Source organism: Dermacentor andersoni, chromosome 8, assembly GCF_023375885.2.
Source record: "Dermacentor andersoni chromosome 8, qqDerAnde1_hic_scaffold, whole genome shotgun sequence".
NCBI classification, from domain to species: domain Eukaryota; kingdom Metazoa; phylum Arthropoda; class Arachnida; order Ixodida; family Ixodidae; genus Dermacentor; species Dermacentor andersoni.
In genome coordinates, this window is record NC_092821.1 from 87,669,737 (window position 1) to 87,741,825 (window position 72,089).

The window sequence follows — 72,089 nt, forward strand, 5'->3', positions numbered from 1 at the left end:
TCATCGTCTGTACGCGTAGAAATAAACAAACGCTTAAAAAGAGCTTGATTTGCGTGTGCAGAGTGTTTCTCAGACATGAGGTTTGATCAAACATGTAAAGTGCTCCGACATGGACTGTGGTTCTCTATCCATGGCGCCAGTAGTCAGTTGTGAAAATGTAGAATAAACCAACACGTTTCATTCAATCTCGCGCCTGCATCTCCTCACCACGAAGCAACTCTCGGCTTTAGAGACGTACGACGGCCCGGGTCCGCTTAGGGCGACACCTCGGTATAGTGCAGGCCAGCTACCACGTTCTAGGCACTCCCGCGGCGTACGGAAGCGACCCTCTGTGTGACGCCCCAGCCCGAACCAGGAACCCCAGACCGGGATTCCAACCTTAGCTTGTACTATTTATATCGACCATGCCGTCGCCCCCACAGGCTCTCGCCACCACACAAAACCGCGACGGAACTCACCTTAATGGCTTCGCTGTAAAAACTTTGCACGCCTCTGTAGCTCGTCGCCTCGTAGGGTTAAAGAAATATAGAGCACGCAAGATAGATGATGATTAATGTTTGGCGCAGATTAATATTTTGGGCTGCGTAGTTTACTTAGCCGACTTTTCATGACCCGAAATAGGTGGTTTAGTGAGCGTCGGCGTTTGTTTGTTCATGAAGCATGTCCTAATTTTCAGGCATAATGCTTGGAATACACGCAAGAAACTCGTGCACAAGTAAGGGAATGAAACACAGCGCAGCATCGCCGTTTAGTTTTTGTTTACAATTTTGTGTTTATGCGTCCCGAGCAACGCGAATGGAGATATAAAGTGCAAACTACTCTGCCGTATATAGGGAGGAGCATCAACTACAATATTAATCCAAATAATGGGAAGGTTCTATCGGATTATTTAGTCAAATAAACGGATTTGTGCATTACTTAGGTCAGGCAAAAAAAATGTCATTATATTGTTCATAAATTTTGAAGCAAGCGCAAACCGTGATGTTTCAGTAGTATAGGCGGATTCTTTTAACATCACGTCGAAGACACCCCGCTTGAGTGGACGCCCACCAAACGTGTCAAACCCACAGAGGGGTAATCGTAAGCCCATCTGAGGCGAGGGTATTCAATTGACTTTTCCTGTCGGCTTGAAGAACAGTGCGCGTCGACTTCTTTCATTCCGGTTTCTGTCACACATACACGGCAGGCGACACCTTAGGGCCCATTCCCAATGGGAATTGGGAGAAGCGTGACCCGAATTGGTCGTAAAGCAACCGCTTGCAAGTAGTCGCTTTGGTCTGGAAGCGACTGTTTTGAGTCAGTCCACTCGCTGCTCGGTTCTTCTGACGGGTCACGAAGGTTTTAAATTAATCAGCGGAGCGCTCGCGGGGCGTCTGGTTACGCTGGCACTTATTTTACGTGGTCGTGTGGCGTGGCCAAGTCGCGCTAGATGGCATGAACATCGATCACCGTCGATTAGCTCCTTGCTCGTGGTCGGTCACGTGACCTTTGTCAATCGGCGGTGTGAATGTGCCCTTAGCCGTGAGGCTGTAGCTTGGTCTGAGATTCTCTTCGTCGCTGTTAATCGAGCGAAGTGCGGTGATCGGAGCCGACGCCTGCTTGGTTTTGACTCGCGTGTCCTGAACTTTACCTTAATCGACGGAACGAAAAAAAAAAAGAACTTACAAGAGAGTCAAACACAGTTGCTGTAAGTTAACAGAGGCTCGAAACGTTTAGCGAAACGTTTCAAATTAAACGCAGTGCGAAGACATACATGACACCTGCATGTTTTATTTTATTTACAGGTACGAGCAAGAAATGTAGACGTTCTTCTCCCGTCGCATCGCTTTGGCTTCGCGCGGTAGTGCTCAGGCAACGGTTCCTGCTCTGAAGCGCGTTTTGCAGCATCGCAAATACGTGCCTGCTCCTGCAGGACGATAAGACGCGGATACCGATGCCATGCTACGCGTGGGATCCACGCGACCGGGATCGACTGAACTGGCGAGAAACAGGCCGAGGATACGCACCAAACGCGGAGACGAAGCAAGGGAAAGCGTCTCTTTAATAAAGCAACTATGCGTTTCAAATGGCGCATTTTCTTGCACTGAGGATACATACGTACCGCTTGTTGTTTCAATGCGTGATTTTGTAGAGGACAAAGGCTGTCGTCGGCACATCCTTGACGGAAGTTTAGATGGCTATATAAGCCGATTCCTTATATATATATGTTGTTCTGTTGTTACATATAGGTTGCTGTGGAGAGAATGACTGCTATCCTGTCACGCTGTCACCAAAGTCAGGAGCATTCGCAAAGAAAGCATCGCTTTAAAATGATCAGTTAGTGCATTGATTGATTTCTTACTCGATCACTCGCTCAGACCATAGTCAGCGATCGCGTAGATGGCTAACTCATATTTGATCGCTCCAGAATCACACGCCTCGCCAGCTACATTCCGCAAATAAAGACAGCCGCAGTCGCCTCACCTGCGGCCCTCATAATTTACTGCGCAGTCTCCGTAAGTCAGGTGAATTCGCCTCCAGATTTTGGTGCTTGATAAGCATGTATTGACGAGTTCGTGCTCAACACAGAAACAGCCAACAACTCGCATTTCTACAAAAGTATTGGGATTCACGATGAGACAGATGACAAAGCCGCAATCGGCTATCTTTTTGTTTTCGCGGTTCGAGGTAAAACAAGCACGCCAAACACTCGCGAACTCTGCGAATCTCGGCAACCAGTTGGAGCCGGGAAAATGACAATGCTGCCCGCGTAGCAACTAAATGATGCCGCGAGTCGCACAATGCTCTTCGAGTCGCGTTTGTGGGCAGCCATGCGATAACGAACGCGCTTGCATATTGTGCCAGTGCGTCCAGTGAGCACGGGTTATCGGCTCGTTTGCACGTACTTAACGAAACGCTCGCAGAACAGGCGCGAGAAATTTCCAGACAAAAGCGATTGTTCAGGGGCTCTAACGAGACCGGGAAGCAGCACGATGTCCTCACCGGTGGCGTGCTTAGGTTCGCGCGGCTGCAGTGTGCTTTAGTGTCCCTCTCCTCCTCTGCGCCCTCCTCGCCTTTCGTAAGCCATGTGACCAGAAAACACCCTGCCGCGGAAGGCAATGCTATTCGCTTTGACACTAAACGAAAGTTACCTCCTTTAAGCGAAGAGAGCGTTTGGTTGGGCTGTTGAAACAACCTTGCGGGTTTCCGCCCCCGATTTCGTTGGCGGTTACGTTAATTTGACGTCAAAAGATTGAAAAAAAAAGTCAGGATAGAATGCTCTCACGTTATAGAACGCCTGGTGTATGTACCCTACTTGGTGCCGTTAGCGGACAATGCAAGGGATTTAGGAGGACTGGCGAATACATGTGGCAATGAAGCGACTTAGCGGAATTCGAGATTCGTGATGTTCATTGAAGAGACGAGTAATGATGTCGCGTCAATTCAACATAAAGTCATATCCATAGTCCAGCAATATTAATACCTCGGTGTATGCATAAACGAAGGAAATACTTATTCAAGCGCCCACGAAGATAAGCTGAAAATGAAGGGGCCGCGGAATGCAGCGATAATTAAACCCGGAGCCTGTGTCTGCGATAGACACGAGGCGGTGCGAGGAATTCAGAAAGAAGCAATGCAGACAGCGCTGGCATTCGCAAGCGCCGTTGTATGTTTAAAGTCTAACATTTCGGTGGTGGTCGGAATTTAACCAGTGGTCGGTTAAATTCCGACGTCTGGTTTAACTTGGGCATGTGGCCCAGGTTAAACCAGATTTGCGCCAGTGCAGGGTGACGCGAGTTGAGCTTTTTTTGGAGTCACAGGACATAGCACAATTAGTTTCTACAGAAAGATTTAGCAACATGAATAAAAAGAACCGGGTGGCAGGAGTGCACGAATATGTGTACCCGAAGAGCGTGGACACGGAATGGAGGGAGAAGTTAAAGCTTGTAACGAAGTTCAAGTTAATGAAAAGTCATTAACCTGAAGTCAATTAAACGAAAATGAGAGATACAGAGCCGGTAAACTGAACGCAAAAAAAAGAAACGAAAGAAAATCTAACTCAAGGAAAATTTAGTAATCCCGCTGGAAAAGAGTTAGCAAAAGAAATCCACACGACCCATCAAAGGTAGGAGCTGACTGTCAGAGGCCAGAAACGTAGTGTAGCAAAGAGAGAGACAGCAAGGATAGGAAAGGGCAGGGAGATCAACCGGAAAAGCACCCGGTTTGCTACCCTACACGGGGGCTGGGAGAACGGGGAAATATTGGCAATATAATGAGGCATGTGGCTGCTGCAGCAAAGGTCGCGAGACGACTTAGCCCATTTTAATGGATGCCAGGATATTTCACGTTGCAATGACTGTAGGCAGCGGCCTCCTTCCAGAAGTGCTTGGGTTAAAAGCGGAGCGAAGCATTACGGAATCAGGGTGTAGACGAGCCGTATGTAAAAATACTGAAAGATATCTATTGCGACTCCACAGCCACCGTAGTCCTCCATAAAGAAAGCAACAAAATTCCAATAAAGAAAGGCGCCAGGCAGGGAGATACGATCTCTCCAATGGTATTCACAGCGTGTTTACAGGAGGTGTTCAGGGACCTGGATTGGGGAGAATTGGGGATAAAAGTTAATGGAGGATACCTTAGTAACTTGCGATTCGCTGATGATATTGCCTTGCTTAGTAACTCATGGGACCAATTGGAATGCATGATCACTGACCTGGAGAGGCAAAGCAGAAGAGTGGGTCTAAAAATTAATCTGCAGAAAACTAAAGTAATCTTTAACAGTCTCGGAAGAGAACAGCAGTTTACGATATGTAGCGAGGTACTGGAAGTGGTAAGGGAATACATCTACTTACGGTAGGTTGTGACCGCGGATCGGGATCATGAGACGGAAATAATCAGAAGAATAAGAATGGGCTGGGGTGCGTTTTGCAGGCATTCTCAAATCATGAACAGCAGGTTGCCATTATCCTCCAAGAGAAAAGTGTATAATAGCTGTGTCTTACCAGCACTCACCTACGGGGCAGAAACCTGGAGGCTTACGAAAAGGGTTCTTCTTAAATTGAGGACGACGCAACGAGCTATGGAAAGAAGAATGATGGGTGTAACGTTAAGGGATAAGAAAAGAGCAGATTGGGTGAGGGAACAAACGCGAGTTAATGACATCTTAGTTGAAATGAAGAAAAAGAAATGGGCATGCGCAGGACATGTAATGAGGAGGGAAGATAACCGATGGTCATTAAGGGTTACGGACTGGATTCCAAGGGAAGGGAAGCTTAGCAGGGGGCGGTAGAAAGTTAGGTGGGCAGATGAGATTAAGAAGTTTGCAGGGACGACATGGCCACAATTAGTACATGACCGGGGTAGTTGGAGAAGTATGGGAGAGGCCTTTGCCCTGCAGTAGGCGTAACCAGGCTGATGATGATGATGACGATGATGATGATGAAGCATTAGCTTATCAGCGGTCGAGATAAGTGAGAAACGTTTAGAGCATTAGCAGAAAACGCTATATGTGGATGCCACGCGTTGTGGCAATCAGGAAAACGAGGTTTTCAGTGGTGTTAGCGAAGAACTCTGACCTTTTTTTGCAACTTCTGCAACTGGGAGCACTACTTGCATGACAGACGTTCAGTAGCATTGAAAACAGCAAAAAAAAAAAAAAAAGAGAAGACCAATACATTTGGTGAATATTGTTGATAGAACCTTTATTAAGCATATTTGACTAGTTCCGTGATACGTCCCTGCTATTATTCAAGCTACTTCGGGCCAGATAGACAGCAGTCGACAAATTTTTTGTTGGGACACGCAGCGCAGGGCCTTTGTAATGTGAAGTCTGAATAAACCAAACAGCAGCTGTTTATTATCGGAGGCATTTTTTAACCTATGTCAACGATATTGTTATGTTTCTGACTGTCTTTATTGTCGCGTTCATGTACGTATGTACAAAGAATACAGTACGAAAAGAGAAACCTAAAACCGTATGCTGCGGGTACACCACCCTTTTCAGCGCAGAAAATTCAGTTTGTTTGTGTGTCCCGCCAACATGCTGTGAGATGAAATCGAAGCACGAACCAAAACATTGCAATGGTGGGAGTCAAATTCAAAACGTTCATTTTTCTCGGTGGTAACGCAAATTACTTCGATTAAAATTTCCGTGCCGCAAGTTGTCATGCTTCTCATTTATATCTGATTTTTTTGTGTATTTCTTGCAGGGACAACCTTTTATCCATTTCTAAACATAAGCCCAAATAGCATTTTTGCTACAGTGTGGCTTTTATTATTTTATAGTCTGTGCGCAGCACATTGGCGAAAATAAAATATTTAGGAATTGTACGTTTTAGGGACAGTTCTATAAAAATAATTCCAGGTTTCCTTCCATGACCGTGTTTTGTGAAAAATTTCCCCATAACGCTATTATTTACGCATTTTCACCTCGGTGTTAAGGATTAGAGAACATAAAAGAATTTTGTGAAACTGCTTTAGAATGAAATCACAATGTTCGGACAACGCAAAATCCCAAGATTGAAATGTTGCGCGAAATGGGCAATTTTTGGCAAATTTTTGTTTCCCACCTGGTTTTCCACCACGTCGTGAAGTTTAAATGGCCCTCACGGATGCAAAAAAATTTTTATGCTCAGAATATTTTGGGAAAGTATTACGCAAGTAATGCTTACGTGCGTGTAACAGTTTTGTCGTTTTTTGAAACAAAATGTATATTGCTCGAGATAACGCTGAGCTGTGGAAAAACTTGTATAGGACACACGGAGCAGTGCTTCAGGGACAGAGCTCGTCAGCGCAGCAGTAACGTGAAGAATGGCAGTGAAAGTCCTTTACCGGGACATTGCAACAAGTGTCCATGCAATCCCATATTTGAAAAGACAAAATTCATAGCGAAAGAAAAAAATTCGCGGTTCCGCCGAAAGGCGAAGCACCGATTCCGATAGCAAATTAGTGGATAGCTGTACGAAGTAAGGATAGTAGAAAGCGTTGTCTTTGTGTGTCTGCTTCTTCCTAAGTCCTTGTTCAGTCGCGCTTACTCATTTTATCATGTATTCAAACCAACTAGCCCGTCAAAGTGTTTGAACTAAATTAACCAGCACGGTGTCACGCGCACACAGGTAAACATGAATACACATCGGTCGATGACAGCGGGAACTGTCTGTGAAAACGCTGGAATTAGGAATCCCGGCAGCAGCGGCGAGCGAATTGACCTCCGTGCATATGTCGCTTCAACGCGTACGAAACGTCCAAAGCACAGCGTATCCGAAGCTACCAGCACTACGCGCACTATGCAAACATCGCAGATCGCTTTGAAGATGAGGCCCGCGCGGGCGCGCATTTCAGCCACGTCGCAGACCGCTTTCAAATTAAATTAAATTATGGGGTTTCGCGTGCCAAAACCACTTTCTGATTATGAGGCACGCCGCAGTTGAGGACAGTAAAAATTTTGTCCACCTAGGGTTCTTTAACATGCTCCTAAATCTAAGTACCCGGGTTTTTTCGCATTTTGCCTCCATCGAAATGCGGCCGTCGCGGCCGGGATTCGATCCCGCGATCTCGTGCTCAGCAGCCCAACACACTAGCCACTGAGCAACCATGGCGGGTACCGCTTTCAAGACACACGAGCGCCGGCAACGATTTCCTACGGCGTCCACCAAAGGCGTCTACTAAGGCGTCCGTGATTCGCGTGGTCAACGCCGTAGTAGACGCCGCGGTTGTCTCCACTCTGTACGGAGCGGCGGGCGAGGAGGACATCGAGGCACCGTAGCAGCCGCCGGGGAAGAACGCCCATCCTCCCTCCCCTCACCCCCGGCCTCGCGCGCCACAGGAGAGAGCACGCATCCGGGCCGCGTTCCTCGCTCGCGCACGCGAGACTGAACCGTGTTCGCCGGCTCACCCTCACACGCTTTCACTCACACGGAACCTCACGGCGACGGCGATGACAGAAATGCGCCTGGAGTGTCCATATAATTGCTATCGCAAGAAAAGAGGGAAAGAGAAATAACAGAAGCACATCAAATTCGAAAGCAAGGGGATAAATGTGTAAGTGCTCCCTTTCTTGCTTTCTCGGAAAAAAGAAATAGCTCTTTTGTGCATGAAATATTATGATGTCGCTGATTTTTCTGACTTATATTTCACTGATGTTCGCATGCCTATGCTGGAAAACGTATAAAATGGCTGGAGAACTTCAAATACGACTTCGAGGTGGCAATCAGTGCTTTTCTGTGGTATTTGTTTCATCGTGTCCTTGTTTTACTCGTGCTGTTTAACCTCAGTTCTTATTGTGAACCAACTAGCCCCCATCAAGACCATACTAATGATATCCATACTATGGTACATACGAACAACGGAATATCCGGCAAGAAGCATGTCCGCTGGCTGATTATGATGATGATTTTCATACTATGGCATGTACCCACAACGAAGGATCTGACAAAACGGGCCGCTTACATATTCTGCCTTACGCCAACTCGCTTTTTGAGATGATCGACGCGTGCCGATGACGATTTCCATACAATTGCGCATGCCCAGAAAGGTGCAGTTCGCCAAGAAGCGTGTGGTACAGTGGTACATGCCCACGACGGGGGATTGGCCAAGAAGCGGGAGGTGACATATGGTGCCAATGCCAGCAAGGCCTTTGAAATGACTGTCTCGTGCTGGTGATGATTATGATTTACCTACTAGGGCACATGCCCACAGCGAGGGAGCGGCCAAGAAGGGACCGGTATTCTTCAAATAGATGAGAAGCAACGAAAAGAAATCGGAAAGAAAAGCCTATATAAGAGCTGTCACATTGCTTAGCACGGCTATGCCAGAGCACACGCGCGCGTCAGTTACCTTTACGCCAGACACGTAGAAATGATGATGGGTAAATTTATAGTATTTCATTGATCGCTTCGCGAAAATTTCGTCTCACATACATTCCAACATGTGCGCTGGATCTGCATAATTTTTTTTTTGTGCGGTTGCGTTGGAGATAATTGACGTGATGATTCCAGCCCGTTGAGAAATTCGTTGCTCTGCGAATAAGGACGCCGATTATCCTGCGCTTTGTATATGCAGGTGCGATGCGTCGCAGCTGGTAAGCGCGACCGAGGTCTTGCACTACGCGGCGCTTAATCGGCACCGTCAATACAGACATGCACGTGCTAGAGCTGTGAGCACGGTCAAGACGGTACTGTAGGATAGCGTACCGTTGTTACAGAGCTACATTTTGAGTTCGCCCCGCGATAGCGGCATGGAGGCAAATGAAGCGCGAGTGCGATTTTCGATTTTGATGGGAGGTCGCCACTCGTATTTGTACAAGCAATATGACGGCTATGTGTGTTGTGTGTGTAGTATTCAATTTTTTTTTTGGATAGACCCGTACAAATGTCGCTCGCGATGACCGCGAAGCTAGAACAAACCTGCGAGAAGCGACGTACCTGGAGAGTTTCCGCGCACTTCGTGATTATTGACGGGCGGCAACGAGCATTTCTTTCGCCGGGCGCGACGAGCGACCGTATGTGAACGAGCTCGCTTAATTCGTCGCGGACTATCGCGCGACTCGTCGCGCGATATAGTTTCCCGATGTGAACGCTCCTTAATAGTTGAAGTTCACCGGTTCGAGGGCAAACGGGACTGCTACCGCCCAACACCAACCACGAAAGTGGGCGAAAGAGCCAACGAAAGCTATTGGCTTTTAAAAATTAAGTGAGTTATGGTGCAAAGTTAGCGGAGTGCAATGTGAATAAAAAGCTTTGCTAAAAGCCTAAAAACTTGGATAAGTTGCTCAGAGACTGCAGTATACGCACAAAGCCGTCCTGTTTCTTATATTTCGTCCTTCCCAGGCTGGCAGAAGGATAAGAAGTAATGAGAGTAGTGGACAGTAATGGGCACCGACAGGCGTATCATTTACTGTGTGGACATGCTTTTAGTAATTGTGCGTACGTAGCACATGCGCTGTGTCCTGCACCTATAACTTTTTTTTAAAGATTTGTAAGGGCTTTCTGGTATATGTCACCGTTCTCAAGGAGAAAAATTTGCGTCCTTTCATGACTTATTTTCCGGGGTCTCAAGGCACGCACACACACAATGTGCCACAAGTGAGTCAAGTCACTCCGGTCGTTAACACTCGAAAGCATGTAAACGCTAGGGACGCTTAGTAACGCCGACTTCTTTCTTGCGGCGCGTGGTTCAGCGTGGGAGCAGTTTCTGCGTGTTCCAGGTTGTCAGACGAAGAAAGGGCCTCCGCGTCGTCGTCGCCGTCGTCGTCGCCGTCGTCGTCGATCGAGACAACGGACGTTACCTTTTCTCCCACAACGTTTCTCGCCGTCTCGAGCAGCTTACCGCGGTCACCGAGGACGTCCGTGCCGTTCAGGCTGCCGTTGTAGTTGCCCGCGGGCGAGTGACCGCTGACGACGGTGAGCTGGGCGTCGCTGCCGTGTCCGGCAAAGATGGCCGCCCCGAGGATGGTCAGAAGCGAGGCCACCACCACGAAAATGCTCGCGCCGTAGACGAGGTTGGAGTGTCGTTCGTGGGTCAGCTCGGATTGCTGCCGCATTCGGGCGTCCCTGACGGCCAGCGCCTTGTTGAACTGGACCGGGTCGATGCGGGCGGGCTCTTTGGCCGGAGACAAGCGACTCTGCCGAGGACCCGCCATGATGGGCGAGACGACGGCGGGAACGCCGCCGCCGCGAGCTGCGGCAACGGTGGCCGACGCCGGAAGCAACTCGGGTTGGTGGTCCACGTCCAGCAATGCGTCCAGGTTCGTCATGGTCGAGTCGTACGCCGGCGGCGGACGCTGCTGCGCAGGCGTCGACCGAACTCCCGGCGACGGTTTGACCGACGCTGTCGGGGCCGACGGAATCGTGGGTTTGTGGGTGGCAGCCATTCCCTTGCCTGAGAGGTTCGGTGTTACCGGGTGTTTGCACTTGTAAAGCGCTTGGTGAGCGAATAACGGTGGTTTCGCGAGGTCAGCTGGATGCGGACGGAACCTGGATCGGCGGTGGTTGTTCTTCTTCTCCGTCTTCCGCATTCACTGACGGCCTCACGTGAACGAGGCCGTGGCTTTGTCGCTGCGAGCGTAGTCGTTAATATATGGCTAATTATGGTAAACAAATGCATTTGCAGTGAAAAAGAAAGAAAAGTAAAGCAACTAAAACGGCCTCATATGAATGCACTGACACACATTTCGGAGACTTATTAAGTGCCGTCTTACCTCGAACACAGGAAGGAAGAAGAAGCTTTTACTCCAGGTGAGAAAAATACATGTAAATGTAATATTCAAATACCCAGAATTGAAACGACCCGGCCATACATGGGTAACAATTCATGAAGAAAATTGAAATAACAAGGCAGTAAAGATGATGTAAAAATTAAATATTATTCTCGCGTTTTACGTCTCGCGAAACAACAATGTGTTTATGAACTACGCCATAGCAGGGGACTGTTCATTGATTGTGAGCAACTGGGACTCTTGAACGCAAATCTATACCTATGTACATACACGAGCTTATCCCACGCCCATCGGAATGCGGTCGCCGCGGCGAGGATCGAACCCGTGATCATGAGATGAGCAGCGCAACGTCACAGCCACTGAGCTACAGTGGCCAGTGAGGTGCGAAAACGGCAAGCACAGCTAGCTCATGGGAATCGGGGAGCTTGCTGGGCCTGGAGGTGCCATGCTTGGTATTTCTCACGGGTAGCGTTAAAACCAGCCTGCGGCGACACGTTTCCGGTTCGGTCTACACGGCGCTTTTGGCTTACACATATACCGCTTATACGGCGCTTGCAGTTGGTGAAGGGGTGGCCAAGGAGGTTGCCTTTCGTCACCCTGACGGCGCTATCGCTCGTGTGCGGGATGTTGACATCGAGCACCCATGGCTGGACCTTGTGCAAGACTCGAATGAAGGCTCCCCAACCAGCTATTCCAAAATGCGCATTAAGAATATCATCTATGGCGTCAGGAGAAATGGGCCGCGCCAGTGGCATAATGCAATCCAGCTTAAAGCATACACGTCTACACCGACTGGACCCATCCCTTCGACTTGGACCCCCATCTGGACTCTCTCGACTAGAAACAGCAGTACTTTGCCGACTGTGGCTTGGTGTCGCCTACACAAGATCCTTCGCCTTCCGAGTCGGTATGGACGACAGCGCGGCTTGCAGACACTGCGGCGGCGAGGAGACCATCGAACACGTGCTCTGCCACTGTCCTCAATACAGCGCGCACCGGCTGTCACTAGCGACCACGTTGGCACGCCTTGACGACAGGCCACTTTCAGAACAGTCAGTATTGCAATGCCGACGTGAACTGTCGTCGCAGCAAAAGTTGGTCAAGGCTTTGTTGACTTTTCTACGTGACAGTGGCCTATTAGAAAGAGTATAATGACCCCATTTCATCCCTTTTCATATTTTTTTCTCACGCTTTTATTTTTGTCACGCTCTTCTTTCCGTCTTTACTTCCCCTTTCCCTTCCCCTAGTGCAGGGTAGCAAACCGGAGGTTTTAAGTCTGGTTAACCTCCCTGCCTTTCTCTCATTTGCATCTCTCTCTCCTCCGAGACCTCCAAAACCTGCTCTTGCATCGAGAATCTCTGAGGACACGAAGCGCATATTGCGTTCTCACATTTGCTTTTTTCATAAACGGTGTCCACGTCAAACATTCGTTCGGACAACGTTTTGTGCTACGTTGAGGTCGCACTTGCACCACCCACTTTTACGCTTCTTCATGAATGAATATAAGAATGAAGATGTGAGCTGTCTGTACGCTAAGGTCACACGTTTAGTTTGCCGTGCAGAATTGCGATACGTGATCCTAAGGTCACCCTAGTGAATAGATTTGTATCCAAGCACTTTTGCTACTGGAGCTCAAGAAAAGCGTGGGTTTGGCGTCTTCCGAATGATTGTATTTTGTTCATGCGACTTACAGAGAAATGTGTGCTGACTGTTATGCAGGTGTCGATAATGTAGCGTACGCGACATAAATCTATATAACCTGCGCAGTTTCGCTAGGTTTAAATAAGCACATGACAACAATAAGCTTAGCAGCTAAATGCTCAGCACCGAGTGCCTTGTGTCTACGCTAATGACTTTTTTATTTTTTTATTTTCCGATGGAAAATTGCAGTCAATGGCGAGCTATGCAGACATCATCAGCCGTATGGATTAGAGCAAAGCTTAACTCCGGTAGACTTTAGGAAACGGTGTAATTGCATTACACGAGCGGTTATTTCATAGCCGTGTGTATGATATACCCCAAGATGGGTGTGCGCAGGGTTGTTACGACGCGGGGTGTGGGGTGGGGGCAAATAAAAAAAATTGTGTTTGCGGGAGCACTGTGTTTTTATACAGCGGGTTTCGTGCCAACTTGTTTAGTGTATAGTTGCAAAGAGAATCCAGGCATGCACGTGATCGGTAATCCCATTCCAGAAGAATCCAAATGAACCAATAAATATGGCTGCGCAATTTGGTCAGGCAGTCTGAGCAAGCCTCTATAATTTAAAGCCTAGGTATCAGGCAGATATTTCAGCACAGGGAACCTCACTGCCGCCTTGTATGATCGTTTTTTGTATTTATTGCACCCACTCCGCGTAATTATATGTCCTTGGAATTGATCCTCATCACTTGTATTTGAAAGAACGGCCAAAAAAGCAATGAAGGACGCGGGCAGCTTAAAAAAATAGACGTTATTTGTAGTCGCACAATCGTGACAAAGTCCATGCAATCTCTCAGCTAACTCTAAAAGCCCATGCCAAGACCATCGACGCATTATAAGGCTCTAAATAAGGAAATATTTATTTATTTGTTGCAATATTTATTTAAGAACGTGTCAACCGTAGCTCCCGAGCCTATCAGTATATACCATAGCGACCACAAGGCCGTTGTCACAACTACTACGACCAAATAATATTTACCCAGCGATCAATAATAAATGAGTTCGCACCTTTGTTGAAATTACTGTCTCACCTCTATGTCGTGTGCTATACAGTTTCGCCCGTCATCCACCTTTTATATATATATATATATATATATATATATATATATATATATATATATATATATATAAGCATGTGTTCATAAGCTGGAGAACCTGGATGATTACAGCTACTGGCTAAACACACACATTTCCTGATAGAACGAAATTATCATTGGTCTAGACAGGCAACTCCTCCTTTGAACGGCGTGCCGCTCAGTTTCGGTCATTCTTACGACAAATTTAACAATGTATTGAGAAGCGGGTTTTGGTTGTCACCTACTAGGAACTCTCGCCTATGCGTCGTACATAGTCGCTGTCACGAGTCTCGCGCTCAGTTTAGCAACGTCTCCTGCGCACCGTCGCCGCAGGCGACGATGGCGGTGCCGTTACGAAATCGTCGCGTTTTCTCTCGGGCCTTCTCTTTGCCCGAAGAACAGCAGAGAAGGCAGGAACAGCAGGAGAAGGCTAACGGCGTAGCCTGCGACGGACGTTCCCCGATCGCCAGGCTTCGATGCAATCTCAGCCACTAGGTCGTGAGCCGAAGCGTTCAATCAACTACGCGCGTGCCTACCACTTTCCGTTATCTCGAAATATCGCGGACGGTGTGTTGTGTGTCGGTGTCGCTCGGGAAGATCAAGGACGCCTTCGGGAGTGGCGACGAAGGTGCGGTTCCGTGCAGGGGGTGTGATAAGCGCTGGCGAAAGCGAGATCAAACTGGATCTCGTCGACTTAAAGCGCAATGGAGCAACGAGATTCGATAGCAACCACGGCGTAAACTTCTTGTTTACAATCCGAATCAAACGCCCTAAGGCAAGGGCGCAGTTGGTGACTAATATGCACGTCGTTTCGGCTCAATTTGATTATGCGGCTTTATACATTTCCTAAGTTACAGCTCAGCTGTTAGAGACACCGTAATGGGTGGCTTCAGATTAAAATTTAGCATATGGGGTAGTCCGTCACTGGACTACCACGAAAAGCCACTGCTGCTGGCGTAGAAATACAAGCTGCGACATTATCCTCCTGTGCTTGTGTCACATTGACGTAAATGTTGCTTTTCTGTACATGGGACTGGTTTCATCAACTCTCCGACTCGGTTTGAAGTGATGCCGGAGGCCACTCATGATTGTAGCCGCAGGAATTTCGGCTGCTCCCAGACAAATCGAAGAAACAAGGGACCACAGTCCTGTCCAACCCCGCGCGCGCTCCAGGGTCGATAGTAACAGCACCTCCGATTGCGTTGGGTTGGAGCGCGGGGTTGAAAAATCAAACAGGCGGGTGTCTTCTGAGCCCTGGAGTTTGAGTAGCCATATACAGAGCGTGCTGCCGGAGCGCTCTAGAGGGCTCGAAAGCCAGCAGTGTATCATGCATTAGTTGAAAGTCTCCGCACATTTCGCTGACCAGTGATAATGTAGTTAGAATCCATGCCCCAGGTTAAATGTTCTCCCAGGCAACCTTTCCTTATATACCTGACGCTGTTGTTATTGTTTGACATGTACCTGGAATCTTTGCTCTAAATTCTCATTTCGCTCTCGTAGTTGATATTTTGATATAACTTGATATAAAAATGTTTTCCGGTGTGCAAAAAAAAATTTTTTTTTTGCCTTAGTATTAATGGATCCTGATATTCCTTTACATAATCTGACCTGTGCCGTTTTATTTTCTGCTACGCGTTTTTTTTTAGCTCTGCATGCTGCTAGCTTAAATTGCTTTGTATAGAGGGCAATATGGACCGCCGTCAAGCTGTTCTTAAGGAAAGCTTGGGCACCCAGCCTTCTACATCTTTCTTGATGCAGAGAAAATGCCGTTTTACTGTTTATTATGTCCCATTTCTATACGTCTATTGCCTTCCGGCTATGGGTCCAACTTCGTTTTCCCAACTTGCTTATACACAGCCTCGCTATGATGACGACCGCTACGTTCCTATCATTGTAAACAGTCTGCCAACCCTTAACCGATAACTGTAATTCATTCTTGCGCTGACAGGGACAATTACGGAACGCTCTAAAACGATCAGTCAAAGATGCCCTTGTTGTAGGCTCTGCACACTGCCGGAGGTCAACGTGTTATAGCGTGTAAAAAAAAAAAAAAATATCTCGCCAAACGCCGAGTAGCTACCCGTGTCACCGCCGCCACCGCAACTATAAAGGACGTCCCCACCTTCTCACTTCTCGTTCTGCAACCCTACCACTCCCGCGGCGCTTCCTTATCCGGGCGAGCCCGCGACGTAACAGAAACAAACCAATAAGCGGGCCGCACATAAAAACGCTAAGCAGGATGCATAAAAAATGACGCAAGAAAGGGAGGAACGGGTCGGGGGGGGGGGGGGGATGCGGTTTCAGGCACGCGTTCGCGCACGGTGAATACACGCGGCGCGCGGGGTCGTGGCACGCGAGGGAAAGCAGGCCGGCGTGTCAAGATCGCTGCTCCGATATTTCCGGTATACAAGCCGCGAGCGTCGCCAGCGCGGCGCGGCGCAAGGAAAAACAGGCCGCACGTTGCGGCAAGCATCCCTTCTCTCCCCACGCCGCTTCCTTCTCTCCGCGCTGTCGCTCAACGGCGGCCCGATTTAGAGCGGCTGGCATGAGACCAGCCCTGTTGCCAAATACAGCTGATCGCCGCCACCGCTGCCGCGAAGGCGCCAGCCAAAGAGCGCAGTAGTATACGCGTTCCCTCGTCAGCTGGGCTCTTGTAACGCACGCTTGGCAGCGGTACTGCACTTACCACTGTGCGATTAAATTGCGGGGTGTGACGGCCTGAAACAGCACCGCGTTTTACGAGAGACCCCACTGTAGAGTGTTAGGCAATTACTTTGACCACCTGGGGTTACCTAACGCGTAACAAAAAAGCAGGTTGCACGTGCGTTCGTGCCTCCCCCGTCGGGATGCGGCTGCTGCGGCCAGGGATCGAACCCGTGACCTCCTGCCGAGCAGCGTGACACCGTTGTCGCTGAATCACCGCGAGGCCGTATACTACTGTACCATTCTCCGAAGGAACGTGCAGTCCTTTCCTTTACCAGAAATAATATTATTTTGCAGTATCACAGACAGCCTACAGCGGCCTGGCTGAAGCATCCAGTTCACTTGAACAAGTCGCAGTTTCGCCCTAAAGCCGAAGAGTCGGTTGCGATAGCAAATTCGTGGACAGCTATACGAAGTCAGGATAGTAGTTCTATCGGCATCAGTGGTAATTAGTGGTAATCAGTGGTAATAATTATCCTACTAAGTTTGATAAGGTATGCATTATTAAACGCGCGGCGCATTATTAAACGTTTGAAAAATAATGAGTCTCTGTTGAGGGCAAGTTGAATGTTTTTAACCAACACAACATTTGGGCATAAGGTCGCTAACGTAGGACGACAATGTACCAAGACATTCAACAGCACAGTCTGGGTCCATGGCGTAAATGCCTATATAGTGGTTTGGTTGGAAGTAGTAATACTTGTGGTTGTTACTGTCACATTTGTAAAGCCACTCGAGTCAATTAGATTATTAAGACCAAGTGATGCGGAATTGTCTTCAGGCACATATTAATTAAAATCTCCTCCCAAGACCACAATATAGCCGTTAATAAAACAAAATTCAAGAAAATTGCTTACGCAAAAAAAGGGTCACTGTTCCCACTCAGGGGCCCTCAAATAAACGATAAAATATGATTTTGTGATAACTTCATAGCGATTCGTTAGAACTGAAAATTCATTAACAAGTTCATATGCACGTGTAGAAAGATTGAACATATTTTGCCAGTCTGCCCCCTCGGGTTCCCCTATTTGAGAAAAAGCGCGAAAAATTTTTCATTGCATTGAAATCATATTTTTGTTGTGGTTCTCATCATGTTTGATTATATGTAAAACAATCAAGATGTTCGGAAGGGACACGTATGAGCTCATCCAATTGATCGTGTTTATGCCTCGTGGAGGGAAAATGTAAATGCGAGGTTGAGAACAAGCCTTTCCTTTTCATACAGGTTCCCACTTCAGAGGAGTAGGTAGAAGCCTGGCGCTGCACTGAATAATCGTGGAGTCTCTCTTGATCTCAGTAATATAAACATTCTATGAATGAAACTCTGAAAACACGGCATGAGAACGGCAAAAGGCACGAAATATACGAAGCTTACATGTTATACAACAAAGAGAAGCGTATCATGCGCGTACGCACCCTAAAATATTCTTTTTTTGATAAAGAAATCTACCTTTTGTATGTATATCCGTGTGCGCGGCATTATTAGTGGCACCTAATAAGTAATCACATCTAACCACGCTGTCAATGTTTTACTTCCCCTTGTGTTGCCCCATTGCCAGTATATTTCTATTTTTCGCTAATTAACGTTTGACGATTGACGAATAGCGATTGACTAGTAGTTACTAACAAATAACGTTGCTTCCAGGTCAGCGCTTTGTCATTTTTCTGCTTTTTTTGTCCTGCGTTTTTGGGCTGTTTGAGGTCTGACCAATTTTGGGGTCGTCTTCGCATTGCTCTCACAACTTGGGCTTCGCGTTAGTGATGTGAGGCTGTCGTCACTGGACGAATGATCTTTAACGTATCGTTTCAATTATGCTTCGAATGAGAGCATCCGTATTAATGTCTATCTTTGATTTAAATAATTGCGTGCAAGGCTTGCTATGCTTGAAAATAAAGCATGATGTTCATCCGATGCATGCAGTAAAGTCAACTTACCTTTAAGCTGGGAATCCGATAAGGCAGCTACGTTGCAGTCTCTACTCTGAAAACGGAAAGAAATGTACAGTGAAGAGCAATTATTAAATTAAGAAGTGGGCACAAAGCTTCTGAAAAGAATAAGCCGTACTATTTCGTCACCAAAAATACGCAAATCACGAGATCAGTAGGCTTAATGCTTTGAGTCAATTGTGGACGACTTCGAGAGACTTCGACTTTTTTCTTTTTTTTAATGTCGCGATAACGATTGGAGTGGCCAGTAGATGTTTTCGACGCTTATTAGTATATGGTTTCGAATAACCTGGTGTTCCATGCCAGTATTTCAATTTTTTTTCTAGGTAATTAGGACTGTTACGCTGCCAATATACGCATTGCCCTTTACGGAATGCGGGAACGATGGAGACACACACTCCAGCAGCACGACTAGGAGCAACATCTTGTGGTGGTTTATTCTATTGCAAAGCGTGCGAGACATTTCTGCACTTCGTGCAGTTGTCATCATATGATAAGAAAAGATGCACTATACAGAGGTGATTATGCGGCTGCAGACACCGTTAGGACAGCTGCTAACTTGCACATAACCTTTTACACGCTAAGAAAATTTACACCTTCAAGTGTACTAAGGTTGCAAAGTGATTTGCAACTCGCACTCTTAGAAGGAGTTAACGCTGTAAGTTATGAACAGTAAATGTCCTTAAGGGTGTACATCCTTTCACAGTACACAACGCCTCAGCTTTCGAAGTCTGTTCTTATTATCAACCAGTTTGTTACGATTCACTACCTGCTAACTTTCGGCACTAGCACGGCAATTACACTTGCTCCTAAGTATGCCAACGTTTTCATGGGACAGCTTGAAGCAGACCTAATAAAATCCTACCCTTTAAAATACCACATCTGTCTGCGTTAGATTGACGACATATTTATAATATGGGAACACGGTGAAAGCGCGTTAACAGACTTAATTAGCCATTTCAATTCCTTCCTTTCACCCGAGTATTAAGTTTACTGCTCACAAAATTAAAAACACCGCAAATAGTTATACACACGAAGTGAAAAGTAGCTTTACCTGTACTATTTCGAGTGTGATTTATATGCTTGAATGTTCCAATATGTCGGTGAAACGGGGCAATCAATGAACGTCATGTTAAACGGACATCGCGCGGACACAGCTAAACAGCTTCCCAAAGCCGTCGCCGAGCATTTCAACCAACCAGGTCATAACTTTGATGAACTTAAACTCTACATCTTACAGTCAAATTTCCGTTCTGAACGAGAAAGAAAGTACAAAGAATGGCACCTCATCTATAAGTTCAAGGCATTGCAACCAATAGACATAAACGTTTCATATGGAGCTTTAGAATCTATTCGCTGTGCTAAGTTTCAAGCTATAGGCAACAGTACTTAGGTATTTTCATTTGGTTACTTAATGTTTTCTTGTTCTTTGCTCCGGTTCAATTTTTTTCTTTCATTTGTGTGTTTATTCCATTTTGGTAATTTTTTCATGAGCGCTACTTTCTGCCGCTCCTTTTGTTGTCACTTTCAGGGAGACGATAGCCCACTGACCTCCAGCGAAGCAGGTAATAACGGGGTGCTACGCGCACCGCCGTTGACACGCCGGCTGACACACGGCCGTGTCACAGGCCGTGCACATAGCACCCATTTATTTTCAATTCTACACCCTCGGCTGCTAACACACCTTCGATCGTTGCCTCACACCACTCGCCTTACCCCCTCTCCCCTTTAGAAGAACCTTACCTATATATACTGTGCCATGGAAAGCATATGTCGCCTTGAAAGAGACAAGGCCCCTTGTCGAAGCATTGGCTCCCGCTTTTTTGCTTGTTCTGGTCTTGCTCATTGTCTTGAATTTTCAATTCCCGCCTTCCCAGTGTTTTTCCTTGTACACGCGCTGTGGTATAAATATCACCACACATTTAACTGTATCAGAATAAGTCTTGATAGTTTGTATTTATTGCTGCTGCTGCGCTTGCGAATGTCCCACAATCGGACTGACTTAGTAAAAAGAAAAAAAAAAAAGTACAGGCAACAAGATACGCCGACGCCATTTAATACCCGAGCGAGTCGGCGCACGTACTAAGAGCGTCACGGACCAAACAGGAGCCGAATTCACAAAGGTTTTCGTTCGTAAGCCCTCTTTGCCATTGGCTGGCTGGCTTCGCTAATAATATGTTCGGCATCAGGATTGGTTGGAATTTCTTTTCCCGGATCACTATAGCAAGAGAAAGTTGTGTGAATACGGGTCCAGGAAAAGACCTCAGTGCAGCAACATTCAAGCTGAACGACACCGAGTCGGCATATGTGGCAGCGATTGCGCTTGCCGCAACAGCCTGTCAGGAACAAATTACAATTTTTACAGACTCACAAGCAGCATGCAGAAATTTTCAGAAAGGCCGTATCTCCACAGTGACACTCGATATACTACCCAAGCTACACAAACCCACCAGCCATTCATATTGTATGTACGCCTGGACACATTTCCCTAGCGGGGAACATGCTGCAGCCGGAGGTCGCACCTACCGGATTTTCCCGAGAGGCGATCGTACTCCTGTGCCTATCCCAAAACGATACACGGATATTCTAGAACATTACAGATTAGACAGATGGAAATAGCCACCACCTTATCCCACGCTTAGTATGGAGGAAGCCGGGCAGCTGCCAAGACTCCAAACAAACTCCTTCACACACGCCACATTACTGCAGAAGATACATCCTACACTATATGAATACAACTGCCAGTTCTGCGGAATACCCAATGCGCTGTATCATATAATTTTAGAGTGCAACAGTGCCACGGAGGCGTCAGCAAATCGAGCGCCATATGAACAGCAGTGGGTGAGCCACCTGATCAGCGACAGGTGGAGCGAGCAAGGCGCACAGCTGAGGGCCATGACATTCTAGACCAATGAAAGCCACTCACCTGAGCGCGACATTTGCAAGATCACCAGCCCTATTTAAAATCATCACCATGCTTTTTGTGTGCCCAGTTTGAAGTCTGCGCACCTCGGCTAAATTAATCACAGCGTATGGCCTCCGTGAGTGCAGGCTACCGTCGCTTCATCATCGTGCGAAGTGTACACGGGGCGTACAGGCAATGCCGGCTACATTTTTTCTAGCTGTTTACTAATAAAGCGGGCTCTATAAAGTATCTCTTGCAGCAAATTTCTTAACTTCGAAGTTAACTTCGAAGCAAGCAGGCTAGCCTTGCTGAGCTGCTGTGTGCGCGCACTGGTGTGGGTTGAAAGGACCGCACATTCCAGACTGACGTTATCTGTGTGTAACAGGGGGCCCGATGGTCTCACTTCGCGCATTATTGAAGTGCTACGACAGCGTTGTGGGACGCCTGGTAGCTGCCAGGGCGCTGTTCCTTCTGCACTGAAGGAGCTGCATTGCTCGCTGCGTCGCGCCAACATATCGCACAGCGTCCGAGGAGCTGAAGTGCAGCGCTAATCCTGTCGTACTGGCGCACATTTGCCCCGGCCGTTTCATTCGGCGATCTAGCCCGAGCAAAAGTGCGTGCCTTTCGTATTGCTTCCGCTCAGAGCGATGTGGCGCTGTGAGCATATATATATATATATATATATATATATATATATATATATATATATATATATATATATAATGCCCCCTGATGTAGGTACGAACGAAAGCTTGCGAGGGTAGGCCGAACAGTATCTGGAAGCGGCGGTGTCTTCACGAGCTCGCAAGTGAGGAAGGCGGGGAGATGCGCGCGCGCTAGGAGGGGGCGGAGAAAGTGGCAAATTTAGTGCGCGTCTCTTCTATTTCAGCTGCTGCGGCTGTACGCAGCAGCGTGCGTCCTGTCTTGGAGGCAGTCTGCGCTGCTTTCGAAGACTAGCCGGTCGGATACAGCTGATGGCGTCGTGTGCGCTGTGGTCTCGCGCGCCTTGCTCGCGATGAAGCAAAGCGGCCGCACAAAGCGGAATTCGCTCACCGCTGCCGTCGCTCTTCATCACGCCGGCGTTCTGACAGCGAGTGTCCGCGGTCATCCAGTGAGATGCGTTCGTGTTTGCCTGTGCGCGCGCGACAACGTGCTAGTTAATTTAGTTCGTAAGCAAACGTCTACAGCAAGTTATGCAGATGATAAAACGACTAATCTTACTTGGTATAGCAGTACAATATTTTTCTATCGCAGTCAGTGCTTCGCCTGTCGGGCGAAACTGTCCCGTCCTTTTCACTTTTCAATTAAACGTAAGAGCCAGTTTCCTCTATGCTTGTTCCGGCTCCATGGTCTGCTTTTTTGCTAGAGTAGAAAGTCGGGCTCTCGGTTATTCATGATGATCTATTACCAGTGCGGCAAAAACTGTCCTCTTAAATCTGCAAAGCAGGTTTTACATGTCACAATGTATCAAATCAGTTGGAAACCAGGTGGAAGCCCGCGCTGTGTAGGTTTCTTCTATGTTCGTGCCTCTTTTCACGCACGGTTTTTTTGATGTGTTCTATTTATGTGGTTGTAAGGAACAATAAATTGAATCCCTGGTGTCCCCTTGCTCTGCTGCCTCATTGCATAATGAAGCCGTAAATCTTTGGCAGCCTTGATGCGGTGAAGCAGCATGCAAGGTTTTTGTGCGGCTGTCACTGGATCATTATAGGTGTGTTAATTTTTTTTTCAATGGCGCTCATTTTGAAGAATTGGAAACAACGTATGACTAAAGCGCGTCGCAAACGGGAGTCTGTGGTGAAACTAACCCTGTATAAACCAGCAGTCGCTATAAAGCGAAACCTTTCGTTAGATAGTGTGAGTCGGACGAATTCAAGCGGCAAGTATTGAACTGCCAATATGTCAGTGGTATGGTCTGGGCTGCAAAGTTGAGCTTCACATCGAGGATCATTAAAACGTATTGGCATCGAATCCCGGCCACGGCGACCGCACTTCTATGGGGGTGGAATGCGCAAACACACGTGCACTTAGATTCAGGTCCACGTTAAGGAAACCCCGGTGGTTCAAATTTCCAGAGTCCCCATTACGGCGTGCCTCATAATCAGAAAGTGGTTTTGGCACGTAAAACCCCACAATTTCATTTGTAAGGTTTATTGGCAAATAACGGCAGAGACACGTACTGTGAGCGGCGCACTGAAAAATTTTGCTGGTGTCTATTGTAAACGCTAGTTGTCAGGCTGCTGACAGATGAAAAAGGGAGAACCACGATGCTTAAAGGCTTGTCGGTACTTGACATATTCAAAAGGCCCATTTATATACGTGTATTTTAAGAGTTCATTTCAAATTATTGCAGTGAATATACACTCACCGAGGCTTTCACCTTGGATGGCGAAGTAGGCCTTGGCATTGCCGACCGGCTGGTTGTGGCGGCCTTCCGGGGCGGAGGAAGTGGCATTGTGATCCTCCCCCGGCCAGCACTTTTGGTTCGCGCATATCCGAGCGATGATTGCCAGGCCCGAAGCGAACAGGGGCCATTGAAAAGTGCATGTCAAAAAATAGAAAAAGGAAGAGAGAAAAACAAACATAAAATCGTAACCACATACTTTTAGTACGTTTCATTGATTCATGTATTGAAAGTGTTACAAAGAAGTTTGCTGCCAGCAACTACGAACAGGTACTTGCGGATTAAGCAACATGACGATGTTCATTGAAACGAATCCTTGCAGCAACAAAATAGTAGGATACCACCGTAATTTGTATCTAGACATGACGCTATCGAGGATACATTACACTTTCCCAAAATCTTCAGCAGTAGTCGAACGAGGCATGTCTCAGGCCGGTGCCAACATTTTGACGAAAGGTCTTGATTTTGTGAATGCAACAACCGCTACAACTTGGCAGCGTTTTTATTGCTCACGATCCTTTGCCACCAAATGGTCAGCAAAATTAGGCACGTCCGGCTTCTTAACCCCCGCCGTCCTTGCGTAAGAGTGAGCTGTACAAAAGCTCCTAACAAAAGCGGTTTTGCTCTGAAGGAAATGGTTTGCCGAAACACTTGCTTTAGCCTGACACATGCCCTGTTTCAACTGTTGATGACTTGAAGCCTCCACGTTCCTGCGGACTCGTGTCCACTTTTGCGTTACGCAATGCTTATGATAGGGCACAAACTTCGGCAGCATCATCAAGAACAGCGATGGTTGCTCAGTAGTGGAAATGTGACTTTGAGTCACTTTTTAACAAGTACAAGACAGGCATACGTATCCGAATATTCTACAGGGGAACAGCTCGAAAAGACGAAGGACAAGAAAGGGAACATGCTTAAAGAGGAAAAGAACCGCGACTTCAGACGTGACCTGACGAAGGAGTGCTCGTCCTGTCCCCTCCTTCTTCACGTCTCGTCAGAAGTCGCAGTTCTTTTCCTTTTGAAACACGTCGGACCAGCTGGCCCAAAGTTCCCCCCTCTTGAAGAAAGGGGACACACACCAGCGCTAGTGTGTGTTCCCCTTCTTGTCCCTCGTATTTTCGTGCTGTTCCTTGGTAGAGTATGTACTTACTAGCACGAGGCGTCACGGTATCCGCATATGTTTGCGGTACCAAGCAAAGAGAAACGTCAATGTCAGAACCACCATCATTATTGTCGAACACAGAAAATAAGCATGTAATGAGGCAAGTTGCTTTTGCATATCCGAGTAAATTGCGCTACGCAGGCGACTGGTATACCCCACGACAAAGAGACGAGACTAACCCACGCCAGGAGGTGGCCTGCGCACTTCATATCGTGCTTTGTCGCGTAACCCTTTCGTCGTGTTTACCAATAACCTGTGTAACAGTTACAGGGTATAAAAAGAAACGTTACGTTTGTTGTATCACAGAGGGAAGAGAAATCTGGCAGTGGGCAGAAACAAAGGCAGTCAATGATATTAGAATCTGTCAGGTTAATCGCGGGCGCTATTACGTAAACTCATTCCAATGCATTTCTTCCATTTCTACCGTTAGCTTTTAACAATCGAAAAAAAAAGCCTTTTTGGGCACGCCCACTGCCACTGTTCGTCACACCACTTCATGAAAAGCGCGTACACTCCCCATTCTTAATGTTCTGTACACACTGATTATGCATGGTGAGGCCGGAAAAACAATTCTTTCCATATTTGCGAGTTTTTTATGATATGCTCTCGGCTAGTCGCTAAGGTTTTTTTGACGGATACACCTATTTCATCTGTCTGACACGTGACGTCAGAAAACTGCGAAATCTCGCGACGTCAAATTGACGTGTGCGCAGTACAGCGCATTAATATGTCCAACAAAACAGTTTATTTGTTATATGCGTAGACTGCCACATTCTAAATGGAATACTAAATTGATGGCTGAGCATTTTAACATGAATCTGAAGAATGGAGTACAAGAGGGTTGACAGAAAAAGCTTAGGTGTGCTACTATATTTTTTTTATTCCTTTTGATATTCAAGATCTTATGTTTCGTACAGTAGTGCTGCTTTAGTTGACCGAACATGCCTGACGAGAAGTGCCCAATGAGATAATACGCGACCTCTTGACAATGCGTACAATGTGGGTCAGGATATAATGAAAAAGACAAGCAAAGTTGACCCATAAAATAATTCACAAGGAGCCACGCTAGCCTAGTACGTGCAAATTGATCTGAATCGTACGGAAAAGGGGTCACTGCAAGGGTAAAAAAACAACAACATGGGTATGCGGATATTCAGAATTTCGAACGCTAATTGAATAGCCGCTGCTAGCCGTTTCATGTGGAATTCGAGAATTCGCAATTCGAAGTTGTCGAACATTCGTTTCATTTTAAGATATAAAGGACAGGAAAACTTAATGGATTCTCGAGAGAAACAGAACGATGGACACAAGGACTGTTCAGAAGAATTCTCCTACATGATAGCTCGGGACCAAACGCACGGGGTTGCTAATTTTTGAGCAATAATTTGAAGCATTCGGGGAGAATGGCTTGCTTTTAGGCGGCCTACATACGAACTTGTTTCGATTTATTATTTGGCCCATCTTACGTTTCTTGCATCTCTTTAAAACAGTGAGCAGTGCTGTAGTATCACACTTCTCTCCTTCAGAGAATGCTACTCACACCTGCTAACTTGTTGTTCCCTTGTTTCATTAGTGTCGTTACCATGGTGCTTGATATAAATGAACGAAGTTTATCATATCAGTTTAACGGTAATACATGTTGTGTCTATTACCAATATTTGTTTTTTACTGAACATAGTCCACGCAAATTTCACATTTGATGTTGATTAAGGAATGAGAACTTATTATACACACTATTTGGCGGTCATTTTTTTGCGAATACATGTAGTTGGTTGGATGAGCAAATTTTACTACTTAAGCGCCGCTAGTACAAAAGCGTCATTAGGCACGTTGCGAGGCCTGTACATATTTATCGTTCATAATGAGCACAACATTCAAAACCTTTCTTACATTTGCTAACGCATCCGGCGAAATTTCTCGGAATGCACGCTCTCGATTGCATCTGGTTCTGATAAATTTAATCACTGATGATGGAGAGTGACCTGCTTTAGCTAAGTGCATTTACATGAGCAGACAAAGTTCTGCTGAAGTACCAATTAAAAAAATTCTGATTGGAAGCTTGTGCTTTTTTCCTTACTTCGTGATAGACAATAAATAGCTAAAATTATGGAACGCAATTGCTTGCCTCTGTCGATGATGAACAGGTCATACCAGCCCCGATGAAAAGCGATAACACGTTATCATTGACATTTGCTTACCTTACAGCTGAAAGCAGATAAATGACTTTGGCAACGTTGGCAAAGTAACATCACGCGTGGTGTTAACGTACATTTCGATTCTCTTATTAATGTCAGCAACAATTATTATAAACCATTACGTCTGTTGACGCGATGCAGGTGCTGAAACAAAATTCGCCTTGAATGTACTCGGCACCCTGATTCAAACAGCCACTAATGGGTCGCTGCGTATGTTAGGATGCTGCAAGGGCTAACAACGAAGGCGCAGGGGTGTACCTTTTAGGTGTGTTGTAAATTGAGAGGTGAAGCCTAAGACATATGTCAGTAGCTTGGCAGGGGGAGTGTAGAGATGCTAAATTCACCCTAGTGACCGGAAGTCTGCTGCGCAAGAAGCATTGCCAATATTGCCAGTACTTCGATAACGCTCATTCGCCCTGTGAGAGACCACCACGGCAGAGGAACCTCGATTAGATTAGAAGCGACAACGAAGGCTTTGCTATCAAAAAGTGGAGGAACAGATTTCTCTAAACTCGGCAGACGCAGTAATCAGCCTTTGCCACGAAGAACAGAGAGTCTGCACAAACTTCGTCGTGCGAAATGCATGCTGGCCTCCTGTGCAGTTGGAAAACCCTGCATAAGGCTTTGCACGCAATCTCAGTGACGGAAAACAAACGCACGTAGTAATACCGGTGTGGCCAACGCAGGGTAATTAAGCTACATGTAGGTTTCTTATTTTTTGTTTAATTTTAAGCATTCGACAAGCTCGTGGGGCCGTCGGGCCAGTATTTATATAGCTGTAAGCTTCTTCAAAGTTGTATATCTTTTATAGATGATATTGATCTGACTCATTCGTACAAGATCATCGATTTTTGATTGCGATAACTAAAGAAAACTCACATTATCAATCACTAATGTTCCTTGAAAATATCACATTTCACAGAGTGAACTATAATTATTTTTTTTTTAAATGCACCGCAGCGTAACACATACTGTGTACGCAGTCTTTCTTTTGCGATTTCAGAGACGCTGCACTCAAGTCACGTTTTGCGTGCTTATGTTAGGTTCGGCTTTCTTTAGCGAATAACAAGAACGTGTTGTTACGTCTGTAATTGTATAACGGCGTAAAGCGTCCACCACATGCACGTCTCGCATAGCGATACCTTGTTGAGAGTTGAAACACAAAAGGAAGACGTGAACGAGAACGTCTGACACGAAAAGCGCCGTTCTGGTCGTCCCCGCAATTGTTTCGCCCTTCAATTCCAGTGAATATGAAATATCAACTGGCTCAATCCCAAACTGCTTATTTTATTATTACTCGGAGGCAAGCCCATTTCGCAGCATGAACACGCATGTTATGCCGCTGCATTCGCCTTAAGTAGCTAAATCCAACCCATGCCTTCTAAACGAATTAACAAAAGATGTGTGCTGCGGAGAGAGCCATATTGAGGAAGCCGTTGAAAGCTGCAATATTGCAATGAACTGCGAAGTGAAACTTCTTTTGTCAGTCATGGAGGAAGAAGACCTACATACTGCAAACCGGACTTGCACTCTCGAGGAAATATTGATTTCATTACCGCAGGAAATGTAATTGTGCATTTTCTGTGCTGGCACGGGACGAAACAGAGAAAAGAAACGTAGGTGTGCGAGCACGAAAAGCTGTACTAAAATACAAAACATATGGTTATTTTGCTTGTACACAAAATTTTTTTTACGAAATTGCATCAGAATAAAATACTCCCATTCTCTTTTTAAGGGCGCGAAGAAGAAGAGGTATTTTAATGACTGGAAAATGTAGAGAGGTCGGCCGGATAATGGAGCATCTGGCCTGCTACTCTACGTAAGGGAATGGGAAGAGGGGAAGAAAAAGCGAATGTGTTGAAAAAAGAATAGGGATCAGCTCGTGCAGATCATGAGGCTCATAATCTTAATGTCTTCATACTTGAACGAAGAACCATGTTTTGATTCTTTGCTTTACAGTTATTTTCAAAGTTCTTTTCGACGTTTCGTGCCACAATTCTGACCTCTTGCAACACATCTTCTTAACTTTTAAACAACCGGCCCTTTCGCTGCCCAAACTTTCAATCTTACTGCATTATTAGAAAACGTTCCAGGGTCTATATAATCTATGTGCTAGGTTAAAAGGTTAAAAGAGATGACGCAGCACCGGAGCGAGCGTTTCAAAATACGCCCGCACAATGTCTGCAGCGTGATTATAGCATCACTGGCTCTGCGCCGAGGGCCCTGTGCGGAGGAACCTTCGTATTTTATTTCTTTTTGTGCTCTCTCCTTCCTCCTTGCTATGTTTATTATGCCATGACACCTCGCCGGGACACCGGATGACGAGTCATGGTGGGTGCACACCTTTGCACGTGTCCCGACCCCCACGAAACCTGCTTGAAGTGCAAAGATCCAGCCGGTGATGATGTGGACCAGGAATGACGTCTGGCCTGGGGCCCGAACTGGGACAATGACATGCAGGGAATCAGCCACGGGTAACAGCTACTAGATTTCTGTTGTTTGACCCATAGAACATGGCCAATATGTGAAACGTTAAGCAAGGTACTTCATTGTTTACATGAGCAAAGGCTGATGCTACCCAATTCTTGCACAGTTTCACTTGGATAGACATGACCGCCGTTGTGAACCCGGGTGGACGGGAACGATAATAGAGGGGATGTTCTGAGAAAGCTTGCTCCGAGACAACGCTTGTCGAGAGAGCCTGCCAGGCTAGGTTACGTCGAGAATTTTCTTTTTGTAAGATAGGCAACTGTCTTCTGTGCAAGTACACAAGCACAGGTGTTCCTGCATATATGTATATACATATATATATATATATATATATATATATATATATATAAAATGACCAGCTGAGCCAGAAGCAGCAACAGCAGCCATGCTTCCCTTCGAAAGCGTAATGCCCCGCACCACCATGCTTGTTTTATTCCTTTCTACTGTCCGTCCTCTGCTCTTATAGTTCGTCGGTAGTGTTGAGAAACCATAGAAACTATAAGTGTTTCATTAGTCAACTTTAGTGGGGCCTGCTGGATTCCAGGGCAGTGCTTCATTGCCTTCAGTCGCAAAGGTCTGAATGTTGCCTACTCTAAGCGTGTTGCGACGGAAGACAGAGAACCGTCGGCGACGAGGCGCAGGGACCCAGTCAACCGTGTGGCCTGTCCTCGTTCCTGCCTTGCTCGCTGGCACGGCTCATAGCGCTCATCAGTCTCTGACATAAGATCGGCTGGACCGGAGCCACGAGACAACGCTTGGGTTGCCCACAATTAGAATGGCGGCTTGGGGACATGCGCCGCGCACCAGGGGACCCAGCTAACATTACGCGTGCATGCAGGCACGCACGCAGGCAGACTTGGGCCAATTCGCGCGTTTGTTCTGTTTTGAGTAATGTCAACTTGATACAGCGCCTCTCATTCAGGGATATTCGTTTAGCTGCCCGTATGTGCAAACTAGTTTAAGCTGACACTAAAATTTAAGCACCTTCCACGACATGTGTAAATCAATGTCATTCGAAGCAATGCCAACTGACGACACGGCGCGTAATTCTTGTTTCATTGTCGATACCCGCTGACGTTGAATTTCACGCCTTTGTCCCAACTGGGGCTCGCGCTGTTGCGACGTTTGTTGACGTCGGACATGGAAGCGTCGTCGTTATGTGTGGATGTCGTACGGCTGCAACTTGCAGTCCAGCGCAGACATGGCAGCGAGACGCGCCGCTCTGCCGGAACTTCGTCACAAACGTAGGTAATGTTTTGACATCGGAGCTATTAAGGGGAGTACTACCTCACCGGTTTTCATGTAGCGGTGAAAATGGTCGGTGGTCACCGAAGGCCTTCGCTCAAATCTGGCCTGCGATCACATGGTCGGCTTTAACGTAAAATAACAGCTAAGACGGCCTGCGTAGCGGTCACAATTTTTTTTTTTGCTTTGAAGCACGGTGGTCAGTTATTATATAATGTACCTTACGTACGCCTTGCGCGAATACGAAACAAATTCTTTGCGCGGTTCACTTTAAGCAGTAAGTCGTAAGTTTTGTTAGGACAATAATTCGCACAGTAGGAGTTTATACCGCTGTGGAGGTGAAAGCTGACCGCGCGGTCATTGTAAGATGTAGCAGCCAGCAACGCGGACGTTGGAACGCACAGTCAGACGCTGGCATGGGAAGGGCCGGCGCAGAAAGCAGGGACATGCGTCTCATATAACTCGGACTAAAGAAGCACTACGCTTGCATATAGTAAAGCATTTGAAAATGTTCCGGTATAGCGAAGGATTGGCGCCGGATATAGTAGAACGTTTCGAAAGTCTTGGGTATACCTCGGGCAGTGGCAAAACAGGTCACCGGTACTTCCGAAAGGCGTGAGAACGCGTTTATAATACTTTACTGACTTTGATCTATGAGTCTCTGGCTCAGTCTACGTGTTATTCTTGGCGCAAGGTATGGAGCATGAAGCGAGGGGAACAGGAAAAAAGGAAAGACACAGAGAAGCACCATTGTCTGTTTTCTTTTTTTCCTGTTCCCTCGCTTTGCGCTGCGTCCTTTGGGCCAAAAACAATATGCATTGTAAGCCTAAACATCAACTGGCCTAAGAATAACTTATCTTGGAATGGCGAGGAAAGCATATGTCGCCTTGAAGAAAACAAGTCCACTTGTCGAAACGTTGGCTCCTGCATTCACCTTGTTCACGTTTTGCTCATCTTGGAATGAGTTGCTTGCATCGGCATGCCTCTGCGAGTCTTTTGCTTTTCATGTATAGCAGACATACACAAGAGACATTTGAGCGAAGGGTTGTATGAGCATGCTGTTGTTTCCACTTGCACTACCTGCACTTCTATAGTGTGAACACTGGGGACTCACACTGAGCCATTGAGTGATGTTATGCGGCTGTATATGAAATGTATACAATTTGTTAAATGAAACCGTAGCTAGCTGCGGTGGCTATTTTGTGTATTTGTAATTTCTTGGTGGAAATAATAGAATATGATTGAATGGAATTAAAAATGTAACCCAGCCACTGCATGACCCAAGCGAAACCACATGCTGCAGCGATAGAAAGCTCCGACTTAAAACTAGAGGTGGGGCAATATCACCATTCTCGAATACAAATAGTAAGTATAGAATGTTGAATAGAACATCCAATAGTCAAACGCAGACGCACATATTTACAGCAGGGATCCATATTTCGTTATAACTAGGTGCCGGACCTGTACTAACACTATAGTGCAACAAAGGCAACTTACAATGAGGGTCAATTAGGATGAGTTTTAAACACGAGACCACTCATTGTCAGCGCAAGCAACACGAATAGCCTCTGAACATCTTAAAGCCTAATTAAAAACAAGGTTTCAAAGGATGAATGGCTGCTGTGTGCCTAGCTTTCCGAAAACGTTAAGTGAATCCCTGCTGAAAAAAATATAAGGAATTGTTGGAAAATGAAACAAAAAGCAACTGAAGGACTTGTGTCTCGCAGATACATGTAAAAGAGCGTGTTACAAGGGAAATATCACTGATTGTAGCATAAAATATGAAATAGGCACATGACTTGACTACCGAAAACAGTAAATCAGACAACAAGCAAACATAACAGGTTATCATGTAGGCTTCCGCATCAATATTGAGTACAAAGTGCACATGATGCTTTTTGTTTCTGCACTGCTTCGAAAACATTTGTTGTTGTTTCAAGTCTGATAATTAGCAATACTTAATTAGTTTGGGTGATGCAGAAGTGTAACCAGACTTTACGAGTCAGTTGTCGCAAACTACTTTGTCAATTTGAAATATTCGAATACGGAATAGTCCATTTTCGAGCACAAATAGTTAATGTATACATTGAATTCGTGTTCGGAACTTCAAATATTCGGCCAGCCCTTCTTAAAACCTACAATAAATTAGTTTAGCCTAATGTATGGATTATTAGTGGAAGGCCAAAGCAAGCCTAAGATGGAGGCAGCATTTCAACAATGAAAGTTTTATGTGTCAGGGTAATGTTGTGATCGGCCGCTCACCTCGCGACAACCTCCGGCCACGGTTAGCGCGAATATGGGGAACGGGCCCACGACCTCGTCAAAACGACTCCGAAAACGGATGATTTATGGCGAACGGGGGAGTAGGGCAATTAGCAAGGATACGGTCCTTTACCTGACACAAATTGCCGCACAAATTGGCACGTACACACCGGATAGGAGGTCAGTGCAATAATACGGTCCATCACCTGTCAGCCGCCCGAATTGGCATGCCCACGCCGGGTACGGAGTCAGTGTTCCCCTCCCCTTATTTGTGCCCAGTGATGTGTGTGCGTTTCCGACAAAGCTCCTTACGGAGGGAAACGGCAGCAGACCTCCGGATTGATGGGACCTGATGTCATCGGTCTCCTGATGCCGGATTGGTGGAAGTGACTGAACAATGACCACGCAAGGCATAAGAAGAGCCACGAATGGCGGGAGTGATGGGCTGCTACAATTTCATCATGAACTTTTTCTGCATTACTTTGAATTTTCTTGTAAATATGTAAATGTAAACGTGTTTGTAAAACGTCCCGAATATCGGGCACAGCCTCACGTTTCCTTACTCCTCCACGAGCAAAGTGAATTCCACATCGTCAAACCCCCCCTCGGAACAGTAACAACTGCTTTCCTTGGCAACGTTTACATATAGCTTACTTTCTTCCGGGAGATGAGTAGAATAAGCGGGTGCGAAAGAATAAAGTGACAGCTTAGTTAAATAGTGCAAATGATCGAAAAGAGGCATCCCTTGCAATCGCCGTAGACGATAGACAAGAAGCACCAAATTGTCTATCTCGCAGTGCATAGGGCGTGGCCAACTAGTGTTTCAACACCACCCACGTGTTCCTACTCGAAACTTGAATCGGCGGTACGCAAGCTGAACTGTTGTAACTAGCGAGTAATTACTTCTCTCTATATTACTCCATGCTCGTCATTGCCGGAAGATGGTACGTGTGTGGTCAATCTTTTTCTATACAAGGATGACCTAAAAATCAGGTAAACTATCTGATACGTTTATTACGCGTTGTCAATGCGGTGGGCTTAGTTTTCCTAAGTCAGAGGTGGAACGAATTCAGATAGAACACTCCTTCAAGGTTTACTTTTCGTTTCTTCTGCGGAAAAAAAGCAAGCCTAATTTAACGTATTTCTCAGATTTCTAGCCAATTAAGCTATAAGAAGCCCGAGTCATTTTGGTTCAAATCAAAGTGCAGCGCATTTGCGTACCACGTTTCACTTGGTAAGGGTCACATACAGCCCCTCAATTTGTGTTTAACGGGACACTAGAGGAAAATACTAAGTCAAGCTAAAGTGATATGTTAGTGCTCGAGAATCTCTAAGGCGTCGATATTATATGGAACAGAGCCTTAATAACCGAGAAATCGAGGTAAATACAGGACATGATTTGAGACTTCCCCGGTACATGCAAGCACTTGCTCGATGACGAAAGCACTCCTCAGTTAAATTCTATCACTAGTACTCAACTACTCGTTGCAAAAGCCATTCTCGTATTGCATTTTAAGATGAAATAGAATGCTACTTGTCCAGTTCCATTTCATGCTTAGAAAAAAGAACTCATTGAAATCACTATTGACAACGACGCGGGCGGTCGAAAGGCTTCGTTTTCGCTTGACGCTGCGCCACCCCCGCTTTCGCGTTTCAGAATTTTCCTGATCGCGTAGTGCAGCGCTGGTTTTACTGGCTCGCGAAACTCGCACAAACTACAAGTAGCAGAGAATTCAACTTCCATGTGATGCCGCGGGATACCCGAACGGTCTACCCCACTTGACCAAACTCGGTGCCGCCGTCTGTCGGGCGCCGTTTGACTCACCGACGGCAGAAAAGGGCGGTGATGGCCTATGCAACGTCACCGCTCCCCCGGTTGGGTGGCGGAAGATTTGAATTTCGAAAAAGGTATTCGGATCCTTCGGATACAATTTTCTGGTAAACTAAGTCTTTTCTTGGCACGAAGCAAGCCTTACGAGGTCTCTGGAATGGTATTGAGGCAGTCCACATCGACTTACCATTTGCCTTTAATGTCCCTTTAACGTATTTAATTTGCCGTGGTGCACAGATTGTGTTCGGACTTTGGCGACAAAGAAAAATCAGCATGCTCGCTACCGCGGAGTCTGCTTTCTTTCTTGCATGTGTGGAATTGTGAATGCGCAACGCCTCCTACGAGGTGCGATTCCCGCGCTCGCAATGCATTGTGATATGACGCTGCTGCGGGTACGGAAAATTTGCGCATCCCGTGCTTGTAAGGGCGAAAGAATAGATGCGATTGCAGCTTTGTTACACTATTACATAGAGTAAGGCTCAGCTGTACCGGCAGTATGAATTGCAGTAAACATAAGCCAAGTAAACACACGTGGTGTGAATTGCGCAGAAACACAACAACAGAGAGATGACTTGATGATAGCGAGTAGCATCGATTAGAACTTTTTAGGTTTGGCGTATTTCCGGAAGAGCGGAGGCCGGGGTCCTTGTGGTACTGACGTCAAACAGCATTCCACAGAGTCAACGTGGACACTGAGATGCGGAAAGTTTCGGCATTCCTACCAGAAGGTGCGTCTTTAAGTGACGGCAAATTGGTAGACTTCAGCATGGGAACGAGACGGCGGAGGGTTTTTCCGAATTTCATCGAGAGACGCCAGGACCTGCGGGGGTATGATGTAAGTGCTCAACTTGCGGACATGTCCATTTAGTCTACTGCAGAAATGCTGATTGGCTGAGGGCGCCTGTATCCTTCTGACGTGTACCCCAGCCCACCCATTCAGAACACCAACAGTAGACAAAATGGACATGTCCACTAGGTGGACGCTTACAGAATACCCCGACTGGTTTGGCTTTATCTTCTGACGAGCTTCGGCCATTGACCTCTCCCCAGTCGTCAGCGAAACCCTGGGTCTGGTATGCCTACTTCCTCATTTAAAAAGGTGTGCTTTGTCAACATTCTCCTCATCAGAATAGGCGTGCTGCATTGACACGAACCACCGGACTGGTTGATTGGTACATTACCTCTACCCTAGCGACTGACCTAGGGAAGACGGAGTGGTTTTCGGGGACATCCTCAATGTGTGGAGGGTGCTCTCAGAACCATGTAGTCTGCTCTGACGTGAATCTCATGCTACGAGAACAATGCACTGCGCTCCGTGCTCCGGCCAGTACGAGTATGCGTTTTCCTTTAAGAAAGTTCACCCCTTTTTTCCCCATGGGAATAAACCCCCTGTTCTAATCCTCCAACCTCCCGACCTCGTACTTATCACCAAGATGGCAACTGTCGTCGTGAAAGTTCGGACGACGGCGTAAGCCCGCTTAGCCTCCGTGTGACGTCCCGGTAGTGTAGGCCAGCTACCTGTCTCGAAACGCACCTGCTGCTAGGATAAAGAGCAACCCTCAGACTTTGTGAAGCCGACTCCGAATCGTACAAACTACAGGGTCTTGTCGACGTTGTCTAATTTGATCGGCCTCACGTACCAGCACTGCGAAATGCTCACGGAATGTTTTATGTGCGTCCGCTTCGAGCTTTTGAACTGGAAGGTTTTAATGCGAAATGGTCATATGCCCCATGAAGTGGAAACGCCAGCGTTCGCTGTTATCATCCGATGGTACCAAAACCCACGTGACCAAGTGATGTCGTCGCGTTCCCGTCGCTGGGCCTGCTGCGGCTCACACTGCGAAATCCCGCGGCGAACAGCTACGGTGTCGGACATGGCCCACTACCAAAATTGTATTAAGGTAGATTAAAGAGAATTAAGGTCCATTAAGGTGGACGAAGCTTGTTACAGATTAGAACAAGGCGGATTAAGGTGGAGCCTTGATTTAACTTAGACAATGGCTAATGCTTTCGCATTAGAATCGCGTGCGGATACTTAAGTGGCTGTCAACTTTTGTGAGGGTCTTCCTGGTTTTGCCAACGTTCTCCCTTATCCTCGCCCTCTTTTGCCGCAGCGCCGTGTCTGAGTGCCTCCGGTCACAACTGTGTTGGAACGCTAAGCAAATGCTAGAGCTACAGTGCAGCCGTGCCCTGGCGTTGAGCTACAGCATGTGACACGGCACGTTGTTCCTGCGTCTCAAACACGAAGTGGTCTTGGCGCGTATGTGGGCCCGCATTGCTTCAATGTGATTAGCAATTTGCTAGAGCTCCTCGGCAAGGGTTCTGACAACACGCGGGGGCAAGCTTGCACGATGTTAGGGACACGGTGCTTCCCCGAACAGTCCTAAACCTCTTTAAATGCGTAAGGATTTGTGGGCCTACCCAACGAGGAAAAACGTTCGTCCGTCTGCCCCTCTGTCCGTCCGTCCATCACGCAGTGCGATCGCTTTCAAGATAGGACCCGCAGCAGCGAGCGAATTGACCTTCGTGCTGCCTCTCGCTTCAACGTGAACTAAGCGGCTTGAACACAGCGCGCACGAAGCTATCTGCACTCACGACACTGCCCCCATCGCAATTCGCTTTCAAGAAAGGGGCCCGCCCAGCCACGCCATACGCAGCCGCCGCCGGTGAACGGCAGGTGCCGGTTGACAATGGTTCGACGCGAATGAATAACGCACCAAAGCGACCACGACCTTTAGTGATCTCAACGTCATCAGCTCACCTGGCGCCGCCATCTTCAGTAGTTTGCGTGCCTCATCAATTCACCCTGCGCCGCCGTCCACAACAGTTCGAGACGCCGCAGCGCCGCCGTTTATACAGGTCTGATCAAGTTACATAACGTTGATGATGACACCGACCTGCGTGGAGGTGAGGAAGTGGCACAGTGCTTACAGATGCTTAGACAACTACCAGAGTAGTGTCTGCGTGAATTGCTTTTTCTCACATTGGTAGATACTATAGCGGGTACTACGCGTGGAAAAGCGATGGTAAAAACAGGAATGGGACGTATAATCTTTGTTAGAAATCGTTCCGTTGAGCAATGAATATACAGTTTTGGAATAGCGTTTATTGCCATGCGTACTTCAAAACGCAAGCACGAATGTGGGAGGTTACGGTGCGTGTCCCTTCAATCCGTTTAGTTTAACGTACAGGAATGCAAACGTAAGGAAGAGGTTAAAAGACAAAACGCTATCTGGTGCTTCGTGCCAAACGAATCCAAGCCAAGACAATACATTAGCTACCATCCTGTTTTGGCTATGCGGACGCGTCTCATTAGGCCTACGGCCGGCGGAATTGCCCAACGATCTCAGAAATAGGACGTGCTATGCGCTCGTTACTAACGTTTCAGGTGAGTTTAGAGAAGGCGAAAGTTCATTTCAGTTGTTACTGGCGATTAAAGAGATTGAGAGGGTAGCCGTCACCACAATTCACGCCTAAGCAGGGACCATGAGTGCCGCCATGTTCGATAATGCTATTTCTTAGCATCTGTGAGCATTATGAACGTTAATCTTACCAAATAACGTACGTTACCATAGCCCACGTAAACAACAGAAACCTAATAACGTTCGGAGCATGCGCAATGAGGACAAGGTTATTTCTTTACGCGCGTCATACGTTTACGTTTGCTTGAAAACACTACTGTAAAATTATCTAATGTATAACCTAAGGTCCTACCATACAGCGTCTTCTGTGCACCAGTCCGGGTGATTGGAACATAAACAATCCTGGGCCTATTTAGTCACTTCACGTTGAAATTCTAACTCAATGGGATATCGCGCAGTTCATCTGAGTAACACTCCTTTGAAAGCGCGTTTTAACTAAGGACGTGTGTAATTTGAAGTTTCATTCTCAACGACGGCGAAAAAAAATCTCGTCAAGTGGTCATCTAATTGATATTGTAATACAACGCAGCCAGCATCTCGACGCGCTGGTTGCTCGCGGGAAATTCTCGAGGATGTTCTATTCCGCTCCTGAGGCACGTGCGTCGGGCTGCTGTGCTAGAGGTCCTCAGTTCGAATCCCGCCGTGGGAAGTTTCAATTATGTTAATTTAATCAGCACGTATGTTTAGATCTACATATCCGGAACCTCACGGCGACCAGGGATCCCAGGGGCCTATACCTAGTAGCACATCTTGGTCCACATGCTGCGCTGTCTTTGGGATCGGCGCACGAAAGCGTCTAGAAACCTTTGCATACCCGATATGGAAATGCGGCAATAACTCGCTGAGGAAGACTTTGCCTTTAAAGGAAGAGACGGAGTGATGAATGCTTCGTGTCATTGACACGACATAGGGCGATAACTGCCGCTCAGGCTCCTTGTCCGACGTGTTATGAGTGCATTAGGCTGATTGTCCGTATCGGCGTGTGCGTTGTGACGAGCGCGGTCTCGAAACGCACGGGTGAGAAGCGTGGGCGACGTGTATTGCCTAACACTTTGGCGTATGCTACGCGTTGCAATCTCTGCAATACTGAACATATACATAAACTACAGTAAAACAATGTTTCAAGCAATTTATTAGCGGTTGGGGAGAGGGTGCTACAGTACATTTCCTAAATGTTCAGTCCACCGCGTACTCCGGGCCGAGTTAGAGAACAGTGAGAAATGAGCATGGATTACTAGCGGTTTTTGGATAATCTTGTGCAGTGGATGAGATCACACATAATCAGAGAAGAAAGTTGGAATAGGTGGAGAGTATTTCAGACTTGAATTATGGTTAACCAGCGCTAAAAAGGTATTACGGAGATGTACAAACAGCAAGCAACCATGTACCGCCATCTTATCTCAGCGTGTTAGCTTTAGCGAAAGTCTACTCTGATGGATTTACTGCTGCCGAGGGAAAAAAAAAACATCTTCTCAACTCTAATTCACCTCATTCCCAGATATATTGAAAAGGGGAATAGCTCTGAACTGCTTTCGAACCACCGTACAAGATGAAGCCGCATCGGTCACAATTACCCAACATTTCTTTTACGCGCTCCTGTGGTGCATTCTTGAATAAATAGCTATCGTCAGTAATGAGGTTATGAGGTGAAGAGTGCTATTATAATTAAAATCACTTATATGCAAGAAGAACGATGAAAAAAAAATTACCCAGCAACTAGCAGTTCCTATGCAACCCCCCTCCCCCCTTACTATGCTCAGAAAAAAACATGGCCAGCACAATCTTAGAGTAATCGCACGATAGAAGCTGAACTTGAAACTTAGAGACAGTACAGAAACGCAGGTATAATAGGATAGGTCTAACGTTACTCCTTCGCGCTAAACCAGCAAGTGGAATGGGAGCTCCACAAAGAAGTGAGGTAACGACAAGAGGTCCGAAAGATAGCTTATTCTTCTTTTAAAAGGGCCTGTATGAGCCTCGAAACGTCGTTTTCATATTATTTACTTTTTTCGCGAGTGCTTGGTGTAGCAGGTATTTCAAGAAAATCTTCCAGTCCTAAAAAAAGAAGAATGGTCGTGTTCAATGGAGTGTTTTTCACTGAAAGCAGCTTTGCAACGAAAGCCTTGCTCATATTTCAACGCGCTGACGAAATTTTCTATTCGGCAACTCTTGGTTCCCTCTAGAGGTCATATTTTGGCAAGTTAAGAATCGTCACTTGCCACGCCCTAATCCTGACTTTGGCGTTGGAAGTTACTGAATAACACACTAATTGAAAGAAAAAAAAAGATGCATATGTGCTTGCTGAATGGTGTCTTTAACCAGAGGAATACTTTCTAGCTTTTCATGTCCGTAGATCTGTGGCTCGTTCAGGCAACCACGTGTCTGTATACAGTTGACATTTTCCGACACATACACCGGGTGTACCCCGTAATGTCATTCAAACATTAAAGATATGTGAATGCCACATAGCTGGACAGAACCAAGGCAATGGTGTTTGCCGTCGCTTGGCGATTCCATCTAATTACAGTCTTAATTAATCAATCAACTTCTCCAACATTATAGTCAGATTAAAAGTGTCAATGAGACAATTGTAGAGTACCATGAAAAACTCCCGATACAGCTTTCTGTTGCTCCATAAATAAAGGTGTTCTTCCAAGCATGGAAGAAGCCCGCGTTTTATATCCTAAGTTGACTATGGACCCGGGACTAGCCAATGGCTATGGGCCCAGTAATGCTTTCGTATTTTGGAAAATGTGTTGTAAATAAAGAATGAATGAATGAATACACGCAAGATTGTCGCGCTATTGGGCACTGGGGGCACTTTGCGTGTATTCGCGGGCTTCTTTCACGCTCGGAAAAAACATTTGTATGTAGCACGTATCGAGCAACAGAACGCTGTATCGGGAGGTTTTCATAGTGCTCTACAGTTTTCGCATTAACACTTTTCAACTAATTATATTATTGTAGCAGTTGATAAATTAATTTGGATTAACTATCTAATTAGGCGGGATGCAAAAAAAAAACATCTGTGTATTTACGAGCGACGGCAAACAACACTGCCTTGGTTCTGTCCAGCTGCGTGGCATTCCATATCTTTAATGTTTAGCTCAAGTTGCGTGGGATACCCTATATTAGAGCAGCGTCAACTTATACGCCTCTCTGTTTATTATTCGCTAAGCTATTATTGACTTGTCAGAAATGAGCAAGACTCAATATCCTTAGACTGGTGCGGCGTCATATCAAAAGTCTATGTTCATTAGTGTGGTTAAAAGAAACAACCGTACAACGGAAGGCCGAAAGTGCCGCTATAGTTCGCGTCAAAACTATAGGGCGAGTAGGAAGATGTGACGTCACTAATTTCATGCTTCCACCGCGTATTTTGAATGCTTTTGGCCTGTTATGTAAAATATTATGAAAGTTGCTATAGGGTGAGTACCTGATCTATTCGTAACGTTATGTAATAGTATTTTAAGGGCAAACATTTAACTGGCACCCAGCAGAGGCCGCCGAAGCCTGGGACACACCGAGGCGGTGGTGCCGGAACTTCAAGAATGCGTCACCACCCACGTTTCCACTTTGCGCTCTTTGTGACTCACCAACCCTCCGTTAAAGGTGAGAGGATTCCTTGTGGTTTTCTTGAAGTGAAATTTAGGACTTTACTTTAACCTGACCTTCATTTTTTATCTATACGCAAAGACGCGAACAGAGGAGGTGTATTTTTTTTTATTGCACACAACCACATGCTGTCACCAGACACTGGAACCAAAGAAACATTGCTGTATAACCTCAGGCACTTTTCCGTATGCTTTCCTTGGCTGTATTATCTGTTGGTCTCGCTTGGTCGTGTCTAAAAGAAAAGAATACGAGAACCTCGATTTCTCTTGTGCCCGTTTAAGGTACAGCGAGGCTCTCGACTTTGGCAGCGGTGTTACCTTCAGGTAGCACAGCATGGCTTAATGAGCAGTTTGCCTGCTTCCTAAGTTTGAGTGACGCCTGCGGTTAAAAGGACGTTCCGCATCCACCGTCCTGGCCGTTAGCGGCACTGGTTAACACTTCCAATGTCAGATTTTCAAGGCATATAGAAATACAGAAGCAGGCTAGATGGGACAGTTCATGTTACCGTAGCTAAATTGGTAAAGAATCACATCTGTAATGAAGCAAGTGTGTATTAGGGATCCCACCATCGCCAAGTGGCTTTTTTTAAATTGTGATTAAACTTCCTTGCATATTTTGCTCACTTCAGCGTGCTACTGTTATCTGATATACAGGGTGTTTATGAGAGAATGTTGAGTAATTTCAACATTTTAAAGCTCATCAGTGGCAGCTAGCGCAATTATAATCCTTGAGCTGTACTGCCCAAACAAGTGGACATTATTTGGACGGGAAATTGAAATGCATATAGAACTAATTAGCAATTAACTAATTATACTTAACTAATCAGGTTACAGCACTTATTATAATTTACAAATTGCAGCCCGGGAGTTCGCAAGGTAGATACAATCGCAAGGAATTTCAAGGATGACACCAGTTTTGAGATGTTACTTCCCGAACTTTGCAAGGAAATGCGTTGTGATCCAGTTACTTTTGTGCCTGAATGCAGGAAATGGCGTTCTTCAACATTGTAACTGGAACGACGGTGCATTTTTACAGCAAGCCTGATGGTGCATATCTCAAAAATAATGCCGTCCACAGATTTATTTTCAACTAGATATGCCTTGAGGTCTCACGAGGGACAATTTGGAAACTGCGCTATGTGACGCAAGGTAGTCGGTTTTAAACTTCATTAATGAATTTTCGTTAGCACACCATTTATTGCGATTTTTTGTGCAAGTAATATCCGCCTGTTCGTACAGACCAGCTCAAGCAGTAGAATGGGGCTAACTGCCTCAGGCGAGTTTTAAAAATTGCTTAATGTCTTCGTGAAGAAAGGGGGTTAACCGAGGGGCCCGTTTTTATTCGTCATATCATAAGAAGCCAACAAACACTCACACCAAGGACAACATAGGGGAAATTACTTGTGCCTAATAAATGAAATAAAGAAACGATAAATTAATGGAAATCAAAGTGGATGAAAAACAACTTGCCGGAGGTGGGAACTGAACCCACAACCTTCGCTTCACTCAAAAAGATCACGTTCTCGTGACGCCTGCGGCAAAAAGGACCTTCTACGTCCGCCGCCAAGGTATGTGAGTGGTGGCGCTGGCTAACACTCCCAGGGTTCTACTAAGACACATAAATACCCAAGAAAACGGATGGGAAAACGGCGCCGCGGTAGCTCAATTGGTAGAGCATCGCACGCGAAATGCGAAAGTTGTGGGTTCGGTTCCCACCTCAGGCAAGTTGTTTTTTCATCCACTTTAATTTCCATTAATTTATCGTTTCTTTATTTCATTTATTAAGCACAAGTAATTTCCCCTATGTTGTCCTTGGTGTCAGCGTTTGTTGGCTTCTTATGCTATGACTAATAAAAATCGGGCCCCTCGGTTAACCCCCTTTCTTCTCGTTGATTACATAACGAGGGTCTCGAATCCGGCAACATTGATGCCTTCAGGTAGCATATGTGGGTTTATTGACCAGTTGCCTTCACCCAAAAAGATCACGTTCTCGTGGCGCCTGCGGCAAGAAGGACGCTCCACGTCCGCCGCCAAGGTCTGTGAGTGGTGGCGCTGGCTAACACTCCCAGGGTTCTACTAGGATACATAAATACCCAAGAAAGTGGATGGGAAAACGGCGCCGCGGTAGCTCAACTGGTAGAGCATCGCACGCGAAATGCGAAGGTTGTGGGTTTGGTTCCCACCTCCGACAAGTTGTTTTTTCATCCACTTTAATTTTCATTAATTTATCATTTCTTTATTTCATTTAATAAGCACAAGTAATTTCCCCTATGTTGTCCTTGGTGTCAGTGTTTCTTGGCTTCTTAATGTCTTCGTAGAAACACCTTTTGTGGCCCTTGAAGTGTTGTTCACTCTCGTGATAACAAACAAGAAATATTATGCGTCCGACTGATACAAGTGAAAATACACGCTCTTCTAACTGATAATGAAAGTTAGTCTTACGCCCGGTAAAGACGTCTGTACAAGCACCATAGTTCATTCGAAGTCATACCCTAACTGAACAGTGCCAGCAGTACAAAAGTCGCTGCAGTTCCGAGGCCGCGTTTACTGAAGCTTTGTCTGTGACATCCGAAGATGTCTGGCTTGAAGAACGGACCCCTTATATATGCAGTTGGTAATGAACACGAAACTATGGAAATCTGAGAATGACCGCTACAGATTGTAACTAGAGTTATCTTGAGCTATGCGACCATCTCTACACTGCTCGAAGGCTAATCGCCTCACCATCGACAGTGATCCAGAAATAGGCTTTGCCAGAACTTTAAGTGGTTAGCTTTCTTTCGAAACTAAAGTGATTTGCTTGTGGCTGCTTAAGTACCTTCGTGGGCCGATACTGAAGGCAGCGCAGTTTGTATCCGTGGAGGCACCCTGGAATGTGCAGATGATACTTCATAAGTACTGAACATACCAATCTAGCTGTGACGGAGTTTATTTGTCATGACGGGCAAAGGCGATGACGTGAACTTTAGTGTTGCGCTATGCAGGAACAAAAACGACCTTTTTCTCGCGTCTCATTTTCGTCTATTTCGAACAACATTAGGTTATTGCGATGCAGCGTTTAGCCTCTGTGACCTGATAACTAGGATTGACACAATAACCTAAACTCTGGGTAGGGAAAGTTTAATACTTCGGTATTTTTGGGTCAGATAGCTATTATTGTCTTAAAAGAAAAACAGTCGAACATCATAATCATCTTGCCCCGCTGCGATTCAACTGATATGATGTTGCAACACAAGAATTTTGCACTATTTTATTTCCCACGGCCAACATCTAGAATGCCGTGTTCGAAGACGGGAGTACAGAAATTCACTGCCACTCTATTCCTTCTTTCGATTAGTATAAAACAGCGAGACAACACAAAAAGAAAGGAAAACAACTGCTCTCAGGAAGGAACATCATGTTTTTTGTCGGTTGCGGAAGTAGAAAGGACAAAACTGAGAGAGAAGACAGTGGCACAGCGCAACGCGCCGGACATCGGAGACAAAGTCGGACAACTGCAGAGCGCTGTCCTTAGTCTCGTGGCTGAAAAGAATTTCCACAACAGCTATTGTGGGTCCCAAGCAAGACGTCAAGAAATCCGGGAGACCCGAGAACAAAACACGACCCGGAGTCTTTCACACGCACTGGGACCAAAACAGAGTCAAGGCCGGCACCGGAACCGAGGGTTAGGGCGTTGGGCCTTCGATCTGCACCGCCCACGCTTTCCCTATGGCAGTGCAAAGGGCGAGGAGGAGAGGAAGTAGTAGGGGGAGGCCCTGTCCCTGCACTGTCCGTCACGGCCTGTCGTTCGCACGCTTCCCATAGCCGTACGTTGAGAAAAGACGAGCGTGAACTGAATTGCCGATCGGTACGGTTCTAGCCAGTGTATCTATGTACGTATTCTGGCGACGTGACGAGCATTAGCGAGCGTTTCCAAGTCCATGTATATGCGCGTGCTGGTGAAGCGAAAAAAATAAAAAAATACGGTGGCGGCGGGGACCCCGGGGTGTAGAGCCCCTCAGCTGCGTCGTATTTGGCGAAACGCTCTTTAGGCGCAGTTATTTAGGTATAGGTGCGAGGACACACCGTTACAACGTAATTGACTGGTATGAGAACATTGTTGAACACGCTTCCTTTGTTTCACTTTACATTCTCGTGAGTGCTTGAAGGCCCTTGTGGAGTACGTTCAGCGTTCAGATCGAATATTCTTACACTGTAGCAGCCACAAAAAGCGGAGGTGCCCTGTGAAGGAATGCTCGAAAAGTGATAGAGCACGCTCCTACAAAGTATAGTCGCAAGTATAATGGTGACTAGGATTATTCTTTGCGACAGTGATGGTTCTTTTTGTTCGAATGGCTATCGGTAGTCGGTGTGAAAACGTATTTTTATCGTTTTGTATTGCCGGACAAGGTCAGCGCCATGAAGAGTTACCTTTTTTTTCTTTGCATAGCTTTTTAAAATTATGCATTGTGTATTACTTCAAAGAATTCAGAAAATATTATTTGGTGATTACAGCACTTGCGTGTTTCAATAACAGATTTTCCTAAATATTACTAGCTACCGCATTCGCACTACTCGTTATGAGTACCTTCTCAACATTTTTCAACAAGCAGTGCATTTGCGCTGAGGGGCACAGAGTGTCATTTACTTCAATGGTTTCTCTAGTTTATCGCTGAAACGACGAAATAGTGACACCAAATGAGGACAAACTTACATAACAAAGCTCATTTCTGTCAATTTTTATTGTGTGTGAGTGCGTGGCCGTTAATGCCAAATAACATGACTCTCCTCACGTACCAACAGGGCCAAACCAAGATACTCTCACATCGGTCAGATCGGCCAACGGTTTGGGTTGTTCGTGCACTACAGTAGAGTTCTATGGCTGCTTAATTCTTATTTCAAAAGTTTTTCCTTCGTTGTAAGACGTGAAAGTGAAGCAAGACACAAATTAAAGTACTTATATGCCCTCTGTAATTTAGGCCACTCTTAGTGTCATGGCAGCAATGTATTTTTTAATGCGGTAAAAACCTGCTTTTGCCGGGTGCCAACTAGCTTGCATTTAGGTTGTAAGCGTAGTTACAGCGTGCTAAACTAATTTGACCAGTGCATTTAGGCCATTTTACTATTATTATTGTTCACGTTTTTAGACATCAAACTGTCTCGTATAGGCATCCAAAAAGCCACTAACGGGCCTCGTCAAGGTGTGTGTCTCCCGGAGTACAAATCTTATAAATGTCATAAACACCGCGAAAGGCCCACGTGTATCATTTTGTTGTCATTTTATCTCAGAAATGTAATGGCAAGCCAGCGCTTTGGCAAAAAGTTGTTTATTTCAATCTTCTCGCTTTCCATGTATACCGCATATCTAATTAACGTAGCTCATACAAAGGTACCCACGTTCGTACAGATTTGAAACTTCAGTGCGTTGTTTTCTTTCATGGATCTTTCTAGCGCTACTTTTTGTTTGCTTATTACTCATTCGACATGCACTGATAGCCGTGACTGAATATGGGCTTTCCCTATACATTCAATGTTTGAATTTTTTTCCGAGGCCGTTTTCTTGCGTACCAAAATGTCATCAGAATCGCCTTGGTTACTAGCTCGGTTCTCTTGTTTTGGTGCAATTATACGGCGTTAAAATAAATGTAGAGATAAAAAAACCTAAAATGTACATATTTGAGGGGTGTTCCCATATTTTGGAACCACTATATAGACTGGGCTACCCCGGTCATGTACTAATTGTGGCCATGTTGTCCCTGCAAACTTCTTAATCTCATCCGCCCACCTAACTTTCTACCGCCCCCTGCTACGCTTCCCTTCCCTTGGAATCCAGTCCGTAACTCTTAGTGACCATCGGTTATCTTCCCTCCTCATTACGTGTCCTGCCCATGCCCATTTCTTTTTCTTGATTTCAATTAAGATATCATTAACTCGCGTTTGTTCCCTCACCCAATCTGCTCTTTTCTTATCCCTTAACGTTACACCTATCATTCTTCTTTCCATAGCTCGTTGCGTCGTCCTCAATTTGAGTAGAACCCTTTTCGTAAGCCTCCAGGTTTCTGCCCCGTAGGTGAGTACTGGTAAGACACAGCTATTATACACTTTTCTCTTGAGGGATAATGGCAACCTGCTGTTCATGATCTGAGAATGCCTGCGAAACGCACCCCAGCCCATTCTTATTCTTCTGATTTTGTCGCTATCGTTGAGCTCCGAATGTTTTTTTTTCGGGGTCCAAGTTCGCCCGATAAACAGATTGGTGGCTCACAGCTGTGACTCTGGCTCGTTCTTCACCGTCCCTACAGCGTGAGAACATTACAAGTGCTTCACAGAAGTACGGAATAAATTGTCGGTTTTGTAAGCGCCAGAAACGAGATCTGATTGAGGCTCGCCGTAGCTGGAAAGTACAGATTTTTTTTAACTACTTGGTGTTGTTTAACGTAGAGCAAAATCTAAGTAGAGGAGCGTTTTTGCCTTTCGTCGCCGTCAAAATATGGCCACTATAGCCGGGATCGAACTTGCGACGTCAAGCTCAGCACCTCAACGCCATAGAGAGTGGGTGACCGTGGTGGACCGTATGTGCAAAGACTTCGTAACTATAATGCACATATCGTACGTCGTTGATAACAACACTGCAATTTCAATAGCGCTTAGGCCACCGACGGCCGAGCAGGTCGAGAGCATGTCGAGAAACGTATCTCCATAATAGAAGTAGGGGCTTGGTTTTCAAACATAGTATTGCTCTCTGCGATAAACGCTTTTGCGTACGTTTGGAGAACTTTCACACTGCGTCTGATAAATCAAGATCTCTTGCACAGGTGCATTTAATTTATGACAGCTCTAGGAAACCGCAGGCATGAGATAAACCTTAGCTAGAGAGAAAGCTTGGGACCTCGGAAACGAATCGGAAATCATTGGTTTACCAAGTAAGAAAGGTGCTGCATGGTTGAGATCAAGTTGTCTTTTCACGGCGTCTGCAGCGACGGTCGAACTCTTAAAAAGGTCCCCTCACCCCCTATTTCTCATTTTCGGTGGCACCTGCTCAAAAGACACCAGTGCGTAATAAATAAAATCAGTACAACAAGAAAACAAACATCGTTTTTTTTGTTCTCGTTGGCTTCCCGGCGGTAGCCCCTTGCCAAGAATTGAGAGAGTAAATGCTTAATTTGTGTTCCTACATAAGATTCAACAACGAACATGCTTTATGTAAAGCTACATCATCTAGATGGTCACGAAAATAATGGAGACATCTGCAGGCATTCACCGTGTCTCTTACTGTGTTGCAAAAAAAAAAAAGAAGACGCTGCAAATGTTCCACGTGCATGTATCAGAGCTGCGGTCGCAAACACTCAAACGTATTCACGGTGGCTGCCTTAACGGCGTCGGCCGGCTAATGACGCCGAAGATAGGTGGCAGCAACCTGGGGGTCATCAAACACACGCGTCCCACTGCTCACCTACGGCCCATTATACCGTCGCGTTTATGTTCACCTGCTGCTCTCGTGCGTGGTAGCGTTAATAAACGCGTACGAGTCTCTATATATAATGCGGGTGCAAGATATATGCAGGGGTATACATCCCGAGCTCGGCGCCGAGCGTATTTTCAGAGTGACCCCGTGGGGAGGAGCGAAGCCAAAAAAACGTTTCGAAACGGAGACGCCCCGCGTTGGTAGTTGCACCAACGCGCTTGTTTACGCCGGCACCGGGATCGACGCACGCCGGTCTGCCGTTCGTCTTTTCGCCTGCGCAGAAGGCACTACGACGAGGAAAGGATCGTCTGCTATTGTGCAGACGAAACTTGTGGCAGCCTCAAGCGGGGCCTTGTGAGCGAACGAGCGCTTTGAGAACGTCTCCCAGGCCGCGGCACTTGTCTGAGACCTAAACTATACCGCATCGTGAGATGTTTTTGGTTGGTCTTTAGCCTGGAAATGGCACTTTGACATTGGAAAGTGCTTTTGTCGGTCATATCCATGGCTACGTAAATGTGCCTGGTGTGATTTTTACAAACCACTTCTGCATGTGAAAAAAAATCTCAATATTCATGTTTGAACGAAACATGCTAAATATTTTAGTAAAATCATGTTATCGCTGCATGCCAAGCTTGCCGGCTAGAATTCGGCAGTTGAAATATTTGCCGTAAAGTAATTAATTAAGAAGTCAATTATTAAGCGCTTATTCAGTTGAAGTTGTATTTTGATTTCTCATCCAAGTAATGTCCGCCTTCCTCAATAATCCAGCTCAAGAGTTCTAACTATGTTGTCTGCAGAAGGCGATATTTAATTATTCCGATAAATCAAAAAATCACTCCGTATAAAAATCGCCACAATGGGCTTTGCATGATGTTTCCCTCGTTCGAATGAACATTTTGAGGCGCCAACCTGAGCAAAACAAATGTGATACACAGGGAACTGCGGGGCTAAGTAAAAAAAAAAAAATCGTGCCGTGTTTCTTTTTACATTTAAAAGATCAAATAGGATGCTTGGCAGAAAATGAAACACTGCCCACGTGGAAACCAAGGCGGTTGGATGCCTGCGGCCTTTTGCAGAGTGCGGTGAAGACAGCGATGGCCGAGTGTTAACACAGATGATGCGTAAACCGTTGGCGGATTCAAAGTTGCCCAGCGACTGAAGCCCAAACAATGAGAAGCACGACGAGCAGTCAAGTGCAGCAACGGTTCCCGCTTAACGAGGGATCCCGCTTAACGAGGCATCCCGCTGGGACAGCTGTCGTCTCGCGAGAGCGCCTTCGTGAATGTGTTTGCCTGTGTAGTGCCTAGTGGGTCTGCGCCGTTTGCTGAAGCAGACCGTTCCGACCTATGGGTTGGCACCCATTTCGCAGCTCAAGTACGCGAGAAACGCTAGGGATGCCTTCGTCAGACAATTTGTTAACCGATTTGAACGAAATTTGTTGCACTTAAGAGACACAGAGTCTTTCTACCGACTGTAAGAAGCAGGATTTTGCTATTGTGAACCGAGCTTCGGCAAATCCTGGAAAAAATGTTACAGGCTGATAAAAAAGTTCTTGCGCATAGTGCTTGCATGTTTCAACTTTGCATCAGAGACAATTATCGCAGCTGCGTAAAGTGAATCTCTCAGAGCACATTAGGCTCACAAATTTGATGGATAGTTTTATACCTTGCAGCAAATTGGTACGACGTTCACGAAGGTTCTTTCAAAACTACTATTCAAAAACTCAGAGCAGTGTACAATTTATCAATATTTTCCACTTTACATGCCTTAACGAGTGTAGTTTGCAGGTTTTTAAGATCGTTTGTATTGATGAGTTACACAGTTTTGTACTAAACGCTCTAACTTTTTATATTCACAACGTTCCACATTTTGGGCCAAAATAAAAAACAAATCTGTGGTTTTACGTGCCAGAAACCCGGTATGATTATGAGCCACGCCGTAGTGGAGGACTTGGGATTAATTTTGACCACCTAGGCTGCTTTAACATGCACCAAATGCACGGTACACGAGCTTTCTTGCATTACTACCCATTCAAATGCTGTCGGTGTGGCCGGCAAATCCCCGCTAAAAATTCAGGCAGAAAAAAATCTGCCCTCTACAGATGGTAGATTGTAACTCGTTGTCTTGAAAGCAAAAATTGCCGTCAGTTTTAGTGGATTGATTTATGAGTGCAACCATACTTTTTTACCGTGTATTAAGATAGCAGTTAAGCAGTTAAAGTTAGTACAAAGGTCCAACTATTGCAAATGGCTTCATGTGTATGCGTGGAAGCACAGGTTTCAATTTTATTATGAAGCTTCAAGGAAAACAATGCCGCAAATGTGCACTTGAGATACATTTCCGCCCTTGTAACTAAAGAATACAGAAAGAACATTCTGGCGCCATGTTGCCTTGTGGTAGCTTTGGTACATGATGGTGCGATATCGTGGAATCTGCGTGAATGAGAAATTTCGGCGTTCACATTCCACGGCGAATGAATAATGTTTGTCGCTGTGAAGCTTGTTTTGCCAACGCTGTCGCATAAGTTCCTTTATGTTAATGCGATCGACCAGTCTAAAATGGAAACCATTGTCGGTAGCTCCGTGCATGCCGCATTCAGTGCCGTACTTGACAGATGCGTTTCTATTTTCTTTCTGATGAGCTTGGCGATGATTCTCAGTAGGTTACAGAAATGATATTAATAAGCGCAGAACCAAAAAGAAAAGAAACAGACCAAGACTTTACTCAGTTTATGGACCGGCAAAAAAACAAAAAATAACAAAAAATGCTTAACTGAAATTACCTTAGGCATGTGGTCTTTGCAGTCTGCAATCGTACCAAACATGTATAATCCACTACATGTTCCCTGTACAATTCCCATGTTTCATGATCGTATTCATCAAAACGAAAAGTACTCTGATACGATCATTGAAGGCACGAATCACACACAGTCCAAGACAACAATGATATGACGAAAGTAAAGGGAATACTCACCCGTCCTCTTTTTTCTCAATCTTGATTGATGGGGCAAAACCACAGGTAGGATTAAAAACGCCACTCGCGCACAGGCCACCAAAAACACACTAAATTTACCGACACCGACAGGAGCACTTCATACTGGGACCGAGCTGGGATGTACAAGGGACGACGTGACACGGGCAGAAATCGAAAAATAAACGGCCCCACGACGAACAGGGAAGGTTGTGCGTGCTTGGCGACGGCTAACCTGGGTACTAGGGTGTTTTCAGTGCAGGGCGGAGAAAAAGAAACTACTACGAAGGGGTGGTTGGTTGGTTGGTTGGTTGGTTGGTTGGCGGGTTCAAAACAGAAGCACCTTGGTGCAGACCGTGAAGCAGCAGACAACTCTCCGCAGTAGACGGCCCACGGCGGCGGAGCAGACGGAGAAGCAGACACACACGCTGAAGCAGACGACCGCCGCCGAACAGGCGATCACCGCGAAGGGAGGCGGAGCCGACGTGTCGTCTGCAATGATTGCGGTGCCTTGGCGGCGGTTTACAGCGCCCCGTTTTTTGTGCTTCTAAAATTTCGCGCGGGTGAAGCCGATCGCGCGCACACACGCAAAAAGCGAACGGAAGAGCCGGGGCTGCTAATACCGCGCACCACGCATCGCGGGGTTTCGCTCGGCTGGTGCGGCAGTGGCGGTTTCGGTTTGGCCGGAGAGGAACCCTGGGTCGACCGACTGGGCGCTGCGTGCGGCGTCCAAAAGTAGCAGACGACGTGCTGGCGGAGTTGTGAGGGGAGGGGAGGGGGGATCAACGATGGGTGAAAGAGCGTCGAGGAGGAAAGGGCTTGGCCTGGAATACACACACCCACAGATTGTTGGGGAGAAACGGCCGGGCCCCCGATCCCCGTTGGTAGCTGGAAACACCAGCGTGAGGACTGTAGCGGGGGGACGGGAACAACAGCTACACAACAAAAAGCAACCGAAAATAAAACGTGTACCGCGGGACCATTCTGCTAGCGGCTCTCTATTTTTACGCCGGCGGTGGCCCCCTTCTCCGAGCCACTTCACTGTTTTCATTTTTTCACTGTTTAGAAAACACGGCTCCTCGAGTGGCTAAGGATTGGCAGCAGCTTAGTCTGTCAACTCTCTCGCTCGCAATCTCAAACGTTTTCTTAGTTTAGAGAACAAACGGAGGCAATGCAAAAAGATTCACAGGGGCATTGTGCTATTCACTTCTGTCTCTCTCTTTCTTGGCTCTCTCTAGATCTTGAAGAGCATAAGCAACGTATCCATCATCGCGAACGGAGAAGTGAGCGCATCCTAAACGCGCTTAAAAATAATCTCTCGGTCACCTCTGCTTGTCGGCTGTTCCCGGTGCAGCAGAGCATCATTTGTTCTACTGGGACGCTGACAAATTGCTACGTCACTGCGTATGGCATAAAAACAAACTCCGAAAGGATTGCTTTTAAGTCGAGAATATTATTTTTTATATCAAAACGGAAAGCTGAAAAAAGAAGAATCACGTGCTGTAACGTAGCAATAGCCAGATAATGTTGCCAATCCGCGTACACTGTCTTACTGAATTAGTGTCTTACGGCCACCAAGCTGCTAGCAGTGGCAGTAAGACATCACTTCTGAAGAAGCACACAAGGCGCAGGAAAGTTCATGAAACGGAAAAACTCATCCATCTGACTGTAGCACGAAACCACAAATGACGCCATAAGGGTTGCTCAGAAAGCACGCTTCGCAGTTGACGAACATTTTTTTTTCCAGACGCGAACAAATTTTTGTTCACCTGTGGTGCTTTCTCTTTGAGAAACTCGTACGGCTTTTATTCGTATCCTCGTGCAACGTTCAGGTGGGTGACAACTTTTCTCTTCGATGCTACTAAGCTCAAATCGCATAAGTGTCCCCGTGTTCCTGCATGCGTAATTGGCATTGTGGGGCAGTGAAAGCACCGGGTAGAACATGCCTAGCCCACTAGCAGTTAAAAGATCATTTTTTTTTGATCTAGCGCGCACCTGAGAAACCTCGCGCTACCTGGCTGACAAAGAAAACTTCCCGAATACAAAACATGACATTAGCGATGAATAGAAATGTTCATTTTTTCTTGAGAAACAACCATGCAAAACAAAGACAGAAATTTCTTTTCCAAGTGGCTGATGAAAACGCAGAAATTCTGATGCGATTTTCATTCAAAAATTGCTCTGAAAAGGAGTAGCGCGTTAAAAGTTGACCAGAAGACTTGAATTCGAGCACAAGCAGTGTAGAAACACCAAGTATACAAAGCATTGATCTCAGGGCCGAAACGACGCATGTGAATGCGTAATAGCGTTTAAAAAGTACCATGGGTCTGTGCAACAGTGCAGAAAAATAGCTCAAGCGAAATTGTTTTTGATATTGGTCGTAATCATTATTTTAAAGGCCGCTATTAAACCAAAGTTTAAGGGCTTTTTGCAGATAACCCAGATCATAGCCCTCAATCCCTGTATATTTGAACTTGCTGTATCATATCGTTGTCCGTGGACATCAGGATAACTTGAATATAACGCTTGTATGATGCTTTTGGGCGCGATAAAAAGTTACTCGCAGTAAAGGCCGTAATTCTCCCGCTCATGAACGGTTTCAATTTCCAGTGCGCATTGGTCATAGCGTGCCCTCATTTTCGTCAAAGACGCAGTCAGTAGCATTCTGACTTGCCCCAGGAAAGTGGGCTAACTTTATACACGTTTCATAACGCATGCCTAGGATGCTTCGGAGCGCTTGCAAAAATAATTCACTCCAAATATGTATAAGTATACCAGAAACTTTAACCTTTTGCAGAACGTGACCCATAAGATGGCTCCTATTCCATGAGGGTTAGCACTTGCGGCCATATTTGTTTGTTCAAGACAACTGGGAAGCATTGCATAAACGGCTGTATAAGGCTTTCGAACTCTTGACTCTTGAATAAGTAATTTGGTGCAAAGTGTGTAATTATTTTAGACAATTTAAAGTTCATACGCCTATTACTCAAATTTCGTCGGCGCATTACCCATTAGCTGCTCCCTAAGTTTAACAAATTTTGAGAGCTATGTGGCCCGTTCACTTCACCGACTAATCGGGGAACGCGCCAAGCCCTTCATGTAACGCATCCATAAAATCTGAAGAAATTGAGAATTTAATAATTTCCTGCCAAAGTTCATAATTAACCGATAAGCTTCGAGCATTGGCTGCGCACTATTTTTAATATTACTCTTATTTCTACCGAATGGGATCTCGCCACCGCATACAGTTCCTTCTGAACACTGCGAATTTTTTTGCATCATGGGCCAGGGACACTTTTATAGCACTTCTGTAAGTAGTATTTTTCCAAACCCGTAATTAAGTGACACATTTAAGAACTCTGCCCCTACATTATCTATGAAATTCTCGACATTTATACCAAACATAAACTCAGTGGCACATTAAGTTTTTTTTTTAGTTCAATGAGCAAACGCTTTACATAGCTGGTAAAACACGCTAAAAATAAATTATAGGTTTTTACGTGCCAAAAGCACGATCTGTTTATGAGGCACGCTGTTCTGGGGGGACTACGGAAATTTGGACCACCGCGGACTTCTTAAAGTGCACCTAAATCTAAGTACACGGGTGTTGTCGCATTTCTCCCCTATCGAAATGCGAGTGGCGTGGCCGGGTTTCGATCCTGCGACCTCGTGCTTAGCAGCCTAACACCATAGCCACTAAGCAACCATGGCGGGTGTGAAACACGCTTCACACTTTCGAACGTTTGTATCAGGGTTATTCCGCACCAAGTGTCCGAGACATGTCCTTCAGTCATCTAAGGTTTCACAGAAAAAATTAAAGCTACGCTACCTCGTTCAGGGTCATTTGCCAAGTTGTTCTTGCTGAAAAACAAAATTCCTGTTACATCATGTGCTTTCAAAGTTTCTTCTTTTACGCAAAACATGCATGAGCAAAGAAGTGTAGGTAAAAATTATTTTAACGGTAACGCTTCACAACTACGCTTGGAAAATTAGTCTTCAATATGGAAAGATGCTTATCAGCAACTTTGTTAGGACAAGTCTTCAGGAGTCCGAAATTCTGAAAACGAAATCTACTAAATTGACCATTTTTTGCTTCCGACGCTACAGTTTATCTGTTTATTGTTAATATTTTACGGGTTTGCCGCGGAGCTGTATATTACGGTCAATTTATTTATGCTAAAATAACGCCATGAATGTAAAAATGTTGGTATTGGTACGCTGTCGCCCAAAATTTAAGCAATGAGGTATTCCTCGTGAATATGCGCCACAAAGTGCTTTAGATGAGCCTGTTTAGTGCAATTCGATTTCCGTAATTATCTCATTTTATTTTTGTTTTAGGCGAAATAAGAATTTTCAGATTTGGCCCCTATGTAAACTTCGCATAGTTCCGTACTACCACTTCCCCGCAAAGCGCGGTGGCTGTCGCTTCAGACAACGGGCGTGTGCACTTTTCTAGTGTAACGCCACCTTCTTCAGCACGTGAGGTCTGGACTGTGTAGCCCAATTTTGTGAACTATTACAAAATTTTCTTTGTGCTTTCACGGGTGAGCACTCTCAGAGTTCACTTCTTTCATCTCATCCGGTTTTTGCCCGCAGGGACGCCTGCGTCAGCAGGCGTTTGGTGCATTGCGACACCACGTACCCGAGCACACGAGGGTTGGACCCTCCCGCATCTAACCGTGCGTAGCTTAGCCGTGTCCGGGGAAAAGGGGATCCTGGGGGTTGAGCCAATGCCGGGTGTTTGGACCTTTACGGCCCCTCGGCGGCGGCAACACACCCCTTTGGCCTCGGCTTCACGTAGACGGCACCCCCGGACTGACCCACCCGGGGGAAATCGGCAGTTGCCTCTTCCTGTCCCCCACTCCAATCTTTGTCTTTCTCTCTCACTTTGAATCTTTCTTGTCTTCTACTCACTTCATTTTACTTCTCATTTTCCAGGCAGTAAGGGTTAACCGTGTGTATCTACCCAGACTTGGGTACACATATTAGGTTATAGCGGCGTTGTGTAGCTGACGTCTGCAGGTATGTTCTCAACCTCGTAGCGTCCCCTTGTTGGGCTCGGTGGTGGGTGGCTACCATCGCCGCTGAATATTCTAAGAACGTCATGGCAAATGCACCCCCCTCTTCCAGATCGACCTTACAAAAGAGGGCGCACCAAAGCAATTTTTGATTTCACCTTAAGAAGCAACGTAGAAACATTCCCACGCTACCATGTGATGCACAGTGAAGGATCCATACCATTGAGAAGACTATCTCCATTCTTAGTAGCGAAATGCCTCGTAGAAAAAATTGGAAAGCAGAAAAATGCTTCAAATATGTCATTTGGGGACCACCTTCTTGAACTCAAAACCAAAGACCAAGTAGAAAAGCTAGGTGATCTCACCATTGCCGGTGACATCAAAGTCACAATCTCAGCACACCGTTCTCTAAACAAAAGCAGCAGCGTGATCAGAAGATTTCTTGAACCTGAGCGATGAAAAACTGCTGAAAGGTTTTCAAGAACAAGATGTAATCAAGGTTCAAAGAATAACTCTCCGAGGAAATGACGAACAAATCCCAACCAAACACGTTATACTTACCTTTGGTACCAGTATTTCACCTAGTACACTTGATGCAGGGTATGTGCAGATCAAAGTGAGACCGCATATCCCAAACCCGAGGTGGTTTTTAAACTGTCAGAGGTTCAGACATGCATCGCAATCATGCAGAGGTAAATCGACATGTGCAAAGTGTAGTGCCAATGATCATCTGTTGGACAACTGCAATGCTCCTCCACACTCTACAAACTGCAAAGGAGATCATCCAGCGTATTCGCGATATTCCCTTGCTGGAAGAAAGAAAAAGAGATAATTGCACTTACGGTGAAAGAGAAGATCTCCTTTTATGAAGCAAGAAAGAAGGTATCACACTTACCTCAAATCTACGCCAGTGCGGTGCGGCAGGGGGCAGCGCCGCAGTGGTCTCAGTGGTCTACAAGGACCACAGTCAGTGGCCCAGTTGTAACTCCATCCGCCCCCTTGGTGGCAGCAGCTGCTCCATCATCATGAAAGACGGGCCTGCAGACCCCGGTTTCGCAGGGCCCTAGGCTAAACCTCACTCCAATGCCTGAGACGCGCGCCTAAGCGCTTGGTTCTTGACCATCCAGCGCCTCGGAGAAGGCTATGGAGGTCCCCGCGAACATTCTGGCGTCATCGACGCCAAAAGATCAGCGCTCTTTGGAGCGCACTAAGAAAGATAAGCCCTTAGTAAATACGCAAAGAAAGGGACCGGTAACCTGAACGGTTACCGTTCTTCCAGTAGTACGATACCTTTAACACATGTCACGTACAACTGTTGAGTACATACACATAAACTAACATTCTCAATTCCACCACTATGGCTTTTGTCATACACTGCAATTGCAGAGGACTGATTCACAATTCATTTGACATTAAGGACATAGTAAATAAGTTTTCGCCAGTCGCAATTTGCCTACAGGAAACAAACCTAGGCGCTAAACACAGTCAATTTTTTAAAGGCTTCCCCATTGCCCGAAGGGACCGCGAATGTTCCAGCCGCTTTTCAGGAGGAGTCGCTATAGTCGTGCAGGGCGGCACTCCTTTACGAAATGTCCAATTGAATACATCTTTCGAGACCACAGCCGTTACTAATCTGTCTCACAAAACCATCACCATTCGTTCACTGTATATTCCATCCCACACCCATTTTACTACTAAACACCTAGAAAATTTAACAGATCAGTTACCGGAGCCTTTTGTTTTATTAGGGGATTTTAATGCTCATTGTACTCTTAGGGACAGTGTCACAACTGACCGAAGAGGGCAACTCGTTGAAGATTTTATTCTGTCAAATGACATCTGTCTTTTAAACTCAGGTGCACCGACCTACTTTTCATCGACTTTACGCACTTCTAGTTGTTCAGATTTAGCTTTTTGCTCACCATCTCTTTTCAGTGATCTTAAATGGGAAGCTCTCGACACATCATATGATAGCGATCACTTACCCGCAGTCATCAAACTCCTATCATTACCACAGACCTTAGTAACGGGGCCACGCCGGTGGAAATTACAGCTAGCTGACTGGCCGGTTTTTATGGGAAATGCAAAACTGGAAGTTGTCGTTTCGCCAGAACTAAGCGTTGATGAACTTAAGAAAAAATCGCTGAGGTTATAATCCCAGTGGCAGAAAAGGCAATAGCCCAGTCATCCGGTATTGTGCAAAAGAAACTAAATCCCTGGCGGACAAACGAGTGTACTGAAGGAAAAAAAAATGCAAAATAAAGCCTGGGGAGTTCTACGGAGGTACCCCACGTATAGCAACCTTTTAAATTTCAAAGAGAATAAAGCCAGAGCATGATTTATTCGTAGAAAGGCAGGAAAGTCGTCATGGCAAAAATACGTATCTGCAATCACTAGTACAGGCACATCAACACGTATGTGGGACCAGATGACGAAACTTAAAGGAGAGCACTCATCATACGCAATACCACTACTTACATGTCAAGGCACCCAAACTACGTTACAAGACCAGGCCAACTTATAAGACGAACACTTTTAAAGCGTCTCTAGCTCAGCGAACTAGTCACATACATTCTTAAAATATAAAGAGTCCGCCGAGAAACAGAGACTGCGCACTAGTGGGGCTTCAAATGAACTTTATAATAACCACCTCACAATTCAGGAATTGAACAGGGTTCTTTCTGCCGGTAAGAAAACGGCAACAGGTCTTGACCGTGTCCACTACACAATGCTGGTACACCTATCTCAAGCATCGGTAGAGACACTTCCTAACTTTTTAAAAGAGATATTGCGAGTCTGGGGTAATGCCTACAGATTAGAAAAACGCAGTAGTAGTGCCTTTTCTAAAATCTGGTAAACCCGCAACATCCTCTAGCAGCTATAGACCCATTGCTCTGGCAAGTTGTCTAGCCAAATCCTAGAAGAGCATTGTAAACATAACTCACATTCATCTTTGAAACAAGAAACCTAATAGACAAGCTGCAGTGCGGATACAAAAAGAGCTGCTCCACCAGTGACCATCTCGTGCGACTAGAACATGAAATACGTGACGCGTTTCTACACAAACAACACTGTTTCGCGGTTTCCTCTGATTTAGAAAAGGCGTATACCACGTGGCGACATGGAACTTGGAAAGACCAGGCTGGCCTGGGAATTCGCGGCAGAATGCTAAATATTTTATGTGATTTCATGTCAAATAGAACACTTCAAGTACGTCTCGGCACAATACTTTCACGCACATTTACAGAAGAAAATGGCGTTCCACAAGGTTGTTTTCTGAGCACGACACTCTCCATAGTCGAAATGAACTCTTTTAACAAGATAATGCCATCATCTGTTATGCACTCAATATATGTTGACTATTTGCAAGTGGCTTGCCGCACCTCAAACTTAACCACCTGCGAAAGAAAACTTCAGATAACGATAAAAATCTTACACCATGGGCTGACAAAAATGGTTTCCGGTTTTCAACACCCAGAACTGTTACAGTTCTCTTTTCTCAGAGGCGAGGGTTACACTGCAGTCCAGTTCATGGTACAACGTTGCCGGTCAAAGAAGACTACAAATTTTTAGGCGTAACTTTTGTCACAAAACTGAACTTCCTGGCCCATATTAACACAACTAAAATTAAAGCAAATAAAGCATTAAATATCCTTAAGGTTTTATCGCACAAGCACTGGGCATCTGAACGAACATGTCTATTACGTATGTACCGGTCCATTGTACGTAGCATCCTCGACAACGGTAGTGGAGTTTATGGCAGAGCTAGGCAGTACTACATTAAGCGACTTGATCCAGTTCATAATCTCGGCCAACCACTGGCGAGCGGCGCCTACTGAACATCACCTGTCCAAAGTCTATACGTTGACTGCAGTGAGCCTTCTTCACAGCACCGCAGAAAACTACTTACACTTTGTTATGTACTAATAATTCGGTCATAACCACACCATATATGCTACAACAATGTAACACAGTGCAAATCACGGGTACACTACACAAATAAACCGAACATGATTCGGCCACTTATCTTACGACACGAAGAATACTGTCAGACTTTTGACGTTCCTCATAAAGTCCTACAGGTTGCTAAAAGGACACCAAGATTGCCCCCGTGGAGCAATCTTACACGGCTACGTGGCTTGATACTAACACACCTAAAGAAAAAAGGCATTCCACAAGAACGCATAATACAAGAGTTCCGAGCTATTCAAGAAAAATATAAAAACTACACGGGATATTACACGGACGGCTCTAAAACACAAGAATGTGTAGGTGTTGGGATCATAGCGAAAAATTGGGAAAATAGCATTCGGATAAATAATTTTTCCTCAGACTTTACCGCCGAAGTTTATGCAGTATGGGTGGCAGTCAAGAAAATTACTACCGACAAGTAGAAGAATGCTATTATTTATACCGATTCATCAAGTGCCCTGAGAGTTCTAAACTTAAACTCTGCGCCTGAACCCCGGCTTGGTGATATCTTAAACATGATCTTTAATATGAAATACGGAGGAACCATACAATTCTGCTGGGTCACCAGCCATGTTGGGATACCACGGAATGAAGCAGCAGATAGAAGCGCATCCATGGCAGCGCACAAAAGCATACCTTACCTAACGTTTCCATAGAAACACAGTATCCGAGTGATCCGTAAGGTCCTAGCATCAATATGGCAACAAGAATGGAACTCGGGCATAAATAACAGGTTACATATACCAAAACCCCTGGTTGGCGAATGGAAACCATGCAGTCACAAAGAACAGTTCTATGAAGTGATGTTATGTCGACTTCGAATTGGACACACGCACCTAACACAATTTTCTATTACGAAAAGAAAATCCACCAACTTGCGAGAAATACCATGTATCGCTTACAGTAAACCACATCATTATGTCATGCCCACATACTGAAACACAGAGGCGGGAACATTTCAACACTTTGTATCACTTGCATGTATCTTACACTCTGCCTTAACATTGGGCGATGAGCCGCTAGTGCCATACACTTACTGGTTCGAGTTTTTAGATGAGACTGGGTATTTACATCGACTTTAAGGGAACGCAACTGTTGCTGCCTTAACGTTGGATCTTGTACTGTCCTGTGACTGGCGCAGCATGGCCTTAGTCGCTTTTGCGCCATTAAACTCGAATTAACTAACTCATCCGGTTTTTCCGCACGTTTCCCTTAACAGTGCTGCTTCGGAAACTTCAAAAGAAACACCTGGGCACGCGCGTACGAGCACACTAATGCGCGAAAGAAGTTTCATTTTGAATATAGCAGTAGAAATCGACACTGGCTACTTCTGCGTGCCGCCAATCGAAAGTTGGTTAGAAGTCGCGCTATTGAGAATGCGAGTGCCTGCTGTGGTAATAAGGCGCATCGAAGTAATGCAAAGGAACAATAAATCTATGTTGTATCAACGACGAATGGTCTTCTTTTGCTCTTGCGCTACGCGTGAGGCGGTATGCCTAGGAATGCTAGTAGCTTCGCTGTAAAATAAAGATTTGGCAGTGATTTGGTAGTTTTTGAAATCTGAAGCGTTTTGTTTGCAGCCCATAAAAATTAAACCAATAGCAGCTTTCACACGCGATAATGTATATCGTGCGTTTGTCGATACGCACTACAACTTCTCCACTGGTGATTTGGCGCTGACGTTGAAAGTAATATTTTAAATGTTTACACATTAACTACTGTAAATAATTAAGCTCACACTCAAGAAATGCTCCGACTTACTCAAGACAACAGTGAACAATACCAAGCTGACTGTATTCTCGCAACGCACACGTGGATAAATTAAGGCTTAGCACGAGTTAGCTTAAACACCATGCTTATATTGCTGTTAGTCACCCGAACCTAAAAACTAAAATATTGTTGCGTGTGGAAAGACACAGACAGAAGAGGCTATTTACAGGCTATTTACACTGGAGCCAGGCAGCCAGGCTGACACTCGCTCGCGCCAAGCGCACCGACCAACTTCGTCGTCGTTCTCGCGGCGGCTCATTTCTTGAGCATCGCTTGAGCATATCGTAATACTACCCCCCGGCGGCAAAAGCACCGTCACGGTGCTGTTAAATATCCAAGGCGCGTGGAGAGTTGTAGGGCTTGAGTCGGGCGACGTGGACGATGTCCCTGGTTGTCACAGCGGAGGACGTAGTGGGCGTGGCTAAAACGATTTCATAGGTGACATCGGTCACTTTGCGGAGCACGCGATATGGGCCTGTGTAACAAGAAAGGAGTTTTTCACATAGGCCAACTTTACGCGAAGGTGACCATAGCAACACGAGGCTGCCGGGCACAAAATGGACATCACGGTGACGGAGGTCGTAGCGTTGCTTCTGCTTGTCTTGAGACACTTGTAGACGACTGCGCGCAAGTTGGCGAGCGTGGTCAGCATGGGCGATTGCATCACGGGCATAAGCGCTAGTTGAAGCTGTGGCGGGCGGAAGCACAGTGTCCAGTGGTAGCGTTGGTTCGCGGCCATACAAGAGGTAAAACGGGGAAAAGCCAGCAGTTTCGAGACGGGAAGAGTTATATGCAAAGGTAATGTAAGGTAGAGCCAGGTCCCAGTCACGGTGGTCGTCGGAAACGTATTTGGATAGCATGTCTGTAAGGGTGCGGTTCAAGCGCTCAGTGAGGCCGTTCGTTTGGGGATGGTAGGAGGTGGTAAATTTGTGACGTATTGAGCAGGCACGCATGATGTCGTCGATGACTTTGGCCAAAAACGTACGGCCACGGCCTGTTAGCAATTGACGCGGAGCACCATGCATCAAAATAATATCATGTAGGAGGAAGTCCGCAACATCAGTTGCGCAACTGGTCGGAAGAGCACGGGTTATGGCGTAGCGGGTCGCGTAGTCTACCGCGACTGCAACCCACTTGTTTCCTGATGTAGATTCCGGAAATGGGCCGAGAAGGTCTAAGCCGACACGATGAAAGGGCTCGGCAGGAATGTCGAGCGGCTGCAGGTAACCAGCGGGGAGCTGGGAAGGCTTCTTGCGTCGTTGGCAAACTTCACAAGCGGCGACGTAACGTCGTACGGAACGGGCAAGACCAGGCCAGAAAAAACGGCGACGTACACGGTCACAGGTTCGAGATACGCCGAGATGTCCTGCCGTTGGTGCGTCGTGGAGTTCTTCTATAACGATGGAGCGGAGGTGTTTAGGTATTAGAAGTAGGAACTCAGAGCCGTCCGGATGAAGGTTACGACGGTACAGAGTACCGTCGCGGAGGACGAAGAGGCGTAGAGTAGCATCGGCCGGAGAGTGCTCAAAACGGTCGATGAGTGCTCTGATGTAGGCGTCACGGCGTTGCTCGTCGGCGAAATGAAGCAGCTGGGATACCGAGAATACGCAAGAAGCACTGGCAATATTAGAGGTGTCAGAGTCGTCAACAGGGTAACGCGACAAGCTGTCAGCGTCTTGGTGCAGGCGGCCACTCTTGTACACCACGGAATATGAAAATTCTTGTAGCCTCAAAGCCCAGCGACCAAGCCGACCTGTAGGATCTTTTAGCGAAGAGAGCCAGCAGAGAGCATGATGGTCAGTTACTACGGAAAAAGGGCGACCGTAAAGGTAAGGACGGAACTTCGCAACCGCCCAGACTACAGCAAGGCATTCTCGTTCCGTAATGGAATAGTTGCGCTCCGATGGTGTGAGGAGGCGGCTTGCATAAGCAATTACGCGATCCTGGCCACGCTGACGCTGGGCTAAGACGGCACCTACGCCATGACCGCTGGCATCTGTACGTAATTCTGTAGGGGCATCAGGGTCGAAGTGGGCGAGAATGGGTGGTGAGGAGAGAAGAGTAACGAGACGAGAGAAGGTGGCGGCTTCTGCAGTACCCCACGAGAATTGTACGCCTTTCTTCAAAAGATTAGTGAGGGGTCTAGCAATTGCCGCAAAATCTTGAATAAAACGACGAAAGTACGAGCATAGCCCTACAAAACTTCGAACGTCTGCGGCTGTCTTCGGAACCGGAAACTCTCTGACAGCGCGAGTTTTGTCGGGATCAGGCTGTACTCCGGAAGCATCAACGAGATGGCCCAGAAGAGTAATTTGCCGGTGGCCAAAACGACATTTGGACGATTTAAGTTGCAGCTTCGCCTTTCGAAATACATCAAGTATAGTTGTGAGACGTTCAAGGTGAGTGTCGAACGTTGGCGAGAAGACGATGACGTCGTCGAGGTAGCAGGGGCATGTGGACCATTTGAAACCTTGGAGCAAGGAGTCCATCATACGCTCGAAGGTGGCAGGGGCGTTGCATAAGCCAAACGGCATTACTTTAAATTGGTATAGGCCGTCAGGTGTGATGAACGCGGTTTTTTCGCGGTCCATATCGTCAACAGCAATCTGCCAGTATCCCGAACGAAGATCAATAGACGAGAAATAGCTGGAACCGTGCAGGCAGTCAAGGGCGTCGTCTATACGTGGGAGCGGGTAGACGTCCTTCTTAGTAATGTTGTTCAGATGACGGTAGTCTACACAGAAGCGCCACGTGCCGTCCTTCTTCTTAACCAACACCACAGGTGACGCCCAGGGACTCGAAGAAGGCTCAATGATGTTTTTATCGAGCATTTTGTTGACTTCATCTTGAATTACTCGGCGTTCCGACGCAGAAACTCGATACGGTCGGCGGTGAATAGGCGTAGCATCACCAGTAAGAATACGATGCTTGACCGCGAGCGTCTGGCCTAAAGGGCGATCGTCGATGTCGAAAATATCTCGGTAGGACGATAATACTTGGCAAAGCTCTTCAGCCTGCGCCGAGGACAGGTCCGTTGCAAGCATTTTCTTTATATTGGGATCGGCACCCGAGGCTGGCGCGAGGGGCCTGCTAAGCTCGCGAGAATCATCGGCCGATAACGCTGCCACGTATTGGTCGTCGAGACAATCAACGGTGGCAAGGCAAATACCTTGCGGTAGAATTTGCTTTGCCAATCCAAAGTTACAGACAGGCATTCGAGTGCGGTTCCCAGTAATATTAAGTATACTGTGAGGCACTGTAACGTCATACCTTATTGGAATCTCGGGCAGAGGAGTGACGAGGTACTCGCCATCAGGAACTGGTGGGAAAGACAACAGTTCAATCTAGGCTATTGACTTTGGCTGCAGGCGAAGAAAACCGGTGGGACGTAAGCGGCAGTGGGGTGCGTCAGAAGGTTCTGCGAGCATCGGCAACTCAAGGCGAAGGGTACCGGAAGAGCAGTCAATAAGAGCAGAATGTGCGGAGAGAAAATCGAGGCCGAGAATGAGGTCGTGGGGGCAATGAGCAATTACGGTGAAGAGGACAGGAGTGTGGCGGCCGGCGATGCTGACGCGTGCTGTACACATGCCGATGATAGGCACAGTACCGCCATCCGCAACGCGTACGACGCGGGCCGACGCTGGGGTGAGGAGCTTTTTGAGTCGTCGTCGGAAGGCAGCACTCATAATTGAAAGATGTGCTCCTGTATCGATGAGTGCCGTGACAGGATAGCCGTCAACGTCAACGTCAAGAAGGTTTCGGTTCGTGGGTAACGTGAGCAGAGGATTTGAGAGCAGGATCGATAATGCAGCTTCACCTCCAGAAGCTGCAGTGCCTAGTTTTCCGGCTGGATCCGGGAGGCGATAGGCGGCGAAGAGAAGCGACGGGGTTGGGGCGAACGAGACTGATGGCGTCGAGGTGAGGGCGAGCGGCTGTACCGAAGGTTCGGAGCAGGAGCATCAGCGGCAGTGGATTCATGGCGGCTGGTATAGGGAACGGAAGGTCCAACGGTGCGGGAATAAGCGGCGGTGTATGTCCGAGGAGTTGGTGGCCATCGGTCGCGGCAGTGACGAGCGACGTGGCCGATGCGACAGCAGTGGAAGCAGATCGGCCGGTCATCAGGGGTACGCCAATCGGACGGGTTGCGGCGAGATATGGCGGAAGAAGACTGCCGAGGACGAAGAGGGCCGCTAGAGAACCGGGAAACGTTGGGTTGAGACGTGGAACACACAGAGTTCAGACCCATGTTCTGAAATTCCTGTCGGACGACGGCCTGGATCATCGCAATGGTGGTTGCTGGCGGATCGGGAGGCGTCGTGGAGAAAAAAGCTGGCGAACAGGTGGCCTCGAGTTCGCGGCGAACGATACTGGTGACGTCGTCAGAGGTGGTGGTCTGACGTGGTCGACCCTCACATGTCGACGTAGCAGCAGTGTTGGGTAGCCGTGTGATGTGGTGTGTAATACGGCGGCTCTTAGCTTGCTCAAGGCGACGGCATTCTTTGATGATGGCGTCGATAGTCGAGACGTTGCCGAAAACAAGCAAATTGAAAGCGTCGTCGGCGATGCCTTTTAGAATATGTGACACTTTATCGGCTTCGGACATACCATCGTCAGCTTTGCGGCATAGAGCTAAGACGTCGAGGATGTAGGAAACGTACGGCTCCGTAGATGACTGTACACGAGACGCAAGAGCCTTTCTCGCAGCAGCCTTGCGCCCAATGGGGTCGCCGAACAGTTCCCGTAGCTTCTCTTTGAAATTTTCCCAACTGGTTATCTCGTCGTCATGCGTTTGGTGCCACACGCGTGGGGTGCCGCCGAGATAAAAGATGACATTGGCGAGCATAATCGTTGGGTCCCACCTGTTATTAGCACTGGCGTGTTCATAGAGTTTGATCCAGTCGTCAACATCCTGGCCCTCCAGGCCAGAGAACACACCTGGGTCGCGATGTGGGGCGACCGTGACGATTGGAGCAGTGGGACATGCCGAAGCCGTTGCAGAGGTGGGCGCGTCTCCGGGAGGCATGGTGACGAGCTCGGTGTGCCGACCACTTCTGAGTTCCGTGGTGAGGACGGGGATCGCTGACCTCCACCAGAATGTTGCGTGTGGAAAGACAGACAGAAGAGGCTATTTACAGGCTATTTACACTGGAGCCAGGCAGCCAGGCTGACACCCGCTCGCGCCAAGCGCACCGACCAACTTCGTCGTCGTTCTCGCGGCGGCTCATTTATTGAGCATCGCTTGAGCATATTGTAATAATATTCTGGAGAAGTTTCGGAAGCCGGAAAGTGCCGTGGTGTTTTGAAGGAGGTGTGTTTGGGTACTTTGTGAAACTGCACACGAATTATCAACTCCAACCCCACGTTCAAGCATTTAGGCAGTCGGAACTTTCAATGTCTCTTACAAAACTTGGGTCGCTAAGAGTGTAGTCTGTCTTTATGTTTTTGGTAACCATCGCCCTTCCCTAAGCTGTAAAATAAAATTATTCCACGCATCTGACAGGCTCACCATCCTGCATGAACATCTTGATGCGAAATCGTCAAATGGCTCATTGAGTGAGCAAGTCGGAGTCTGTCATATGCAAGAGCGAAACGGCCCCTGATTTCCCATTGGCTGCGACGCCACGTCAAGAGAGCGCCTCGACGGAGAAGAGCGGGCGAGAGGGAATACCTGCTGCCCTGTTACCGCGCCGGGCATTGCGTGAGAGGAGAGGGCGACGCCATGACGCTATGTAAACCTTCGCTGTTCGCGCAAGTTCTTCACAACTCATCGGAAGTGCTTAGGTGTCCTCGGATTTCGATCTGCTTCACGTCATTGATTCTCTGTATAAGGATTCTTGATCATTTTGAGTGTAACCAAGGGCCCGCGTTGTGATTATGATGCAAGTGTAACACTAATTAAACTTTCGGCCTCTCGCTGCAACCATTACCTACTCGCGGCGACATTGCTTTGTCATAATTGCATAAATGTGTTCATAATAGAAACATGACTTTTTCTTCCTAATTTTCCTCATTACGGGTTACGAAGGTTGCACAATAACTGCAGAGTCTTCGCGCATCGATGGCAGGCCACTAGTATATAGTTCCTCCGCTAGTCTCGGAGTCATTCGCTTTTGTAACGACTTGTTTTGACATGATAACCCCCGATTGTGGCAACACAATATTCCTACATCTACTTCTAACAGACGTGCTCTTCTGCATTGACACACAAGTCTGTACTTGCTTGCTGGTGCCACTCTTCCCATCCTTGCAGCTAATTGGCGCTGTGGTCTCGGTTTAGCCGCACCAAACCTTGCATGACCGGGATTTTTTCGGCAGGATGTTCGAAAAGCTCTCATCAAGTTCTCGCACGAGAGTGCTATAGAGTCGTTGCTGGTCAAGTTCATTCGCCACAATCACCACCCTTAACTTCAACACGTCTCGCCTTTTTTATTCCCGTCTCCCTTCGCCACTGTCGATTAGCAGGTTTTGATTTACTCGGACCTCTCAGCTCTTTTTTCCTTCATAATTAATATATCTATCTTACGTGACTATGACGCTAATATTTTTTCTCGTCATTAGCTCTTAGCTGTTTTCTGGAAACAATGAGTGATACGCTGTTCGTACTGAATATTCGACTGAACATTCAAGTATACCCGAAGCCAAAATTCAAGGACGGTAAAACAAATCTTATTCATACACATTCACTGGAAAATAGTTAAATTGCTTTCTTCTTATCTGAAATTTCTTGCAGCTAAGCAGCTACTGAGTTGGTATTGCGAATCGGGGTCGAGGACGAGAGACGGACTCTGGGAGCAGACGAAAAGGAGATGAACATTTTTACACAATATGCACAGATATAGCAGGTAATGACATTCAAGTAGTGGCAAGAGCGCACCAGACCGATGGGGCGGCTCGTGGTGACTCCTGACAATGGGAACCCCTTTGGTTATGCATCGTCGGCAGGAACGAGGCGGGATGGTTGCTGTCGTTACCCGCGTCGCATTCCTTTTTCATCGCGGCAGTAGTCCTAGCGCGGGGCGCCACACGATTCCTCAGTTCGACCCACGGGAAGGGATCATGGAACTTTGGAAGTTCCTACACACAGTTGAGCGAGTCGGCCTGACATCACGATGTCAAGGTTGTCGGTAGATGTTTGAAGCTCAGCACAAGGGCAGCCACTTGATAGGCACGCAGTGTGGTACCACACTTGGACACACGCTTCAAGCTGTTGAGGTGGATTTTTGACCTTGGCTTTCCTGTTGATGTGACGGCAAGCGTCAAGCTTCAGCCAAGGATACTCATCGTATTAAAGCCAAGTGGTTGAAGCTTACTTTCCGCCAGGCATTTCTTGAGGCACAGACTCGAGATGGAGCCGTAATGGCTGAGGTATGCACCAACTAACAACACAACAATAGTGGGACGGATTAGTCTAGCTAGTGACCTGGCTTCGTCTAGCTCCATCATGACAATAGCAACCTAAACAAACCGGTCACTAGCGGCTAATGAGAGGCCAGACTGAATCGCTTAGTGAGACACTGAAAAGAACATATCCAGGATCGTTTTCTTATTGTATCCATGGCATAACTGCGATGCGTCCTCTGTTAATTTGACTGTTCAAAAGTCGCTTCAACCTCTGTCTTCAAGGAATTCAAGGAGCATATTTATTTTCATGACGCTTTAGGAGACCTAGAATCTTGGGGTCTAAATTCACGTATTTTACAGGATTTATAAGAGGCGTAGGAACCCTGGTGTTAGTCGCAAACACGCTATACAAATAGCGGACATTTACGTAAATAACGTCAGCGCGAACATCACCTAACTACAGATATTCGGTCTTTAAAAAAATTTGGGGGACGCTTAACCTTCGCTTTTAAGAGTGCAACGCGATAGTGTTATCGGACCCCGCTGATGCCGACACCGACACCGGATATTCGACACACCGGACCAGATAGAAAACAATGGTGAGCCGATACCGGTGGAAGTGAAGGGCAGAGCGATGGCCTATATACTCGTAAGGCAGAGCTTACAAGTCATCAATGGCTCATACCCCAGGAAGCAAGGAAAATGTGGTTTTTGTTTGAGTTTCCACGAGAGAAAATTGTTGTATCGTATATTGAAATTGGAATCCGACACTACCATGTCTGTAGGTTGCGTTCGGGTCGGACTTTACGAATATTTTGACGCATTTCACTTCAATTCGTTGAGTAACGCCTTCACGCCACGCGGAGAGCCTGCATGGTGGTGGTTCGGGATCATTTTTAACAAACGGAGAACGCCGCGGACGGCGGACGCCGACGCCGAAGTTTTGGCGACACGGGGCCACAACGCTCTCGTGTTAAAAAAAAATCACTACAGTTATAACGCGAGGTGATGCCGCAAGGAAATAGAAAACGACACACAAGGGTGGATGCTCAGAGGGCTTTATTCATCGTTGCTGTGACCTGCTGTCGCAAAAAAAAAAAAAAAAAATCATTGGCAACACGATACTCGCTAATGCGTAATTTGAGCGCAGCTCTATGCGTGTTTTGATTTCGTGATATATTGGCTGGCGCGGACAATAAGCTTCGTGCGGCAGCTTGCAGATGGAACGAAGTGTGGCGTGACTGCCTCGCTAATCGGGAGATCATGAGAGGCAGCACGTGGGTGACGCGCGGGCGCGATTCACAGCATGTACCCGCCGCAGACAGACCTCCGCTCATGCAGCGCTTTGTTTCCATATATGGTATCGGTGGACGCTCTCGCCGCATGCCTTATCAATGGTGTCACCGGTGAACAGACGATGCGCGCT

General features: G+C 46.5%; 1 long non-coding RNA gene across 1 annotated transcript; it reads right to left on the reverse strand.

The window, feature by feature from the left end:
- Positions 1-18,606: 18,606 nt before the first annotated feature.
- On the reverse strand, positions 18,607-53,576 carry LOC140212918 (uncharacterized). Its single transcript, XR_011889894.1, has 3 exons — positions 52,566-53,576; positions 23,892-24,000; positions 18,607-18,652 (listed from the first exon to the last, which is right to left on the reverse strand). It is a non-coding gene; the product is annotated as an uncharacterized lncRNA (long non-coding RNA).
- Between the last annotated feature and the right edge of the window lie 18,513 nt (positions 53,577-72,089).